At 34.4% G+C, this 69,352-nt stretch overlaps 10 protein-coding genes, 1 non-coding gene and 1 pseudogene across 16 annotated transcripts; 8 read left to right on the top strand and 4 right to left on the bottom strand.

Annotated features, from left to right (window-relative positions):
- Positions 1-1,417: 1,417 nt before the first annotated feature.
- On the top strand, positions 1,418-2,572 carry LOC18606051 (C2H2 and C2HC zinc fingers superfamily protein). The gene is made up of 2 exons (XM_018117226.2): positions 1,418-2,262; positions 2,435-2,572. Exon 1 carries the CDS (start codon positions 1,479-1,481, stop codon positions 2,229-2,231), a length of 753 nt encoding a protein of 250 aa, XP_017972715.2. The 5' UTR covers positions 1,418-1,478; the 3' UTR covers positions 2,232-2,262; positions 2,435-2,572.
- Positions 2,573-10,268: 7,696 nt separating this feature from the next.
- Positions 10,269-14,509, top strand: LOC18606050 (Peptidase M20/M25/M40 family protein). The gene is made up of 10 exons (XM_018118535.2): positions 10,269-10,670; positions 11,554-11,798; positions 11,954-12,062; positions 12,719-12,857; positions 12,933-12,990; positions 13,072-13,089; positions 13,251-13,373; positions 13,545-13,698; positions 13,783-13,816; positions 14,152-14,509. The coding sequence occupies exons 1-10, from the start codon at positions 10,341-10,343 to the stop codon at positions 14,253-14,255; spliced, it is 1,314 nt and encodes a 437-aa protein (XP_017974024.1). The 5' UTR covers positions 10,269-10,340; the 3' UTR covers positions 14,256-14,509.
- Positions 14,510-17,630: 3,121 nt separating this feature from the next.
- On the bottom strand, positions 17,631-21,103 carry LOC18606049 (CAAX protease self-immunity protein). Its single transcript, XM_007039450.3, has 9 exons — positions 20,666-21,103; positions 19,854-20,005; positions 19,477-19,572; positions 19,311-19,373; positions 18,948-19,016; positions 18,747-18,849; positions 18,586-18,657; positions 18,080-18,168; positions 17,631-17,956 (listed from the first exon to the last, which is right to left on the bottom strand). Exons 1-9 carry the CDS (start codon positions 20,964-20,966, stop codon positions 17,804-17,806), a joined length of 1,098 nt encoding a protein of 365 aa, XP_007039512.3. The 5' UTR covers positions 20,967-21,103; the 3' UTR covers positions 17,631-17,803.
- Positions 21,104-28,690: 7,587 nt separating this feature from the next.
- LOC18606048 (protein PARALOG OF AIPP2-like) lies at positions 28,691-35,769 on the top strand. 4 transcript variants are annotated; one of them, XM_088804268.1, is made up of 11 exons: positions 28,691-28,826; positions 29,810-29,887; positions 30,509-31,333; positions 31,437-31,691; positions 32,124-32,209; positions 32,369-32,784; positions 32,891-33,566; positions 33,687-33,917; positions 34,004-34,128; positions 34,228-34,571; positions 34,994-35,769. In XM_088804268.1, exons 2-11 carry the CDS (start codon positions 29,885-29,887, stop codon positions 35,636-35,638), a joined length of 3,606 nt encoding a protein of 1,201 aa, XP_088660394.1. In that variant the 5' UTR covers positions 28,691-28,826; positions 29,810-29,884; the 3' UTR covers positions 35,639-35,769. The 4 variants fall into 4 exon arrangements, with proteins under 4 accessions (XP_088660394.1, XP_017973487.2, XP_088660393.1 ...); XM_018117998.2 differs by having other exon boundaries at positions 28,706-28,856; XM_088804267.1 differs by lacking the exon at positions 28,691-28,826 and adding an exon at positions 28,951-29,099 and having other exon boundaries at positions 35,006-35,769.
- A 2,311-nt stretch (positions 35,770-38,080) lies between these two features.
- LOC148763836 (receptor-like protein 13) lies at positions 38,081-38,685 on the bottom strand (annotated as a pseudogene).
- Positions 38,686-42,378: 3,693 nt separating this feature from the next.
- BOU (Mitochondrial substrate carrier family protein) lies at positions 42,379-46,081 on the top strand. The gene is made up of 4 exons (XM_007039441.3): positions 42,379-42,712; positions 42,809-42,881; positions 44,725-45,116; positions 45,365-46,081. Exons 3-4 carry the CDS (start codon positions 44,725-44,727, stop codon positions 45,864-45,866), a joined length of 894 nt encoding a protein of 297 aa, XP_007039503.3. The 5' UTR covers positions 42,379-42,712; positions 42,809-42,881; the 3' UTR covers positions 45,867-46,081.
- A 388-nt stretch (positions 46,082-46,469) lies between these two features.
- MSP2 (microspore-specific promoter 2) lies at positions 46,470-49,143 on the top strand. The gene is made up of 4 exons (XM_007039439.3): positions 46,470-46,553; positions 46,668-46,808; positions 47,513-47,695; positions 48,525-49,143. Exons 1-4 carry the CDS (start codon positions 46,485-46,487, stop codon positions 48,675-48,677), a joined length of 546 nt encoding a protein of 181 aa, XP_007039501.3. The 5' UTR covers positions 46,470-46,484; the 3' UTR covers positions 48,678-49,143.
- A 1,798-nt stretch (positions 49,144-50,941) lies between these two features.
- Positions 50,942-52,044, top strand: LOC18606044 (abscisic acid receptor PYR1-like). The gene has a single exon (XM_007039438.3). The coding sequence runs from the start codon at positions 51,115-51,117 to the stop codon at positions 51,766-51,768; it is 654 nt and encodes a 217-aa protein (XP_007039500.1). The 5' UTR covers positions 50,942-51,114; the 3' UTR covers positions 51,769-52,044.
- Positions 52,045-59,411: 7,367 nt separating this feature from the next.
- On the bottom strand, positions 59,412-61,822 carry LOC18606043 (uncharacterized). The gene is made up of 2 exons (XM_007039436.3): positions 61,641-61,822; positions 59,412-61,378 (listed from the first exon to the last, which is right to left on the bottom strand). Exon 2 carries the CDS (start codon positions 60,919-60,921, stop codon positions 59,917-59,919), a length of 1,005 nt encoding a protein of 334 aa, XP_007039498.3. The 5' UTR covers positions 60,922-61,378; positions 61,641-61,822; the 3' UTR covers positions 59,412-59,916.
- A 2,955-nt stretch (positions 61,823-64,777) lies between these two features.
- TRNAM-CAU (transfer RNA methionine (anticodon CAU)) lies at positions 64,778-64,864 on the bottom strand. The gene is given in 2 exon segments: positions 64,778-64,813; positions 64,827-64,864. It is a non-coding gene; the product is annotated as a tRNA-Met (tRNA).
- A 102-nt stretch (positions 64,865-64,966) lies between these two features.
- On the top strand, positions 64,967-67,891 carry LOC18606042 (FAM50A-like protein). 3 transcript variants are annotated; one of them, XR_016025293.1, is made up of 3 exons: positions 64,967-65,165; positions 66,739-67,561; positions 67,653-67,891. XR_016025293.1 is itself a non-coding variant. In XM_007039434.3 (2 exons), the coding sequence occupies exon 2, from the start codon at positions 66,924-66,926 to the stop codon at positions 67,431-67,433; it is 510 nt and encodes a 169-aa protein (XP_007039496.1). In that variant the 5' UTR covers positions 64,967-65,165; positions 66,739-66,923; the 3' UTR covers positions 67,434-67,891. The 3 variants fall into 3 exon arrangements, 1 of the variants encoding a protein (XP_007039496.1); XR_016025292.1 differs by having other exon boundaries at positions 67,648-67,891; XM_007039434.3 differs by having other exon boundaries at positions 66,739-67,891.
- Positions 67,892-68,443: 552 nt separating this feature from the next.
- Positions 68,444-69,217, top strand: LOC18606041 (uncharacterized). The gene has a single exon (XM_018118410.2). The coding sequence runs from the start codon at positions 68,738-68,740 to the stop codon at positions 69,092-69,094; it is 357 nt and encodes a 118-aa protein (XP_017973899.2). The 5' UTR covers positions 68,444-68,737; the 3' UTR covers positions 69,095-69,217.
- Positions 69,218-69,352: the final 135 nt, after the last annotated feature.

The raw sequence follows: 69,352 nt of genomic DNA, 5'->3' as shown, positions 1-69,352 counted from the left end.
CGGAAGCACTAAATAACAATATTTTACTTGTCATCGATTTTTCCTTTTTTCGATTTTTTTTCTAATTTAAATAGAATTTTTTTTTTGTTAATATCAAATAAAAATCTTGACACAAAAATTGTCAAACACTTAACCCTTAGATAATTGAAACACCCAAAAATCAACTTCCAACTTAACAACCTACAAAAAAAAATATCAAATTTCAATATCAAACTATCAGCATAAGTAAAACATTTCTGCCTTATCAACCCCAAATTTAATATGAGAATCTACAGAAACATTAGTTTTTTTAAAATATATATATAAACAAAAATAACATCACCAATAAATTTTTTTTAAATTATCAATCTCATTAAAAACATATCATTTATCATACGATTTTTATTGCTCCCTGAACACCCATACTTTCTAGTATGGTTCAACATTGACTGACTTGCTTCCAACCCATGATGAAGAACTAAAGACCTGCAAACCAACTTCAATAACCATTAATTTTGTGAAATTAGAATCTTGTATTCTCATAGGGACAAAGAAAATTTCAAATACCGAGCCATTTAAATCTCTAAACACCCCTTCACAACCCGCCAGACTCGATTCGCCTCTTGCCAAAACCATCAGCATTGTCTTTCGACTCATCCTCGTTTGGAGGAATCCAATCAACCCCTTTTGCTACCATTTGTAGATTGACAGACGTAACAATAATTCCAAGATTCTGACCGTCATCCAAATTCATTTACACAATCATAACTTTCAATCATCTTAATCCAAAACATAAACTTCATTTTTGTTCGTATAAAAACTTCATTGGGATAGGGTTACATAATAGGAAATATTCCTAATATAGTAACATTTTTTTTCTCAGCCAATCAAAGATTTCATTTATAGTGAATATAATTGCAAAATGTAGCAACTGTATTGCTCTTAAAATGATAGATTGTGTTTGATTCTTTATATGGGTAGTTTAGATTTGATTCCTTATATGGGTAGTACAGATTCAAGCATTTAACCTGTATTTGGCAAGATATATGGTACGTGTATTAATGATTTATTAATCAAGAGAAATTTTTTTGTCGTAAAAAAAGAAGAATTTTATATGCCACCATTTTAATTTTAGTTTATATTTGGTTTTTCGATAAGCATTTGTGATTTTCATTGTATTTGAGATGAATTTTAATTTTATATTAAATCGAAGAGCAGAAAATGCATGAGGTGTTTGAAGCAGTAAATAGATGGCGTTGCAGCCGAAGTAGGACATTGTCCGTGTGCACAGAGGATAGCTAGTTTGAGTGGGCAAGTTATTATATTGTCAATGTTGCAAAAGTCCAAATGCTAGCTACAAGATTTGGGTGATATGCCCGGTGTTAGGGTTTTATTTTGTCTCTACCATCCTTCTTTAGCCCATCCCCCTTATTTAACCCATTTTCCCCATTTCATTCCTCATCAACTCTCTATCACCTATCTTAAATGTTTCTAGTACCATGGCTGCTGAGCTTGGCCTTCTCTCATTGAACCAACTTCAAAAGTTAGCTCAATCTCAACAAAACCAGATTCAACTTCAGCCCAATCCTAGCTTAGCGGCTGCCTCGTGGATGTGGAACCCTAAGGCCCAGCCACAGGAAGACGATGATTCGTGGGAGGTTAGGGCCTTTGCCGAGGATACGGGCAACATCATGGGCACAACTTGGCCGCCGAGGTCTTACACTTGCACTTTTTGCAGAAGGGAATTCCGGTCAGCTCAAGCCCTTGGGGGTCACATGAATGTGCACCGCCGTGACAGGGCTAGGCTTCACCAAACGCAGCCCAGCGGTGCAATCAATCCAACCTCATCTTCTTCTACTACTTCCTCATCTACCCTCTTAATCCCGACTCAAGAATTCGGCACAAATGGAGGCTTGTGCCTCCTCTACCAATTACCTAACCCTAACGGGGTTTTCACTTCTCCGCCTATGAATGCATGCTCTAACGATTCACCTTCGACTCTTCTCTCTATTTCACCGTATCCCTCTAACAACTTGATGGAAGCGCCATCTCTAAATTTTCCGGTAACGCCTCAAGGGCTCAACAATTCTTCTTCCCTCTGTTACTCAAGCAAAGCTGAACCTTCAACACAGACGTCGGCGGATAATTGTATCAATAACATTGGCAACAGCAGCAGCAACAACTGCAAGGAAACATCCATTGAAGAGCTTGATCTAGAGCTTCGACTAGGGCATAGACCAACAACATCCTAAAATGGGAAAAGTACAAGAAAAATCAAAGAGAGTGAGTGTGCAATTATCTTTACCTATATATATATATATATATATTTATATATGCCAGTTTGAGGAAGAGTGCCAATGAATTCTTTAGATAGTCTAGTTTTGATTAACTTGGTGTGAGATTTTTTTGTTTTTTCAATGCTTGAAATATGATTTTTCATTTACTATGTGTGAAGGTGCTATCGAGAGCGCAAGAAAAGCTAAGGAAAAAAGAAAATGGAAAAGCACCGTTTCAAATGTAAAAATTCAAAGGAAGAGAAGGATTTATTTTTAAGAAGAATAAATGAAAACAAGATTAGGGTTTGATTGAGTGATAGACTGGTAATGTTTGCAGTGCAGGGTCATTTTCTCTTACAGGTTTTTCTGAGTGAGTCAGTGTCTCTCTGAGCATATATTTCCGTGGGGATTATTTCTATTAAGGCTACAAGATTCAAGCCTCTTGCTCACATAAAACTACATAAATGCCATTTCCTCTCTGCATTTGGTCACTTGGAAAATTACTACTTTTACAGGAAACATTTATAGATAACACTCAAGGGAAGACAGATAAGGTCATTTAAGCAAATTCTATAAAGGGTTCATGTCCCATGATTTATATGCATTAATTGCGCTTTTGGGAAGGGAAAACAACCCTTTTGTTTATAAGCTGATCATACCTCCTCATCATCAGGTGTCTACCTCAAGAATAAATTCATTATTGTTTTCACGTAGCACATCAGAATAAATTCATTATTATTATCATCTGGTACCATTTTCCTTACTTTCTTTCCCTTTTTTTTTTTTTTTTTCTCTTTCTTTTGGGTTCTTCTTCCCCTTATAAGTCATACCCCCTGGCTCACTATCCCTCCTTCTGGTGCTGATCAAGCGGGCCAATACTTTCTTGTTTTTGAGAGTAGGAGGGAAAATCTGTGAAGATGTGATATATATTTTTCTCTTTATGAAGTAGGTTGTCAAGTAGAGAAAGGAAAATATGTGAAAGAAGAAAAAAAAATTATGAAAGGTTTAATGCTTAACAGCGTTTGCCATTGAGGTTGTGAAAAATAAATGTGGGTAAAAGGAAAAACAAATGAAAGTGTATTTTAAACCACAGAAATAAGTCCAGACCAAACTTGCGGTCAAGACAGTGCTTGGCCATGGAAAATTCCATTCACACAAAACTGACTCGGGCAAAGAAAGCCAAAATCAATCAATTTTATCTCATTGGGATTTGTGAATTTCAGATGAATATAAATACTTGAAGACACAAAAAGGTGGTTTCAACTTTTGATATGTTGTTTGCAAATAATTACTCTTGTTTCCTATATACAGATTTGACGATAGTGTTAGTGTGAAGTCAACTTTTACTATGTATACTATGGCAGTTGAAGGTGACTTGTTTAAATATCTTTTTTTTTATTTATAATTATTTTTCGTGTTTCTTAGAAGATAAAATATATATATATATATATATCGAGTCTAAATATAGAATTTAGAATTTCAAATTTATACATTAAGTATATTTTGAACTCTATTTCTCTTGAAATTCTAATAAAATTTCTGTCTCATTAAAAAAAATGGTAATTAATGACACACAAGGATCAAGGAGACGAAAGTGAAATCTAGTTGGGGTGTTCGCAGATTTTAAGAAGTCAAATATTAACGAACAATGCACATCGTTAGAGCCAAGTGTCAACCCATCAAGAAAATTAATGACTAAAAATAAATTAGCTAGCTAGCCAAGTACCTGCTCCACTTATGCACCGTACGCTCTAGGTGGCAGCTATCATTATAATGTCGATTTCACGATCTCAAAGTTGAATCATGAAAATGAAGTTGGCATTAACAAAAGCTCGCATTAATTTTGAATCCCTTTATTGTGCAAATTTATATAAGAAAAAGAAACACACATTGTCCCAACTATAAAACCTCACAACCTCCAAATTTTCGTGCCCAAACTAATTTGTAAGAAAATTGAAGTTTAAGGGGGATGAAGGAAGGCTAGCAAAACGAGAAACAACATAAAAGAAACCACATGCCTGTATAACCAACTAAATCCACCTAACATCACCTTTTAATGTTATATTTTGCACGATGTTGCCACATGAGATATGTGTAGTTGAGAATTCAAAGTTGCTATCAATATAATTGCATTCCAGGAACACAATGCGGATCAGCTTGATAATTTTGCCAATTTTCTACTTTTCATTTAGAATATATTAAAATTCCATTAAGTTATTTTTCTTCTAATTTATAGTTCTTTCCTAATCCATTAAGTTATAACCAATTTTAAGATTATTACCAAATACCTTTATCATCTCACCTAACTAACCAATGATAAAATTGTCAATTTTACAAACAAATTTATATTGATATTCTTACAAGCATGTACCCTTTTTTTTTTTTTTTGGATACACAAGGAACTGTTACATGTCCATTTGATAGAAATAAAAATAAGGGAAAAAACATTTTATCATATAAGTTCAAATTTGACTTAACAGTTATTATTTAAGAGAAATGTTATATGTTTGAACAGCTGAAGTTTCATTCACTACAAGGGAAGGCAGCAAAAAAGGGTGCCTCCCTGCATGTACAAAACCTGCAGATAACCAAAAAAGATGTGCACAAGCAGATAACCCCAATCTCAAGAGGAAATCATCACACACACATATCAGAGGTAAGCTCAACCCCCACCACTAAAAAGAAATTGTATTTTAAAATTCCAATCCCTTAACCTCCTCATTGTGTAAATAGAAAATGCACGAATCATATATACTTTGTGATGGTTCTCCAAAGTTGCATTTCCTATCATCTATCAAATGTTCCCAAAAGGACGTGATTGTCTCTCACGTTGGAGCGTGGCATTAAACAAGTAGCTCTCCAAATACCTAAAGCATTTAAAAATGAAAATTTTTGCCTTGATTTTGATCGGTGCAGCTGCTTGCATTTCCGCCATTTGCTGTTTGATCTAGGGTTTTCATCAAATCACAATGCTGTATATATTCCCAATTTAATTTAGTTGTAAATATCAACCTGCCTCTCATTGACTTAATGTTATTGTCACGCGGTACCGAATAAAATCTACACAATTCAGCTTCGACAAACTTTACTGTGATTCGAATTTCAAAACATATGCTAATATCATTATAGGCATTTGTTTTTTGGGCTACATTTTAACACCACCAACCAGGTCCTCTGCAACAATTGCATTAACTGATATATCTTCAACTTCTTGCAATTTCCGTTCACTCTTTTTTCTTCTTTTTAATTTCCTCAGCCAAAGAAAGGTGTTGTAACATTGATAAGCAAATGCAATTTTCATAGAGAGTGCAGAGAGATATTGTGACATTTGATTAGTTTAAACATCTGAATATTGTAACTATCGTATTGGGTTTCCACATTTTTTTCCTGTGGGTGCGATGGGGGTGAAATGGTGAGAGAAAATGCACTGGATGATTTAGAGGGGTGGGGGGATGGCTGGTTGGAAGGGGAGGCTAAGCCTTGTTCTGGCTTGCAGTACTGACTGGTTAGTGCCTAGTCGTCAATCTGTTTTATCTTTTTTTCCATCTTTTCTTTTTGTTTGTTATGCTAATTTTTACTTTTGGGTGCTTAAACCAGTAATTGTCGGCTTATGTCGTTTCTGTTGGAATACTCTTTCTAGGCCTGCAATGCAGTGCTGCCCTACTTTCCTACAAAGCTGCAGCTTCACCACAGCAGCCAGCTTTCTTTCTAATTGCCAAAGTGAAAACCAGAGTAACAAACATTCCCCTAAAGTCAGATAAACGGAAAAAGTTAAAACCCATTTCTTCGATCCATGTCATTTTCTTGTTTTCTTTGAACTGTGCCCTCTTTGTCACCTCAAAAAAACCTTACTTACATGATCAGAGAGGGGAGAGCTCCTTACAGAAACTTTAAAAACTCAAACTATCCTTTGCATGTGTATTTCCCTGTCAAGCTGTACTGTTCTAAGTAAATGATCACGCATTTTTAACCATCTAAACGGGGAGTAATTAATTCTTGTATCTGTGGTCCACTCCATCCGAGAGAGGTGAATGAACAGTGACCCACAAAAACCCATGGCCTGAAATTGAATTTGGCTAAGCTAGCCATGTGAAGGCTTCATGACTTCATGTGTATCATGTGCTACTGTTAAAGAAAAGCACACACCGTTCTCTTTGTTTTCCCTTGCAGATCCAGGCGATTTTACTGTTAGTTTTGCTATCTTGAAACTTAAAGATAAAGCAGACAGAGACGAGTTAGCCCCCAGATGCTATATATTACTTTGCTCGTGAACATGATATATCACGGCGCCCAACATGGAATATTCCTCTCTGGATCATCTGATATAAACATATGCAATAATTAGGATGAATTAACCTGCAAAAAAAACAAAAGAAAAGTGCACAATTACACATCTCTGCTAGCTTAAAAGGTAGATAAAGAACATATATATATGCTTATTGGTTCTGAATATAAAATGTTTGTGCATGAAAGAGTAACTAAGTTATCTTCGACGAAAAGAGATTATTTATTACATCTAATAAAAGAATCCTTTTTTCTGCTTGTTTTTCAGCAAAGTATATCGAACCAATCACCAAGAAAACCCTATAACCATGTAATTTGTAAAGTCAAGAAATAATTTTTCTAGTAAAATGAAAACCGGTATACTTTCCCAGACATAATAAATGTAGTATGTATGTACGATACTGAAATATATTTGCAGAGTCAGTAGCCGGTGGTGTTGGACCACTTCACTGGCTGCATCGATGTTCGAGGAGTACTTTGATGCAATTACAAGATCCCATGGTTAGCTCCATATTTTGAGTTAAAATGTTTGCTCCCCTCACCCTCTCCAACTTTATTTTTTGTCCCTCCTTGTTTGTTTCCCACTGCAACGTACAAATTTGTAAAAGTACATTTCCATACATCTTTAATTACCCACTTTTCCTTTTGCTTCCTCTTTTAACCTTTTTACCCTAACCACCACTTTTATTTTCTTATTTTTCTTGTTCCATTTCTTTAGCACTTTTGAGTACTAAAGCCATAGATGAAGTTTATATTATTAATTGCAGGTTCATATGGGCATTAATTAGAAATCTCAAGTTATTTATTGCCTTTGCCCCTAACCCTCAAATGTTCTCAGTGGTGGCATCAGAAGATTTTTAATTACTCTCTCCATATATATGGTTAATTAGAATTCTATCTCAAAGTGATAAATCCTACTAAGACTCCTACTTATTTATTAGGAAGCAATTTAGTTTTTCCAAGAAATACTCATCCACAGTGGGGTGGGACACGCATCACTGACGAGAGAGAGTACCTTCTGTGAAGATACTGAATCTATGTTTGTGAGACCTTTGTTTCTTCAACTTCTTACTGCTCGTACATCATCCTTTCAGCCTTTTGCCCCTGTCCTCGACCCCACTCAAATCCGTAGCCAGCTAAGACACCACATTTATAGGCCTGAGATGATTTTAACTACTTGCTTGGTCCCCTCACCCTCCCCAGTCTCCCTTTCCCTTTGGATTTCTTGATAAATATTGATCATCGTCATCAATTCATCACACACAAACACAACCAACAAACATGAACCACCGAAAAGAAATCCATCAACCAATCAACCATGAATTCTGCGTCCCCCTTAATTCATTTGTAGCCCCCCTGCGACAGGGTTTTCTTTCATTTCTTGCAGAAAAGAAATCCCCATTTGACTAAAGCCCTTTTAAATGCAAGAAATGAACACTGATGCTTAGACTTGCAAACAAGTACTCCACCCTTTTTATTTTCTTTTATTTTCTCTTCGACTTTTTCAACACCTGAGAGCAACTCAGCAGGAAAGGCTGAAGAGGAGTAATATCGACCAGGATTCTGATAGTTAAAAAGTTAAGATATATACATGAATGGTGGGGTCGTTTAGTTTAGAGCGAAAAAAAGTAGTAATGAAGATGCAGTGACTGAGAAAAAAAATGCGTGCGTGGGAAGGTGGGTTTTGAGGAATAGTCATGGTCAGTGCATGGGGCTCGGATTCCCAGGTCACCCCTCCAACAAAGTCAGTAATCATTGCCTTTCCCTTATCTTCATCTGCATGGGAAGCCCCCGCCTGTAGCCCTCTCTCCTCTCTCAAACAATCACTGTTACTACAGTGACACTTCTTCTATAAGCACTGCAAACACAACGAAACTTGTGTAGAGCTAGCTAGAGGTCGTGTTTTAGCAACAAAATCCAGGCGCGGATCCGCAGATGTTCGCTCCTTTTCTCAACTTGTTTTGCTGCCATCAATAATTAAGTATTGTAGAGAACTTACTATAAGTAGTTAATGTGGTATTTGCCTAATACTACTAACATACAGTACTATGGTTTCAGGTCATATATTGATAGAATAATGTTTTTTTAAGGCAGAAGGTATAGAAATCCACAATTCGATTTTATTGAAAAAAAAAACCCTAAAACATGCCAGCCAATCATAGTTTAATAGCATAAGTATCATGGCAAATAAAAGGAGATCCTTCCAAAAAAACGTTAAAGGCTTTTACTTTTATCAACCCATTTGGTTAAGCCTATACGTACTTATATATATGGAAAATATAATTGAAAAAGAAATTTTAAATTTGATACTCTTGATATAATTGAAAATAAAATAATATATTATATCCAAATTTAACAGTATAATATGTTTAAAATTACATACACGCTGACACATAAATACGTATATATATTTCAAGATTTAGTTTTGATTCAGACTCTTTCTTAAATTAAAGATAAGTATTATTAAACAAATGCATATTAATAGTGATAACTACAACATATGAAATAACAAACATTGTGCTTTAGGTACTAAGGCTTATATGTCAATGCAATGTGTTATTCATATGAATATTTCTTTATTTTCCCACATTAACTTCCAAGCTTCTCTAGGGTCCCTAAGTCACCCAATCCAACTAATTACTTTATCACTGCTCTTAGTCTTATCTAAACCTCCGGAATAATCTCAGTTTTTATTTTCAGATTTCCTCATTTAAAAATGCACTCTAACTTCTATATAACTTCTTCTCTTCCCCTAAATGAAGTATTCAAACAAATATATGATCAACTTCTTTATAAATAATTCATGGTATAACAAAAAGTAGACACAAATTAGTCAAGACCTCGAATAGCCCCAAACAGAACCCGACCACATCCGACAAAAGGATTCTTTACATTGAATGAAAGCTGATGCTGCTGCCATGTCTATAAGCTTTTTGAATTTGCCAGGGAACCAATTATGGCGTTGTGTGTCATGACCGTGACGCTCTTTTGTAAAGACATATAAGGGACTGGAAATGGCAATCACAGCACAGACTAGAAAGGTTACCATTGCCACAGATTCACAAATGTGCCCTACCTTCCATCAAAATTGGTACCCAAAAGGCTGTCATCAGAATACACACAGATGGTGCTTCTTGGAAACTCCAGCAAGTTAAATTATGAAAGTAGCATGTTTCTAAAGAGACGAAGTAATCCTGATATTGTGTCGTGGTGTTTAATTAGACATAAATAGCTAGGATGGAGAGGAAATTGTACGTAATGAAGAGGTATAATGCACTTCCAAACTTTTTTGGTTATAAAATTTCTTCATTTAAAACTTAGGAAACAAAATTAAAAAACAAACGGGGAATTTTGAGTAGCCATGAACAGCCAAGTTGCCAACATCGTTCTAAAGCAAAATTTTCAATGACTAAGCTTTCCCATGTCCTTTCCTTCTTAACCTCCCTCAACATTGAGTCTTTTTTCTATCGCTAGTATTTGGATTATGATGATCAGTGAATTTGTTTGACATTGTGTGGATTATAAACAAATGGTACTATCCTTTCCATCCCTTCACTGCTAGCTATGGCCCATTTAGTTTGAGTTGGGTAAAGCATCAATTTGGCCCAATAAGTTTTCAATCTTTAGGTTCTAATTTTTGAATTGGACCAAATCCTAGCCCATGGAATACTTAATCCCATGTCGGCCTGCTTTCCATGCACCTTTTTTTCGAATGCAAAATATAAATTATACGCTGTCTCCGAGGTGGAGAATCGGCTTCTGAAACGCAAACTCTCCACTTTCATCCGAGTCTACGGTCAAATGGCAACTTCGAACGTGAAACAAACACTGGGCAATCTGAACAAGGACTCGTTTGTGTCACTTCTAACAAAGGTCATAGGAGAATCCAAGTTTCTTCAAAACAACCCGCCGGAACTGATCCCAGAGGAAGACAGGGTGGTGAAGCATGTACTAGATTGTCTCGTCCCTTACAGCACGACAACTGGAGGAGGACCTTTGGTTGTTAACCATGTTACTTGTTTCCCCGGAAGGGGCAATCTCATTGTGGAATATCCTGGGACTGAGCCTGGCAAGATCTTATCATTTGTTGGGATGCATATGGATGTCGTCACCGCTAATCCTAATGATTGGGTAATGACTCTCTTTTGATCTTTGCTTTTTTTCCCTTTTATTTGGTTTCGGGTTGCTTCTTTATTATTTTTGTTTAAAGTTTGAATTTTTTATGGCTGTTGGAAGGGATGGTTGTTATGGCTTTTGGGATGATATTTCTTAATATCTGGGTTTGTTTGCATTCGATATAGGATAGAGGTGGTAAAGGTTACAATTTTCCTTTTTATGGGGCGGGGTTTAGATTTTGTTTAATATTATAGATTTTGGCAGTGTAAATTTGGTTAATATTAAGTTTTCCATTGGTTAGAATTTGGTTTTTGAGACATCAAATTATGACTGTTTGGAATTAGCTTTTGCTACACTTTGTTTTTCTTGGGATGAATTTAATCTGGTTTGCTTTTTTCTTTGTTGTTTATGGGATTGATTTGAATTGGCTTCCATGCTTGAATTGATTAGTTACACTTCCAGTTTGTGTTCACGGAGAAAAGAATAAGTTTTTGCCGTATAATCACTGTATTTGCGTCACTTTCTACAAATTTGTTTTGCATCTCTCTTCTTATTAGCAGGATTGATGAATCAGTCAAGACTTTGGTATGTTGACTTCTGTGGGCATACTCAGCTTCTAGAAATGGCATTCGCTTATCTTGAAGATTTATTTTTTATTGATGAACTTAATTTGGTTTTCCACTTAGGACTACTGGTTTTAGGATCTTTTAAAATTTGATACGGTTTCTTCAGATTTCCCCCCTCTCATTATGTCAACATTAATTCTTCTGCATGTGCTCTTAAATAATAACAATTCTCGATGCTCTGTCAATTGAGATTAGCCATTTCAAGTTACAGTTTGATATTAGGATTATAGGTACTTTGATATTAGATTTTGAAATATGTTGAATTTTGGCAGGATTTTGATCCTTTCTCATTGAGCATTGATGGTGATAAACTTCGTGGCCGTGGAACTACTGACTGTTTGGGACATGTTGCCCTTGTAACTGAACTCATGAGGAAACTTGGGGAGAGAAAACCAAAACTAAAATCAACCGTTGTTGCAGTTTTTATAGCCAATGAAGAAAACTCAGCAATAACTGGAGTTGGTGTTGATGCACTAGTGAAAGATGGTCTGCTTGATAAGCTGAAGGGAGGCCCTCTGTGAGTACTTACATTTTCAAAGTAGAAATACTGAGTATTAATAGTCTGAAGCATGTTTCTGGAAGCTGGTTATGTCACATTTTATTTTTAAAAAAAATTATTTGTCCTTTATCTGTTAAGATGGCAGAAATAATCTAATTCATATGATTTCACAGTTTCTGGATTGATACAGCGGATAAACAACCTTGCATTGGTACTGGTGGTATGATACCCTGGAAACTTCATGTAACGGGGAAGCTTTTTCACAGTGGTTTAGCACACAAGGTATACCATATAACCGCATTTGTTATGTAGCCTACGTAAGCAATCATTTAGCACAAAACCATAAGCTATGGTGTTTAAACCTAAATCCTAGGTAGAAGGAAAGATAAGGAACGCGCTGAATGTTAAATCTGAAAGTTTTATTTCACCACAAAATCTTTAGTCTTGATTACAATCTATAAAACACCATAAGCTATGGTGTTTAAACGTAAATCCCAGGTAGAATGAAAGATAAGGAACACTCTGAATGTTAAATGTGAAAATTTTATTTCACCACAAAATCTTTAGTCTTGATTACAATCTATTAAACTTTGTCTCCAAGTAAGTAACTTGTGCCCCAGAATTAATTTACTTCTGGAACCTACAATAATATGGCTCATTAACCCATAGGCATATTCATTTTTATACCCAGTAAAGACCCTAAGTATAAAATTGCCTAATTCAAATCAGATCATACCTTACAAAGCAAACAGAATATTCTAATATAATGTATTAAAATGGTTGGTGCTTATCCTTGAGAATCTCTCTATCAAACTTTATTTGCAGTTAGAAGATTTAGCTGACTGATTGGCTGGTTCTTGATGAGAAAAAGGATAGATATATATGTGTTTTTGTTCTCCATTTTTTTAATGAACTTTGAAGTTGTTGATTATCTGCAGGCTATAAATCCATTGGAGCTGGGCATGGAAGCACTTAAAGAAATCCAGCTTCGTTTTTACAAAGACTTTCCCCCCCATCCAAATGAGCAAGTATATGGATTTGCTACACCATCAACCATGAAACCAACTCAATGGAGTTGTATGTTTTAAACCTTAGATCAAGTTATTCTTGAAAATAAAGTCAGTTCATTAATGAAATTTTTCTTTGGTGCAGATCCAGGTGGTGGAATCAATCAAATTCCTGGAGAGTGTACACTATCAGGAGATGTCAGGTTTATATTATTGTCAGAGTTTTTAAAGAGCCTGTTAACATAAAATGTTATCTTACTAAGGCCCTTTTTTTTGGGTTGCAGGTTAACTCCTTTCTACAAGTAAGTAACCCTCCAATTATCCAAAAGATCTGACCAACCATTGTCTGAGTTTTATGTTCATTCTTTCAAGTTATTTATTGTTGAAGGATTACTGTTTCTTTTCCAAATAAAATTGCTAGTCAATATTTTCTGCTTTGAAATATTATCGTCCTGTATTGCAGTGTAAAAGATGTAATGGAGAAGCTACAAGAATATGTAGATGACATAAATGAGAATATAGATGAGCTGGACACACAGGGTCCAGTTTCAAAATATATCCTCCATGATGAAAACCTTAGAGGAAGGTTTGTCCTTGTTCCCCCCTTCTTTGTTATGCAAACTTGCTTAGATGTATGTAGTCAAGCTTTTCATTGACTATATCTGTTCAAGAAGAATCATGTTTTTTGTGCTAGTCTTTCTCATCTATGTTTGTATACTACATCCTTTTGAGTTGTTATGTGGTACTTTGTTTACAGCCTTACATTGACTTTTGATGAGGCAATGTCTGGAGTTGCTTGTGACCTTGATTCCCGTGGCTTTCATGTATTGTGCAAAGCAACTGAAGAGGCAGTTGGTTATGTGAAGCCTTACTCAATTACTGGAACTTTGCCACTCATTCGGGAGCTGCAAGTGAGATATATATCTTTTAGTAGTTCCTGCTCTTCTGATCTGTTATCGATTTAGCTAATTTTTTTTTTCCTCATCTTCTGTCAGGATGAAGGTTTCGATGTTCAAACTGCTGGTTATGGTATGATAGCATTATTGCATTTGTACATTTTGCATTTAAGTCTTTCAAAATCTATTGTAGAAATTGAGCAAGAGCCTTTACAACTGAATGGAATTAGGGCTACCTATATAGAGCATTAGACAATTTTTGGGAAATTATAAGGTTTTACTGCTGCTGTTAAAATCCATAATCACATCAATCCATTTTTTGTTCTTGTCATGTTCTATTTGCTGGATTCAACTGAATGGAATCATTAAAATGTTACTTCATCCTCATTTATAGTTTTTTACGGTTAGAACAATGTAAGCGATCGTAAATATCTGACATGCGTCTGTTTTGCAAACATGTACGTGCAGGTTTAATGGCCACATACCATGCCAAGAATGAGTATTGCCTTCTTTCTGATATGTGCCAAGGCTACGATGTGTTTACCAGCATCATCTCCCAGTTAGAGAACTGATGCAATAAAGTAGATATGTCTTAATGATCCTACTCGATACGCATCGTGATCATTCCCCTATAAATGATTCAACACAATCATATGATATTTGAGCAGTTTATATGAATATTACGACGCAAATGCCCACTGCACGCAGCTTACTTGTTGGCTTGTTTAATGTGGGTTTTACTTATTTAGTTTCTAAAAGCATTCATTCTTCCAAACTTTGGATGGGAATTTGGGGTTTCCTCAAGTCAAGCGCTCCATTTTAGCTATGTCTGATGTTCTTGGGTGAAATTTTAATGTCAGAAATTGGCTCAACGCGATGTTGGTAAGCAGCCGGGCAAATAGGTAGGAATCAATATTGATTAGTATTTGTCAGGATATCCATTCTATGGGTTTGATTGAAAATTTTAAAAATTGAATTAATCAATATTTTATATATAAAAAAAAGGTTTAATCCATCGAAATATATTTTAAATTTAAAAAATTGAAATAATTGAAATCAAAAACCAAATCATCAATTGAATTTGAATTTCAATCGAATTTTGCTCGATCTTAAGTTCTGTTTGCTAGGAATATGATTGTTGAATATTTTATTTTTAAGAAGATAATTTTGCAAGGTTTAGTAATAATAATTTGAAAAAGTGATGATTACTGAGGATGTGATTGTTGAAAAAATTTAATTGTAGTGTTTGTTTTGAAAGCATTTTACTGATAATATAATGTAAATTTACAAAAAGGATGATTTTTAGGTGTTTTCGAAAATAATTTTTTTTAATTTTAACTCTTTTTTAATTAAGAGAAAAGATTTTTGAACAAAATTGTCTTTAGTGAAATCTTTTTATATTCAAGTGTATATGTTGAAAAAAAATTATTATTGATAAAAAAAAGTTATTATATGTCATTTTTATTAAGATTACAAGAAATGTAACAAATAAAATAACTTAAAAGTTAATTATCCAAAATAGAGGATTTTGAATAATAATTTTTGTTTAAATCCATTTCATCCCAGGAGTAAGGTTGATAAATAATTCTTTTTGATTTTAAACTTTATCTCTTTTTTTAACTTTAAGAACTTATGTCCTTGTAAAATACAAAGATAAAAAATAAAAACTTTAAGAGCTTATGTCCTAGTAAAATATAAAGATAAAAAATAAAAAAAATATTGTTATTATATATTATGTTCAAAAACCTCAACAGAATATGTTATATATTAAAACTTCAGTAGCAACCAAGACCAAACCTTCAAGACTGAATGTTACACGTTAAGGTCAAAACTTTAACTATAAGATATTATATGACAAAGTCAAAGCTTTGGTACCAGATATTACACACCAAAGTTTCCTTCTTCCTATTGATATTATAGGTTAAAGCATAAATAACTTTATTACATGCCAAGATATGTTTTATCAAACTGGAATTACTGAAAAACTCAATACTAATAAACCAAGAACCCGTTGTTATTTAAAGTGCCATACTTTTTGATTTGTAAATCGATAATGATGTGGTGAGATGGTGAGAGATAGATAAAAAAAGTATTTTGTAAATGAAAATCAATTAATTTAAGAATATATTGTTACATTCCATATCATATTCTTTAGTTTTTAAATCGACAAGTGATATGACGAGATAACGAGAAATAAAATTAGAAATAGTTGGATGGCCAAAGTGAAAAATGAGAGCATAGTACAAGATCAATTCGGATTGACTCTAATTCGTTTAGAAAATGTAGTTAGAGGAACTATATGCGACGCAATTAGGCATAAATTGATATCGACTCCTCAGGATTTGGTAACTTCAACTCCAATAACAACCACTTATGAATCTTTTTTCGAATTACACCCATTATCTCAAATTTTAGATCAAACAAATCCATTGACACAAATAATTCATGGGAGAAAATTGAGTTATTTGGGCCTTAGAGGATTGGTCGAGCAAACTGTTAATTTTTTAATACGAGATATCCATCTTAGTCACTATGGACGCATTTGCCCAATTGACACGTTTGAAGGGATCAATGTTGGACTTATTGGATCCTTAGCAATTCATACCAGGATTGGTCATTGGGAGTCTCTAGAAAGTCCATTTTATAAAATCTTTGAGAGATAAAAAAAAACACAAATGCTTTATTTATCTATGAATAACAAGAGAAAAAAATTGAGAACATTTAATTTATCTGAAATAATTTTAAAGATATTTTATCATCTCATAGTTAAAATAAGATAAAAACAATTAATTTAATTACTCTTATATATAAAAATATAATGTTGAATAAATTTTTATTTTTTAATATAAAATTTTAACTTGTTTAACTTCATCTATTAAAATAATAAATAATAACATGATAAAAATAACATAATATTTTAATATTAATTATTAAAATATTAAAATATATAAAATTACTAAATATTTATTTTTACCTTGAACTTATAAAAATTAAAAATAATAATACTTAGAATTATCACATGAATAATAAAAAACATTATCTAAAGAAAAATTTGTTGATAGATTTTTTTATAAACGCGGCATCTCTCAACTCTTTATTAAATTTCTCCCATTTTAAATTATTTAAAATGTTTTTCTATCAATTGTCAGTATAAAAACATAAATTTTTCTCAAAAATTTAATTTAGGATTTCATAAAACCCTAGTCTCAATCTCTCCATTTGTCAAATTTAACGGTGAAACTTGATCCAAATGTATTGTTGACTGACTATCCTTCGTACGGACAGTGAGAAGGAGAAGAAGGCAAGAAGGAAGAAAAATAAAACATAAAGTAGAAGTGGAGGGCCGGGAGGTTAAGTTGGGGAAATTTTTTTTTTTTTTTACTTTTCTTTTATTGAGAGAAAATTACTTTTGTAATCACATTGCTAAAGAATCACATTCTCATCTCAAAACACCAATCAAACCTTGCAATAAGATTTCTTCGCAATTTAATTACAAGAAATATCCCTTACTTGTATCGTTCCAAACGCACCCTTAGTGATTGTTGTTTTTGGTGCTGAAGGAGAACCTTTGTTAAGGCGCGCTTGGTGGATAGCTGCGCGAGTCACTATCAAAATATTATTACAGTATTAAGTAAAAGCCGCACAAATGCCTTATGCCTTCTTCCATGGCTGAAACTGCTACACATGGCCAAAGAAGCCACGACGGATCCAGATTAAAATGAATGACAAATCATTTTAAAGAATTTGTTCCTCTTACATTATAAAGTTTAGATTAGGCTTAATACAAGAATCGAATAAAATGAGTACGCAGTAATTAAATTCAGAAACTTGTAAAGTTTAGATTTGCAATGACCAGACAGAAAAGCTCGCAAGCTTATGCCAGCCAACTTGGAGAACCTTTCTTTCATTTTCTTTTTGTTCCCATTGTTTTTAACGCTAGAAAAATCTGGTATCAATAGTGAAATTTCATTTATTGTTTGATACATTGGGCGTGCCGTAACCTTTCAGCACACTGTTAGTATATAAACGTATTTCTACATTATACAACAATCCTAATCCATAATATTTCTAGCTTTCTAGACTCTGTGTAATATACAAAATTCCTCCCATCAACAGCTCCTTATAGTTTGTTTGAGCTCTTTCCTTCCGATTTAAGCTGTTGAATTCTCTGGTGTAGCCTTCGCCGGTGGTCATGTATCTTCCAAAGACCGTGTCCCAAAACAACAGCGGAGTAAATACCATGTGTGATAATGGGTGCAAGAATGTTGTCCGTCTGTCAAAGTTGCATCAGAATATGAAGAACCCAAATTAGTAAGCTGTTCTTATAAATAAATAAATGGTTAGTTGCTTCATTTTGAAATTATTCCTCAACTAGTTTAACAATGTGAAATGTTACCTGGATCCATTCAAATCCAAGGTAAAGGGCCAATATTCCTTCCAAAAGGGGAGAGTAGATCTTCTTCATTTGTCTCCTCTCATACCAGGCTGCAATGCGTTTACACAAAAAAAAAAAAAAAAATAGTGAGATGAATACTTGGAAACAATTAATAGTGCTAAGTATGCATAACTTTTCTCCCACAAGGTTCTTTTGCCTAGGGAAACATCTCTGGATTTTAAGAGTTATCGAAATAAGATCTCATAAATCTATGACGCAAGGGAAATTGGAAACTTCTAGTGCACACGTCTCTATATGCATGTAGAAACTATTGGTTATATTAGTTAGGTTTATTGGTTCTATGGTGATGCGATTATAAGCAGGTCAGGTTTTGGCATTTCAGCTCTCCATCAAACAGTACAGTTCTGCCTCAGGGCCATGAAGACAGATAAGCCTTTAAAGACCTTACAAGACAAAAAAAAAAACCATTGAATGAATGACATTCTGTTTTTGGGCAGAGCGAGCACCTATGAATAGCTTTTTCAGATCTTCACGAGCAGGGCGAGACCGTTGAACTGGTGCAACAACATAAGTAGGATCTGAGGAAAAACAGAAAAGCAACAGGTAAATTAAAACTGAACTTGATGATAAGTAAAAAATTTCTCAAAAAGGACACTAAAGAATCTACCTTTTGGAGAGGCAGCCACATAATAAAGAGAGCCTGTAAGAGCAGCCGTTATTACAGCAGCAAATGCCTGAGCAAATGGGACAAAGGGAGGCAGCACACCAGTCTACAATTGGAGAAACAAAAAAAGTCAGAAAGTTTAGTTGCAAGAAAGATTTGATCACCACATAATAGAAGGTATAATCTGCGGAATGGAATGTATACCAGAGATGCCATTCCTCGAGCATCTGAAACCAACTCAGTGCCTCTCAGGAATATATCAGCTAATGCTCCCTATTTTTTTCAAACAGAAGCAATCGTTATCATTTAATTGTCATGTGGATAGTAAGGCATTGAGTAGAGGTCACAATACAGATATCAATGATATTAAAACTATAACATAGAAATTTACTACGTATACTATAGCAAGCTTCCTGAGAAGATTATAGCAGAATAATTGTACAACTTTTAATACTAGATCTCCTGGATAGAAATACTTTTCAGAATTGCCCTATAGTGATTCAACATTATATATTTGTTAAACATCACAGAATAAGATAAAAAGGAAAATTTTTCAAGATGACAGACCTGAACAGCAGCCCTGTAGAAAAGCTCCTCTCCCACTGAGCTGGCAGCAACCATAAGTATAAACTGCAAAATTCATGCAAGGTGAAGCCAGTTCCTCATTGCTTCATTAAAGATGAAGCATGTGAAAGGGAATATCTACGCAGCAAATACGTGTAAGATGGTTTACCTGCCAAGGTGACATTCCATAAAAGAAGCTCCTTAATTCCTCATCCTCCACATCTCTTATTGCACGAGCATGAGGAGATACTTTCACTACTTCATCCTGTAACCTCGAAAATTCATCACAATATAAGCACCAAATTCCAAAGACACTTTTGAACATGCAAGTAAACTAAAAATCCATGTTAAATTTGGATTTTATAACACCTAGAAAACTTCACTTGAATATATAGTTTTCCTCGAAATTCCAAGGGCTTAAAACAAGCACATGGCAAACAGTTTTATCCATAAAACTCCTAATATCAGCTGTCATTTACCCCTCAAGATTCTTCAAGCAATGATACAAATCCAATTATAAAACTGATAAGCAAATAACGAGCATACATCTAATATGAAAAGAAGGGCCATGATTGGAGGAACTGCATAGCCAAGTCCTTCAAGAACGGCATCTAATGAAGGATGAAAACCTCCCATGCTGTCGATTCCAGTAATTGAACATATAAACCTCCCAGCTAGCGCCATTGCCCCATATATCCCTAAACACACATATCCAAAAAAAAAGAATCAGAACTATTTATTGCTATATACATGCAGCTTTTATCCCCTTTAAGAACTAATTACTCTGTTTTACCAAGAAAACCAAAAGCACCAAAATAACCTCATAATTCACAAAATTGAATAATTGATAATGCTTTCAATCACAAATAAACGAACTTATTTATTCTAGTAAGATGAAGAAAATTGATGTATTATGTTGAAAAAAATATTCAAATAGCAGGCATTTATGACATCACCCTTCTTCTCCTCGAAGCAAAAGTCAAAAGTACTATATAAACAGAAAACTATGGAAGACGAAAATTGACTGAATTTCAATTGAAAAGCAAAATCATTTCATTCGTTTCAAAAAGGGAATAAGTAAAAAAAAAAAGAACTTTACTTCCTTGGACCATTTCCTTAAAAGAATTTCCCCTTTTCCTGTTTCTTTCGCTTTTAGAAACTACAGCTAAATGAAAAGAAAAGAAAAGTCTTTCCTCAAAATTACTGCTTCCTGAAATTCCCAAGAAAACGAAATACCAAAAAGTTAAGGCTTTTACCTATCTTTTCCACAAAATTCATCAATTTGGAGCAAACAAAGTTTTTCAATAAAACCCAAAAAGAATTTTATAAAAGAAAATAAAGGAATTTCGAAATGTTACCGATTCCATAGCTGAGTCTAACAACAGCACCAATCTTATCCCAAACGGGAAAATCCGCAGCTTCACCAAAGCTTCGATCCAGCGTGGTCACTTCCATAGCACTTCCAGCAAACCTCTCTCTATCCTTAATCGCAGCTTCACCACTCCGTTCCACGGACGCCTTTGCGCACCGTATTGACATTCTCCTCTTCCTCACCCCAAACTCACAAAGCAACTTAACATTCCAAGAAGAAGAAGAAAAGCAAGACGAACCCAAGTACGACGTGGTCTTCGATGTTAATGATAGTATCGGAACCTCCATGTAGACCTTTTTCTTTCCGCTTCTTTCTTCTTCTTCTTCTTCTTCTTCCTCTTCTTTGTCGTCGTCGTCGTCGTCGAATAATTATTGGCCGTTTGCTTTCCTGCTTAGAATAAAATCATTTTACGAGAGTGAGGAGTTTTTGTCATGAACTTTTAGGGGCGTTTCATCATGATCAGACGGCAGGGAAAGGGGAAGGTGGGGCCCGCGTCGTAGATTGATATTTGTGTAATCGAATGGGGTTTTCTTTTATCCGTGGGATTTTGGTGGGAAAATCTAAGAGAACCATTGAATTGATGACACGTAGAGATAATGCTAGCCGCACTGTTGAGCTCCGAATTTTTTTTTTTTTGATAATTAACGTTACTGGACAGTTGAATATTCAAATTGGGAATCATTTCCACGTCATTTGAATTTGTGACGATGGATATATGAAAAATAATGAAGCGAAAAAAAATATATATATATATATATATGAAATAATAGTTTATTTTATTTAATGAATTAAAAAATTTACTTACACATTTATGTTTTTTTCACATGATATTTTGTAAATTTTTCAATTAATATTATGTAAATAAGTCTTACATTCATAAAAAATTACATTGTTTGAAATAACGAGTTGCTAATATTGCAACAAAGATCATTTGTTTGCAAGATTAAAAAATATGAATCTATACTCATGAAATAATAATTTATACAAAACTTATTGTTAAGATTGATATGAATATCGTCTGTTTGTAAGATTAAGAAACAGGGATCTATACTCATGAAATAATAATTTATTTTTATTTAATGAATTCAACAATTAGTCTAACAAATTCAACTTTAATAGTCAAGGTTTTTGGCATTTACAATTTGATAAACTCTACTTACATATTTTTTCACTTTTAATTTTTTCAAATGACATTTGATGATTTTTTTTTTTAATTAACATCGTGTGAACAATTTTTCTTTTCATAAAAAATTACATTGTTAAAAGTATGAATTTATAAAAACTATTGTTAAAATTGATATAAAAATGGCCTGTTTATAACATTAAGAAATATGAATCTACACTCCTCTAATAGTTTATTCTTATTTAAGGAATTAAAGAATTAACTATTAATTAGCTAATTAGATATAAAAAGATTAATAAATGAAGATAATTTGTTCAAAATGGTACTACATGTCCTTCCGCTATCTTAATATTACGAGGTTGTACTTTTCTAGGCGTCGAGCTACCAACTTAAAGTTCATTAAATACAAGAACAAAAAATTCCCCTCAAATAAATGCAATAAATACATTAAGTTAGGTTCATCAGGTCCCTCTTTTGTCTTACTTAAGTCATCTAATTTAACCATGCAACTATGTGTACAGGGCGGACCTAGAGTTTTTTTAAAAGGGATAAGACAAAATAAGATATTAAATAATTAAAAAGAATTTGATATATAATTTAATTTTCATTCATTTAAAAAATTAAATAAAATTCATAAAATATTGGACATATAAAAAATACACATTAACAGTTGTCATATATATATATATATGACTGAATAAAACTATTAAATGAATCTCCCTCACTCTCTACGCATAAAAATGGAAGAACAAATAATTTTTTAAATTCACATAAATTGTCTCTTTACTGATGTGTTTTACACAAAATGGATAGTTTTATGATAAAGCTCTCCTCTTATTTTCTATTTACTTTTTAAATTTTTAATTAACATATTGGGTTGAACTATTAAAATATAATATATTATGATAGGTTATTATATTAGATTGTTAAAATATAATATATTATAGTATGCTTAAATTTATATTAAAACTTAGTGGGTTTGGATTTAATGACTCTAATTTTATCAAACAGTTTGAGGAATCAAAATAATTATTAAATCAATTTTTTTTAATTATTAAAAATTATATATATAACAAATAAAATTATATTAAAAGAAATACAATCATTTTATTTTGTCAATTTGTATATATATCTTTGTCACTTAAAGTTTTCAACATACATTTCAAAACACATTGGTTATTCTGAATAAAAAATGATAGATTGATAGAATTTTAAACAATAGTGTAACACTACAACTTATATTTGAAAATTACTTAATAATTTATTAAATTTTAAATATTAAAATCATGAAAAATAAAATTTACATAACAACAAAAAGAATAACTTGATAAGTAAAAGATAGAACCCACATAGAACATAATAAAAAAAGAAAAAGAATATGACTGATGATTCGTAAAAATTTGTGAAAAAAAATTTATAAAGATTTATAACATATTAATAATTGAATAGAAATGAAAAAATAAACAAATATAAATATAAATATTAATTGAAAGCAAAAAATAAAAAAAAACTTTAAAATTGAGTCAAACAAAGGGAATCATTTTGTTAATTTTTATTTATATTAATTATTAAATAAAAAATTATTTTGCGAGAACCATTAAAAAATTTATAAAAAATTTAAAAATTTTATATAATATAAAAAAATTTAAAAATTTTGGGGGAGACTCCACCTCTGTATATATATACAATTAGAGATGACAATTGCATTAAGAACAGTATATAGATATAGATGTATATGTATATGTCATGTCAAACGTTTTAAAAGAAGTAGGTCAAAAATATATAAGGTATTTTAATCTTACATTGTGCAAGTAAGAAGATCTCGAGAGGTTTATAAGTGTAAGTGTTATATATCCCATTAAGTTATTTTTTTTGAGAAAATAATAATGATTTTGTGACAAAGTAATAACAAAATATATCAAATATAGACTCGATCCATAATCCATGGCAAGTACCTCCAAAATGAGGCAAATAAAGTTATTGACTATGATGACGACGCCATTAGATTTGAATAAAGAAAAATATCACGTCAAGTACTTCAAAAAAATTAATAAAATATTTTAATTTCATACCGAACAAATAAGGAACCTTACGCTGTACACCTCATTAAATTAATTTTACAAATAATGTTTTCTAAAGTACAATGTATTAATTGACGTTTTCAATTGCAATCACAGCAAACATAATTAGTATTGATCTAAAAAAAAACAAATACGTGGTTGGGCCAAAAGAGAAAAGGCAGCTGGCCCAAGGACACGTCCAGATCGGGCCTAATTGAGAAACAACAAGGCAAACTAACCTTAATGATAGTTCAGTCAAAAACAGTAAGACTTGTGGTTCCTTTAAAAAAGATGAAGAACAGGAATCTATGGCTGACAGACCTATGGAACTGTGAATCCAACCATGAAATAAACATATCACATTCTTAAATTTTGTTGCATTGCAAGAGTAACTTTCAGATCTGTTCCAACGTGGCTGGGGACTTTGGAGACGCAAGTCTTTCTGTTTTGATGCCCCAAATTAGGCCCAAGCCAGCAACCAAATTGAAGGTTCATATTTGATGGTTTTGACATTGGCTTCAGGCTTACAAGACAAATCTTGGGAGCTTTTGATTAACCAATGGCCATAAGCTGTCTGTATCACGTTAGCATCACATAAAAGAAAATGTGTATCTCCTGTCATTTGTAATTTTCTTCTCCTAAGTCAAGCAAGCCTATGCACCTGTCTATAGACTTTATTCTTCCTCCTCTCTTTTTTCCATTTGCCACCAACTTGCATGCTTTTTTTTTTTTTTTTGAAAGTAACTTGCATGCTTTTTGCTACATGGAAAGTGGAATCCATTCAACTTCATTACGATTTTATTTCTTTTTTTAATTAATTCAATTCTGGTAACATGTACCTTGACCCTCCTCTTTCAGCAAACTTACATTTGCATTGAGAAGGTGAAAGGCTACACATCTAAAACACGACTCCAAATTAACAAAAAAAACCTAAAAACATTACTCACATGGCACGTTAATATTCAACAAGATTAAAGAGTGGAGGGCTGATTATCCTTGTACTAAAATGAAGCGTATCGCGTCAGTCCTGTTTTTATTTCTAATCAAGTGGCATGGCACTCCACTTTGAGTACATATTTCACTTTTCGCCCATGCGCCTTAAATAAAAGATGGCCAATTCCAATTAAACCCCATTATTCCCAAAAAATATGTATAAACAATGACTTGTAATTAATTGGTATGTGTTAAACAATTGCTAATATAAATCAAATATATATATATATATATATTTTTTATTTGTGGACCACCTAATCATGTGGGAATAAGATCTCGTACTACTTGTTTTATTAATGGCATTAAGAATAATAACAGCAAAAAACATGCATGACGAGGGAGAGAATAGTTTGAAAATGAATGATAAACAAAGATCATATATGTTAGTTTGTGATAATTAATTTAATTAATCGTCCAAGATTCCTTTCAAACCTAATTAAAAGGATTTAATTAGAGCACTTAGCCCTAAATGGCATGTCAGTGTATTATATTCTAAAACATGCAACGCGGTAACGCTGGCTAAAAACCAAGAAAAGGGGAAAAAAAACTTAATAATAATACTCCTACTATTTATTAGTAACCATTGGAATTAAATCAAAGCTCAAAAGACGAAAGCTTTTCTACCAATGTTTTGTATTTTTTTTTCATTATTTATTTCTCATGTTAGCTAAAAAAGACTAGGGAAAAAAAAAAGAGTTGACTTCACCGATATTAAACTCATTAATTTGTTAACAAAATCCATATATACCAACACGAGATTGATTCCAATATACCTGAATAAAATAACCTTTGATCATGAGTCTTGGTCTTGGTTAATAATAGAGTAATCAAACCGAAATCTCGTGCTTACATATGATAAGTAGGCCCATCACCCCTTGAAAATATTCATTTTACTTTCGTTAAATTCTCCCCTTTTTCTTGTCGTCTCATGGTTTTTTTTCCTTTTTACTTACGAATGCTATCGCATGGAATGATGCAATTTGTAGACTTTCCAGGATATCAACTTTCTCAACATTTGTATTTTTTATTATTATAAAAATTGACAAAAAAAAAAGGAGGATTGGGAAAATATATAAGCTTATTAATTTACTTTTTTATTTGTAATGAAACTTTATTGGCTAGAAACAAAGGGAACTAAAATCCTACTAATTGGCAGCTCATAGATCCTTGTTAAACACTCTCCAACAGTAATGAATTCATAATTTCACATGAAATATAATTAAAGAATGATTATAAAAATAATCATATTGTACATAAATTTTATACATATAATAATAAAAAAATTAAAATTTGAAGAACAACGATCACTATTATCCGACACCATCTTGATTCCACTAATAATCTTTAACTTTTTATTTAACTTAGGTGTATATTTATAATTCTCCAATTGCTTTCTTCACAAGAATTCATAAACTACTTCATTACTAAGTCAAAAACTAAATATATAAATGATTGTCCATTATCAAAAGAGTTAGAAATACAAATAATTATAAAAATCGCGTACGCAGGTGTACACATGTGATATGTATGGTTGTGCTTGAATTTAAGTTTTGTCATTCCTTAACATTTGGCATTCAATTTGATGACCATTCATTTTACTCCATAAATGATTAATATATTAAATTAATATTTATAAAAAACAGTTATGATTATCTGTGCTTGCGTGCTTCTTATAGTTAATTAAGAGTTGTGAACGATATTAAGTATAAAGCTCTTATGAACATGAGCTGTAAAGCTATAGTACTGAGTTTTACTTAACAAGTAAGTAAAACAAATCTCTTAAGTTAAAGAAGTGAGAGAACACAGTAAATTGCTTAACTATAAGCTTCTTGATTTTATTACCTTTCCATGTGATATTTATGGGATACCAACTCCTTGGTTTAATATCAAATTAAATTTGCCAACTAATTCAATTGTCACGATCCTATTTCCTGCAATATGTTTTCATGCATTCCTCTTGCATCGCCAAAATTTCTATTATGCCATTGGAAATTAAATATGTATCTAAATGCTTTATAAACACAAAGTCTGAATTTATGACTACCAAAAGCACACATTTAAGACTAACATCTTTGGCCGGTTGGCTCTCACTCTCAATCCCTATCTCCAATATTTATACCATATGAATTTAAATTTAATATTCTATTAATTAATAAAAGAGATACTAGTAATATTTTTGTTTTCGTACATGTGATTTTGTGATACAAATAAGAGATACCACTTTTTTATTTTATTTCATAAATCTCACGTTATCTATTTAATTTAATATTTTATAATTCTCATATGTATTTTGGCTTTTCTTTTCATGGGTTAGTTTCCTAGATATGGTTTTTTTTTTCATTTTATATCTTAATTACAAACTAATTAACCGGTTTAAGAATATCCAAAAAAAAAAAAGTTGTACGTTGGTAACAAGCAATAAAAGAAAACATGATAGGAAAGTGGAATTTCACTGAACGATCGACCAAAGCTCTATCTTCTTGAAACTTGGACCGTCGTTGTAAAGATGATCAGAATCTTTACCTCAAAATTCCCCCATTTAGACAGTAAATTATCATCTCCTTGAGAAGCCTGCCTTTTGCAGAACAAGTGCTTATCTAAATATTCCCTCACTCGCCGCCATAAAATTGCTCAAAAATGATCTACATACATGAATTTTTCTAATTTAAAACAAATTTAAAAATAGAATAGATTCGAATTTTAATTATTTGAATAGAAGAACATATGCATGTATATGAATATTATAAATGTAAAGAATATAATTTAGATAAAGTAATTATGACAATACATCGTTCTTGCATGTTTTTTTATTTTAAAATTCAACTTTAAGATAAATGTGAGTTCAAATCTAATTTTTTGAATTAAAAAAATTGATTATCAAACTACATGCATGGTATATATTCCATCACTGTGTGATAAAATTGTTGAAAATAATCTTCATAGATGAACTTTTTTAGTTCAAAACTAATTTTAAAGAAATAAGAAATCTGAATTCAAATATTTGATCGTAGAATACATGTATGTACTATCTAATTAAAAAATATCTTAATGTTATAAATGCAATAGATATGATTTAGAAAAGGTAATTATGATAGTATATATTCTTTGTGTGTGTTTTAGATTTTTAAGTAAAACTCAATTGTAAGGTGAATATGGATTTAAAATATAATTTTTTAATTCATAAATACATACATGTATTATCAAATCACATAAAATTTTATTATAAATGCATATCTAATTTATTTAATTATTCATAAAATTATTAAATTAAGTAAGGACACATAATTTGACATTTGTCATTAGAAGGAATGATGAACCAAGTGCACGACTTTAAAAAAGAATTAAAAAAAGGAAGATAGATTATGACATTCCTTATATACAAATCCCACCGCCATTGGAGTCTCCAACGCAAAACTTTCTACGATTAAACAGGTCAAGTGGGTGATGGTGTATCACCTACAGATTCTAGCTCTCCCCCACGGCAGACGCGTGTCACTTTCCCATTGCCTGGAACTAAAATAATATCCTAGTACGACACGCATATGGCGCACGTTAGCATCCGCTTCGGCCCCACGCGTGACGTCCCCGACTTCCCGTTAACCCGGCTGCAATCCAATGCGGGCACTGTGACCCTTTTTCGCCACTCGTGTGTCACCACGTGGCAACAATCTTAAAGTTTGACGCTACGTTGCAATGCCCGGAAATGCTTAGCATCTAGAAAATTCTGATCAGTTGAAAAGCGACGGCGTAGATAACATGAGAGCAGGTACGGCCTAGTAATACACCGACATTACTACGAAATAAAATTTTATATATTGTGAAAAAAAAAATCTAGCTTCTCCTCGTTTAAAAGGTAAGCCAATAAAGAAAATTAAAATTGCATATTAATATATGTTTTTCCCTTTCAAAGAGACTGAAGAAGCGAGCAAAGAAAACGTTGGAAAAAAAGGGAGGATAGCTATAAACGGAAGGCAAGGATAGGAAAAGAAGTCTTTTCTGGAGTTAATTCCTTAAAATTTGATTATCTGGGGTCTTATGAATTCTGCTTCTTTGTCTTCCAATTGTCATGTACTTGTCTTTTTTTTTTTTTAATCTTTTTTGGATGAGTTAAGGTTGTCTTGTCTGGGCTGAGTGTTGTACTTGTGTTTTGGTTTTTCTTAATTTTTGTTTGTGATATGAGAAAAGTGAAGTTTAAGAATGTGAAGGAACTCTATGGGGGTGAAAGTGAGGTTTTCAAGCCAAAGGCATGGAATTTCTTGATTACTCGGTCTTTGTTTCTGGGTTCAATTTTCTTGGTTCTAGAATTGGTGGTTATGGCTACTTATTAAAAAGTTAAGGCTTATTTTAGGCTGAGATTCTTGGTTTTGGTTTGTTTGTTTAGATAAATGAGTTTTTTGGGTTTGCCTTTCTTTGATTTGTTTGTAAATGCTAACTTGACATTTTCCTCTTGCTGAAGAAAGGTGTTTTTTTTCTCTTCCTTGTTTGTCTTTTTAATTCCCTTTTATTTGTTATTGCTTCTTGTGGAGTGTCAAGATTGGTGGTAAAGCTCAAGCGACCATATTTGTTCTTCAAGTATGAATTGTTCGGTTAATTTGAAGATATGGATGTTATGAGTATAAGTGTTACCGGTTTAGTTTTTGTTTTAGCATTGGTAATGGAATAATAAAAGATTGACTATTTTAATCTTGTCAATTGAAGATGATCTGGGAATTTTTTTCTTTGTTTTTGTTTCTTTTTTGTTCTTATCTCACGTATTCTCATTAATCAATTAAATGTCTGTCAACTTTGGTCTGTATTTGTTGTGTTTGGATTATGCACAAGTTTCTTCAAAATGCGAACTTCTGAGTATAAAGGGAGAGCTTTTGGTGTAATGTGTTAGCTTTGTGGCTTTAGCATTGTAATTTTCCTAAATTTCTGAAAGTTCTTATTATATTCTTCTTTGATATCTGTACAGGTCACATCAGTGTTGAAAGAAGGTTTCTGTTCAGAAGGGCTTGCGCATGAAACTGACTGCCCAGCTCCATTGAATATGGTGAGAAATTTTGTTGTGGCGTAGTGAGTGTTTTCTGTTAATTTCTTTTTGGTTTTGTGTCAAATTATGATTCAATTAGCACAATTCCCATGGAAATTAATTGCATTGCTGATCTTTTAAGCTTGTTTCAGAGTTTTTGTGATAAATTTGTTGTGTTTATAAATTTTAGCTCTGTCAGGTATTTGGAAAAGAGCCAACCGGTTATTTCATTGCATTGAGACAGGTTTTGTTTGTGTTTATTTATTTTGATGCTTTTTGTTTCTTTTAATGAATAGTGGTTTTTGGTTAGCTTGGTGTGAGTTGAATGCTTCTTGATGGAGTAAAAGAAGTAGAATCAAGCATATAGCAAAGAGAAGATACATATTTTTCGTGATTTTTGTCATTTAGATGGTGGCTAAGAAGGAACAGAGACATGGTAAATGGATGCTGGATTGACATGTGTGAATGCGGTGTAGATTTTAATTTTTTTCCTTCTTGAGTTTCAATATGTGATGCATGAGCACTTTGATAAAATTAATGAAGCATCTATTTCCCACATTCTGAATGGAGTTGCAGTTGGTTTTACCATGATACTTATTCTAGTTTTTTCTTTTTTGGTTGTGATTCTCTATTGCCTTTCAGGGGTCATCTAATGCTGAAAAAGGATTTAGTGGTGGCCATTCCTCAAGCAGTAAATTAGGTTTAAAAGAAGAATCTGGGACATGCAACACGTGTGCTCCCTCATGCTCACCATGTCTGCATTCTGAACAAGTGACGTCAATGGCAACTAAGACCAATGGTTTTTCAGGTGAAGCCTGCAAAAAAAAGGATAGTAATTGTTGCTCTTTTAATGATGCTGATTTGTCATCTCCTCGGGTAAATAGTGCTTGCAATGATAGACATCATACAAGCAGTGAGACAAGCCAGCCTCTCAGTGCATGTTTGAGTCGCGAATCCTTCTCTGAAAATGCAGAGAGTGAAGAAACATTGAGGGATTGTAACACCTCCGAAGGCATTAAGATGATTAGAAAACCAAACTTGTGCCAAAATTCTGCTGATAATTGTGGTTCATTGAAATCATCAATCTTTCATGATAAGGTTGTCTCGAATCAGCTTGAGAAGCAGAAGGAATTGGAGTGTCATGGAGATAACATCGCTTTTATTTGTGGATCAGACTATGTGAAGACAAGGGGTGGTGGCCATAATAGTGATGCAGACAAGAAAAATTTGTCTTATAGATCAGCTTCAGTTGATAGTTTCTCTGAGACTGAAAAGGCAGTTAATGCTCAGCCTGCTTCTTCTTGTTTAGTTGGTAGTCCTTGTGACGAGGTAGACAATAATCATCCAAGGAGGTCAAATAGATCTACCAATGTGTCTTCTCAGGAGATTTTGTGTTGTTCAAACAAATCAGACTTATCAGAAATTTCATCCTTGCGAGATTCCTGTGCTGGAGCTAGCTCGGCAAAGGTGTTCTACATTGTTGAAATTCTTTCTCTTTTATGTGGTGAATAAATTTTTTTCCTTGAAGTTGCTTAGTATTTGAAACTAAATTTCAATCTGTCATTTTTAGGGAGAACGTTCTGAGTGCTCAGAGGAACAAGTCCAATCATCTTTCGTGAGAGCAGATGCCCTACGGATTGGCAGTCAGATTGGTGATGAACATAACTCTGCTGAATCTATTCAACCTGAAACTGGAATAAATGGAGGAGAGCAAACAGCTGAAGTAAAGTCCACTACAGTGGTCAAGGACGTTAATATGGAGGAAAGTACTATTGTCTCAAGGCCTTATGCTTGTAGTGATGGATCTGACAGCTTGGAGTTGGAAGTACGTATAGTGTTATTCCTGTTATATTCTTATGTTAGGCATGTTCACACTATGCCTTGGCATTACTAAATCTAGACTAATTAAGCTCTAGGTGGGTAGGAACAGATGCTGTAGAAAGCTTTGAATATTGCCATTTAGTTTATTTTGGCTTGAGAAATCAAGGTATAAAATCAATTATGAATGTTGCCTCTCTGAGGCCTAATTCTCATTTGAAGAATAGTTACTTGAGGAAAATTTTCGTATGTTTCTTATGCATGAACTATAATGATGGTATACCTTTAAAACATTTTGCTTCTCATATCTAGGCATCCGATTGATATCTTCATGACCTTGACACTGTTGCACAGGGACTTATTGTCCCGTCTTGCTCTATTTGTCTCTGCTCAACAGAGTAGGCCCTTTGTATATTAATTGTTGTCTCTGGATAAGCAGGTAAAAGTTTGTGATATATGTGGTGACATAGGACGAGAGGAGTTGCTTGCTATTTGTAGCAAGTGCAATGATGGGGCAGAACACATGTATGTCTTGTGTCTCTCTCTCTCTCTCTCTCATGCATGCATGTGTGGCTTTTTTTCTTCTTATTTTTATGCTATAAAGTTTATGGTTCTTGTGTTTTAATAGCATCTTCCTTTTCTTGTGGGATTCTGAAATGTTGACATTCCATTTCCATAAATCAGTTATTGCATGCGGGTAAAGATGGACAATGTCCCCAAAAGTGATTGGATGTGTGAGGAATGCATGCTCGGTAAAGAAACTGAGAAGCAAAAGCAAGACAAAATAGAGGAAGGAGTTGGGATATTTAAAAAATCAAATACTTTGGAACCAGAAACCAAGGTTGAGGAAAGCGAAGCATATAAAGTTAGTTCAAGCCGTTTGTTCTCTTTTAAGAGACCTGCTGGCGGTTTACAAGTAGTGAGAAAGAGGCCTTTTGAAACAGTTTTGAAATCACCTAGCACTTCAAGTTCCAGCAGCAAAACTTCAATGCATCAATCTGGAGGCAACTCTTCTAGCACTACTCTGAAAACTGTGTGCATTCCTACTGAATCAAGTATTAAATCACCTAAATTGTCATCACAATCTCAGGTGTTGAGGGGTATAGTTCTTGTTCACCTTAAGGCAGAAGCTGTGCTTTATTAATTAGAATATCAGCATATAATTCTTATTCAATAACTGAACAAGCTTTTATTCTGGCATTGCAGGATCTCTTTTGAAGTCAAAATCATTTTCTGCTATGAGCTCAAAAGAGGATGTCCAGCTGCTCAAGGAAGGTGGTAGCCGCATGCAAGGATTTGCTAAAGACACTGCTGCAAGTGACAGCAAACGGGGAGTTCTAATGATGTCTAAATCAATGTCATTGAAGAATATGAGGTCATATGGTGTGAATAATAGTAATGCTGATAGCAGATTATGTCCTAATTTTTCTCATGGTGAGGATTTGAAGAGATCAAGGCATGCAAAAGGACAGCATTCAACCAATACAGAAAAGAAATTGAGATTAGCCAACAGTGATTCGTTTTTATTAGTGGCTGATAAAAGAATTGCATCTCCTAGCAACAATAGTTTGCGACAGTCTTCCAGTTCCTCTTGTCATGATCTAATTGCTGTGAAGGCTCATGAAATATCGGATAATTCATTGAAAATTTCTGGTCACTCTGCACAAGGAGGTTCTGCAAGTGAAGAGAAAAAGAGAGTTGTCAATGTGAGGCGGCATGCTGCGTACTCTGTAGAAGTAGTGCCTGCCACCTGTACAAATCAGTCAAATGCCAATGTCCTTCCTGATGAACAGCCTTGCCTCAGAGATTTGTCTATGTTTGCGTCTTCATTACATATGCCTTCTTGGATTTCTGCTGTTCCACAGCTAGATTATATATGGCAGTATGGTTTTTAATTCCTTTCTTATTACCTGTTTTGAACTTTGTTAACGACTCTTAGTCTTACTGCTTCACTGCTTGACTTTTCAGTGTCTTATACAATGCCTTGTGACATGTTTTGCAGAGGCAAGTTTGAAATTCAAAGGAGTGGAGGACTTCCATTTACTTGTGATGGAATTCAAGCACACTTGTCAACGTGTGGCTCACATAAAGTAGTTGAAGTAGTGCAGAAACTGCCTCAAAAACTATTGTTGGAGGAAGTACCTCGATTGAGCATGTGGCCAACTCAATTCATGAAAAGTCATGCGACTGAAGATAATATTGCTCTCTACTTTTTTGCAAAAGACCTCAACAGGTTTGTTAAAATATTTCTTTGTGTAGAAGAGCTATTTTTCTTTCAGATAACTTAAGTTTTTTACATTCTACATTCTTCTTGTGCAGTTATGAGAGAAGCTATGAGAACTTGTTGGATAGGATGATTAAGAATGAAGTCAGCCTCAAAGGGAACTTTGGCGGGGTTGATCTTTTAATATTCACTTCTAACCTACTTCCAGAAAAATCTCGGCGTAAGAATTTAAGCTTTACGTTTAACATGCATCCACAAAAGCAAAATGAAATTTACATTTACATTTTTGGCTAAATCTTAAAAAGTTTCAAAATTGCAGGTTGGAATAACTTGCTGTTTTTATGGGGTGTATTTGGAGGAAAGGGGGTTCATTGCTTAGGAAAGATTCCAGGCATGTCTGCTTCTGAGAATCTGCTCCCTCCTGGAAAGTCAAGTGAAAGTATATCCGCATCCTTGGTATCTTATAATACTCAACAAACATTAAACTCCATCACTTTGCTCGACTCACAAGCAGTTACTTCTGGAAGAATGGTTGAAGTTTGTGAAACCAAAGCTTCTTGGGAACAGAAACCTCCAGATTTACAAACAAGTTGCAGTCAACCAATGGGCAGAGTTGATGGTGAAATGGAAAATGAGCAGTTTTCCAGAGCTGACTCATCTCAGGTAAATTTTTTGCTTCTACTTGTTTGTTGATATCAGGCAATTATAAAGGGCAAAAGTTAGAGAGGAAGAGAGATGAGAGAGTGTGGTTTGTCTCCTTAAATTTGTTCCCCTGGTCTGGTTACTTAAGTCTTCTTTGATCAGAAGTCGAAATCAGCATTTTTTGTTTATTTTTTTTCCCTGAGGCATTAAGCAGCATCTCATCAAGAAAGTTGGGAGGAATTATCTTTGCGGAATATACTAAATAGTTTCAATTTTCAAGCTATGAGTAGTTGGTGATGTTGTATATTGATGTCTATGTATAATGTTGTCATTGATTAAAACATTATTTTGGTTGTTGACTTGCTTTTGCTCTTTTAGTTTCTTCGATACCTATTATATTTTTCTTATTTATGTTTTTGTTCTTATTTTTCTTTGATATCTAGTGTTTCCTGCAGAGGCAAGAAAGAGACTCGAAGAGAAGACCCGAAATTGATCTCAACAATTCTCTTCAAGAAAGCGAAGAATATGCTGAAGATTGTACAGAGGCTGATGGAAGAAATGACTGCAAGAGGTTGAAGAGTTGTTTTAGTGGAATGGACATAGGTAATAATAATATTAAAGATATAAATGAGAGATGTTCCATTGCTATAAATGGAAAAGTTCCTAGCATTCCTGCTGAGTTTAAGTGCGATGGAGCTTATGATATGTCGATATTTTCTCCAGAATTAGATTCATTAGGTGATAAGAATCGGTGGAAGTCCTTGCAGCAGCAAGTTGTTTCAAATGACAGTGGGAATCGACTAGATTCCAGTGTTTCAAGTCTTGAGCTTAAGCTTGGGGTTGAAAGGAGTCCTTCAGATCAGGGAATTATGCCCCCGTTTTTCATGCTGATGGGCAGTAAAGGTTTACATGAAGGGAACTCTGATAGAGAAACAAGTGGTGATACTAATCCTTCACTTGCGCTTTCCCTTGCATTGCCTTATCCTAAGAAGGGCGGAGTATTGAAACTTGATTCAGAAATGCAGGTACCCAAGTGCCCGGAGGTGAACACTACCCTGTCTCTTTTTGGTGTATCTTCAGACTCTTAGGTAGAGAATAATGGCATGTAAATAGAGTTCAGGACAGTGATATCATGGTGTATACTCGCCTTACAGATAATGACCTATAGGATGATAGTTTTCCAAACTTTAATATGAAATCATACACAGAAGCTTTCTCACCTGTTTATGAATGGTGGATTTACCTTTCTTTATTCATAGATTCGCAGTTACCCTGTGAATTAGTTAGAAGAATTGTAAAATTAGGAACAAGAATAATGACTGCTTATTAGATTTTGATCTGACCAAAGATGATATATAGGACTTTTGAAAGTTGGAAATTTATAATATGGTAATAAACAAAGAAAAATATTTCAGTAAGAAGACTTTCATAATTGCATCAAATCTTGCCATAAAGTTTGATAAGAAAATTGTCAGGCTAAATGCTTTAAGTTAGGATCCAAGTTTTACAAAATATTTCTCTTTCTACAGCTACTTTCAGTGCCATGAACTCCCTTATGGATAAACAAGCTTAGCTGAGGAAAAGAACCAGGTTTGATTGTGTCATCAATTCCAAGGGCAGTGTTGGGTTCCTCTACAACATTGAAATGACAATTACATATGAATTAATTCGAGCTGCAGCTCAAATATTTTTATCAGAAACTCTAATATTACTGCTTTAACATAAGTAGAAATGCAAGACCACCCTCGGAGGAGCTACTCAGCTCTTCAAATTAATATACAGAGATCATTGTTTCCTAAAGTATATAGAATCAAACCAAATTCCAGCCAAGCAGATGGGATAAAGAGAGAACTAAACTTCAATACTACCTGAATTTTGTGATTCTTCAGGGCGGATGATCGAAAGCAGGTTGCTTGTGCATATCCACACCAATGACAGAATCAATGTCTGTCTGCTGCAAATATAATAAGTTTGAAAATCTTTTGTTTACGTATCTAACATCTCAATAATTATGCAGCAGAAATGGAGTTTGCTTAATTGTTAGAATTCCTTCTTGCTTAATTCCACAACTTCTTCACATAATTTATTTGTTTGATGGGATTTGCTTTTGTATTTGATATATAAACTTGACTCTTGATATTGAAAGAATTTGTAACCCTTACAAAAAAAAAAAAACATTTTGGGATTGTAAATGTTTAATTTTAGTTTATTATTATTTTTTGAATTATTATATTATAGAAAAAACTATACTAGGGGCATTTCAAGCATGGAGGCATCTATGGGTGTTCTAAGCGTGGAGGCGTCAAAGGGTATTCTTAGTATAGAAGTGCCTAGAGGCGCTCCAAGCGCATAAGCACTTGGACCGTTCCAAGTGCAGAGGCGCCCAAGGTCTTTCCAAGCATGAAAATACTCAAGAATAAGTATGAAACAATTATTTATACGGAGAAGTGAAAATAATTTAGAACGAGTGATAGCATTCATGAGTTATCTTCATATTTGAAATGTTTTAGAGAGCTTAACTTGGTGACTCAGATAGGGAGGTAATTAAAAAGATTTTTCTAAATCTTTTTTTAAAATATACGTGCTTTACCATTTCCTTCCATATAGCTAGCGCATTATTAAGGGTCACCACTACACTATCCAAAACTTACTTCTACTATCCAACTACATAGTCATTCTTTTAATATCCTATAAGCTGTTTTTTGAGGTGTTTTTCCATGATAAGCACGTCTCCCATATTGAGCTTCATATCCCATAAGTTGTTCTTCAACGTGCTTTTTCAAGACAAGCACATTCTCCCATGATTGAGCTTTATATCTAATAAGCCATTTTTTAACGTTCTCTTCCATAACAAACACGTTCTTCTATGATTAAATTTGTTTTTCTAACTGTTCTTAAGAAAGTGCTGCTGTTGATAATAAATATGAAAGTTTGAAAAGTTGGAGGGTAATAAAAAAAAAATCATAAATTCAGCAGAGACTATCCTTAAAATTTTCTAAAAGTTCTTCAAACTATTCTTTTTACTCAGCTCTTCTCATCCTTCATTGCTTTCTCCACTGTTTGCCACCAAAACACTTACGCTTCAAGGACTATTCTGATTTTTCTTTTTATCACCTCGAATGTATTCCGCTTCACTTATTACAACATGTCCTTTTTCCCTATCAGAAGAATCCTCTACAGAGATTGAAAACATTATTTTCAATAATCAAGTTTTTTTTTTTTTGCATGAGCTGACTTTCATTAGCTTAAAAAGTTGAAACTTAGTCAAACTAATACTAATTTATTTTTCTTGAAAACACAAGGTTTCTCCAAAACAGAATAGATAACAAAAAAAACAAAAACAGAGTATTCCAACAAAGATAGGGAGGTTTGCTGAAAATGTAGAATCGGCAATCTGAGTGATGAAATCGACAACTCGTCCTGCAACCATTTTAACAAAAGATAGAAATCAAAATCATTGAAAGGATCAACCTCATCCGTATTGTCACCCCATTCATGCGAAAGGAAAATCTAAGGAGCTCCCATGGCAGCTAAGCAATTCTTTTGAAGATGTATACCTTAATAAACTTGCCCACGGTGGAAAAGCGACAGGTAGTGATGCAATTCTCCATGAAAGAAAACCACGCTTTTCACCAATATGGATTTAGGTAAAGGACAACAAAAATTCCCAATAATATGGCTATATATGAAACCAGAAAGCTCACACAAGAAAATTATGTGTCCAGTAAACTGCCTTCTCCTTCATCAACTAATGTAATGGAGGTCCACAAAGAAGAGGTTTTCCCTCATAACTGCTTTCATTAAAGATCCCAAATTGAGCTTTTCTCTTTGAAATGCTACCTGAAAGGTTGTTGTGTGTCACGTTGAAAATTAGTAGAAAGTTTAACTCAACCAATTGCATGGGAATTCTATCATTTAAGTTGTTGTAAGAAAGGTCCAAACTCTCATTTCTCAATCTGCTTAAGATTTGAAAAGGACGAAAGTATAACTCCGATCAAATTATCTTTCAAAAAAAAAAAAAAAAACCTCCGATCAAATTATTGTGTGAAAAGTTTAATGAATGGATGTCACTCAAGTTTTCCAATTCGAGTGAAATTTTGCCTGTTAACTTGCAAGATAAATCAATCATGGACATGTTCTCAAGAATGTCACCCCATAATCGTAGGACGCACTCTTTGTGATAAGTTTTGTCCATTCTTCCTTTGTATCAAAGTGATAAAAAGCCATTGCATAAGACCTGCTATAACTTGATCTAAGAGTTAAATTACCCAATCAAGAAGATATAGGACTAGAAAGCATGTTTTGAGAAAGATCCATGATGCTCAAGGAATACAATTTGCGTAATTGAATTGGGATTTTATCATTTAGATGATTAGCTTTCAAAACAAGGACATTCAAAGTCAAAAGAATGTCATTCCATCCATTCTGATAAATTGTTTTGAAAAAGATCCAAAAATTAAAGAACATCCAAGTTGCACAATTCCATTCGAATGGAGCTCTCAAAAGATTATTGGACAAAGCTAATCTTTTCAATTTGACAAATTCCATAGTCATCTGGTAAGCTTACTAGACAGATTATTATTACTTAGATCAATATCAATTAAAGAATAAGAAAAATCAACACTCGAGATATCAGTATTAGGTATCTCTCCAGTAAATTTATTCCCATCCAAATATAATTGTGACAAACAGTTTGAGTTGAACAATGTAAGAAACTATAATATATATATATCCTCCCAAAATCAATAAATTTTTTTTTATGTTCTTGCTGTAGTTCTTTTCCTTTTCTCATTCAGAAACACATGCAGTTTGCACTTTGGAAAATGAAGAAATTATGTAGCAAATGGGATGAAAAGGGATCAAGAGCGGTTTTTGGTTTTTTGTTTTGGCTTCGCTTGTATCATCTTGCCGAGTTGGGATAATTATGAAAGTCTGATGTTAGGCTTTGGTGTTTTCTTGTATAGAGATGGCTTCCTTTCTTTTGCAGCATTTCTCCCACAGTTTGTGTTATTGTGTGTTATCTGGGATTGGTCTTTTGAGTTTTTTATGCATATATTTGGGCAGGGCTTTTGATGTTGGGAGGATTAATTAGAATTGGTGGGGTATTCTCGACTTTATTGCGAGAGAATAACGACCAATACACTAGAGAAATTGGTCTCGTTTGTTTTGTTTTGTACTCTTGTGATCGGGAATAATTCCATTCCCGAATTGTTAATGAAGGCAGGAGTATGATTTTCAACTCAACAAAAGCTTAATCCTGAACTAATGGAGTCAGACACATTGGCTATCGTTCATCAAGATCAAACACTACGCATTCCGGTGCTCCTATCATACAACTTAATGAATGAAAGACTTCCAAGCTTTTAGATCATCAGCAAGCAACTTTCCATGTCAATAACAGTAGGGATCTTTTCCAATATGCTTCTCTGTCTTGCCTGATTGTGGCGGATTTCTTCCCTCTTAGACTCATTACTCCATTTTATCCTGCAGGAAGTGCAAGTCCTCTTCATCATGCCAGCTCATTGGCAACCCTCCACATTCCATGCATAAATCGCAGGTGCCTTCACATCCACTGCAACGTGACAGCACATCTTCCATCAGGGTCGGAATTGCGGGACTTTGCAATTTCTTCCTTCGAATTACAGGGAACTTGGGCCTAAGTTTGAAATATGGTTCCCCATTGAAGGTATGGGTTTGGGGAATTCTTTTTCCAATTTCTAATTGATCAATCTCGCGGTTTGTCCTCCAAGAGATGATGCCAGAAGCAACCACAACAAGCAATACGAACAAGAGAAAGATGCAATACATCAGTGTTACAACCCGTGGCAGAATTAGATCCAGAATAAGTCTGGGATATCCAAAAACCGAATAAAAGATGAGTGCATGAAGAAACATTCTCCTATTCGTCTAAACGATGAAGGAAAAACAGGAATGATTAATCAATTTAAGATCTGATTAATAGTCCTTTTCCCATATAATACTATGTCTGCATTCTACGGTTTAGACGGCTTTGGGAATTTTGTTTCAAACCCAGCAGTATCATTCAGGCACCAAAAATTTCAGTTTTTTCAAACAGAATCTCCAGTGCCTTTTAGTGTCTTAGGCTTCAAGTCATTGAGAAATATAGTTTCATGAATCAATGAAGCAAAATCAAATCTTTAAACTGTGATTGCAGTTGCATTAAATTATATTAGTATGATTATCATTAAGTTAAATCTCTACTTTGTCATCCAATATTCCAAAATTAGGCATAACCAACATGTTTCTATCCGTATAAAGATGAGTTTAAACGGAGAGCTATACATGGAACATCGCTGATCTTAATCTGAGTGTGGGTATGAAACAAAATTTGTTTATGTGACAGTTAGACTTGTTAATTTGGGCGTAACAAGTTTTCAGTTCTAGGCAATAAAAATTTGTTGCTTACCAAATTGTAATTATAATGAGCTGGAAAAAGGAAGTTAACAAAAAATTAAATTAAACATTGTTGTTCTCATGATCCAATAACATCGATTTCCAATTCTTGTTAGGCCAGTGATGGCGTATGCTCCTTTAGAACTAGGAAGACATGACCTTGGATTTGATCGTCGGGGTCCCAGAATAGAGCTACCCATAAATTTTCAGAGCAAAACAGAAGCAATTTCTATAATCCACAGTTTCCTGGTCCCCCAAAAGTGAAGCAGTTTGCATGTATTTACTCTCACAATCTCTTGTATCCATTATTCCATAATAGCCTCTCACAACTTGCTCCAATAGCATCATCATCTGGAGTCTGGAACTGGTTCCGATCATTCACCGAGTGAATATTTCTCAAGTAACAGCTACAGTAATGAACATTATCTGGAAAATGACCACTCCCCATTGGAGGGCTGTTGCCATTCTGAAAGTTGGCAAGAAAGTTATCAGTAGGAGTAGGATAGTTTACGTAACTTGTGAAAATGTACCTAATTTAAAATAAATTTAAAAAATTCTTCGCTCTAAAATGAGTAGATAATTATCAAGATAATTATCAAGAATTGGGATTACTCTTTGGTGTCTATTTTAAAAATTTTAAATAATTAATTACTCATCATATCACAAAATCACTCTTGAAATCGATTTAAGTGAAATTGAACTCAATTATTCATAGTAATTCCACACTATTGTTCATTTTATTTTTAAGTTATCGATTGCGAGAGTCTGAATTATACAATCCTTCAATTTTCAAGCCTAATTAAAAGTGTTTTATTTAATCAGGCGTCTCAATTTTCCAAAATTAAAAAATTACTCAGGCTAGTACCCTATTGTCTAATTATTTTAATTTTATTGTGCTCATTTTTCAATCAAATAAAGCAAGAGGACGACAATATATTTGGTCTAATTCCATCAACTCTAAATCAGAATACGGAATTGACTAAATTAGACAATTCAAACTCAAACTTCTAGTTTTCAGAAAATGAAATCAAAATACTGAAATATAAGAAAATTCATCCCAAAATGAAAATAGTTAAAGCAAAAAAAAAATCAAGAAAATTGTTTTTCATGATGGGTTGAAGCTGGCCCACTTGATGGGTCGAAAAGCCAATTCCAAAATACTAAGTAGGCACTACGATGTACTGGGTTGACAATGCCAGCGATGGGCTTATAACTTGAAAGGCGATAGCATCAGAGCCATCACCCTTTCATCTGGGAGAGAATGAAGGCCTCACTTCCTCTTTTATTAACAGTTTTTTTCTGTGCTGCCACTGCAAGGCAACTGAATCCGAATCACCAAACACTCAAATTGTGGTGGGAGTTAAAAACAAAGGCAGACTGCAATCTTTTCTTGGCCTCTGCTTGTAAACCAACAATTCTGTCCACATCTCAAAACCAATAAGAAACAATCTCATCGCAACCACAATCTCTCTGTCTCTGTTCCTTTGTGTGAAATCCACTCTCCACAAGAGTGGTTGGTCGTCCCTTTGTTTTTCAAGTGAGTCTCTAACCCAACCACTCTCTTGTGGCTCTCAATCCTATCCTAAAGATTCATTTCACGTTTTCTCTTTTATTCCCTATAGATTCTCTCATCAGTCTCACACCCCACAAATACAAAACCTATTAAAAAAAAAGCTTCACCAAACCCACCCCTCAAGAAAAAAAAAACTTTTGGGGGCTTTTTGTAGGAAATGTCGTGTCAGTTTTTGGTAATATTTTGCTTTCAATCTCTTTTTTGATTCTTTGATGAGCTTTACAGAAACATTTTTGGATCTGATAAATGGGGTTTCTATTTTTTTAATCAGATTTGATCACTTGGGTTGGGACTCCTAACTGTCTCTCGAATTCGATTCTTTCTCATTGTGCTGCGTTTTTAAGGTAAGATTCATAGTTCTTGTCGAATATATGGAATGTAAATGTAACAGTCCATTTGGTTTTCTGGACCCGTGTTTAGTATTTCATATGCATTTTGCCTGCACTCTTTCAAGTTCTGCTTTTGAGTTGGATTTTCTCTGAATTTCATCTATTTGTCGTGCTCTTTTTTCTTTTTTCAGTTACCATTTTTGGGGAACTGTCCCTTGTTTGGTATCTTTGATTGAAATGCTTGTTTTTATCTTTTAATATAAAACACCAGTTCTAAATGGTGTAAAAAATTAAGCTTTGGACTTGTAGCAGAAGCCTGTGAGATCCAAAGTTACTCTTTTTATGGATTCTTTGATATGCGTTGTTTCAAAAGGATATCTTGTTTGAGGATGTATTATTTGATTCTATGTTATTTTTTATAAAGACCGATATCGGTGGCTTACAACTTACTCTGATGATTTTTTTTACGCTTAAATGTGGCTTGTGCTTAATTTTCTTGCCTAAGTCTCCTTTCATATTGTTAATTGGTTTCGAAATGTGAAAAGAAAACTTTTCTTCCTCTTAAATTATCATTTTGCAGTTGAGAGCTTGAGATATTTCAATGCTTTGATTATGTTTATAATACAAGCAAAAGTTTGGAATTGGATGTTGGTCTTAATAACTCGCTGGTTGAGAGTTCATACTTCTTGAGTTTTTTAAACCCTGCTTACTTGACTTGAGCTTCTCTAAATCTTTTATTATTCGATAATATCCGCATCCAAAATTGCCTTCTATATTGAACCAGATTCCTTCCCACATTGTTAAATTCAATCATTGCTTGTGGTTACTGAATCTCACTGCCTTTGGTTTCTTCAAGTAGTTGCCATGTGTAAAGTTGCTATACTATCAGCTAATGTCAAATTTTTGGCTCAAGCCAAAGTAAATTATGCGTCTAGTTTAAAGGACACGCTCGCTTTTAAGATGGAGAATGAGTTTGAGTATGTGTGCTAGTGTGCTTAGCTTAAGCTGTTCATCTGCTGCTAATTATTCATTTGTCATTATCTTCATTTCACTTAAAAGTCATGCACTACCAATGTTTTTATCTGCCTCCTGCGGATCCTTGCAGTAGATTAAAGCTGATTTTCTTACCAGAAAAATGTATTCTGTTGTGTGCTTTTGCTTTATATCTGCCAAGGAAGAACCACAACATATCTTGTTGTAATTTAAGTGATGGTTCACAGTTACGATAAAAAGGGTTGCGAGTAAGAGGTTATTTATAGGTGCATTCTCCCCTATATAGACATGAGATGCGGTATAAGAGATATGTTACTGGATCTCTCTTTTATTAATGAGAATGATGTTCTCCTGGAGCCAATCCAGTTGTACTTGTTCTCAAGGACAAAAAAGTGTGGAGAGTAGTGGAAGCATTGGTTGGTGAGTTATTATTCTATCCATATATGTCAAACATGGTGTTTTTATTTCAAAAGCCTGCATATGGTCCTTTGGATAAGCCATATTAGTTACAGATGATGTTCCATTTACAAGTCTGCACTTCCCTTAACAATTATTCCTTCACCCATCCTGTTAAATTATTGTAATACTAGGAGAGATAATAGAAGGCAACACGCCTTGTTTGGTGATATTATAACTGAAGCATTCAACTTAAAATATAAATTAATAACAAAAACATTTTCATTGAAAATTATTGCTCTTGATTTCTTGTATTGCAAACTCGAAGCTCAAGTGAAGATGGTCTATCTTAAGGTTCTTTTTCATTGAGTTTTAAATTCAATTATTAGGAAAAAAACACCTTTTCATTTAATATATTTGATGCCACTTCAGTAAATTAGTTATTTTACTACATGTTTAATTTTTGCAGATGGGAGACATAGCTAAGGACCTGACGTCTGGAACTGTTGGAGGAGCTGCACAGTTGATAGTTGGGCACCCTTTTGATACCATCAAGGTTAAGCTTCAAAGCCAACCTGCTCCACTCCCTGGGCAACCACCGAAGTATGCTGGTGCTATGGATGCTGTCAAGCAAACTTTAGCTGCTGAAGGCCCAAGGGGTTTGTATAAAGGTATGGGGGCTCCACTGGCCACTGTGGCAGCCTTCAATGCCGTCCTTTTTACTGCGAGAGGGCAAATGGAGGCATTGTTGAGATCAGAACCTGGTGCCCCCCTCACAGTTAGCCAGCAGGTTGTTTGTGGGGCTGGGGCTGGAGTTGCTGTTTCATTCTTAGCTTGCCCCACTGAGTTGATCAAATGCAGGTCAGTAGCATGGTTTTTCCTATTCTATGTTTCTCTCAATTTTTGGCTATAGTATCTTATGGTCTTTTTTTTTTCCATTTTCAAGTAAATGCTTGATTTAGTTTACCAAATCTGTACAACCTGGGTGTAAGGAGTGCTGATCAGTTTTTTTCAAATAATTTTCCACTTTGTCATTTGGATGGGATAATTATTAACTCATAAGGTCCTCAAACCACCTATTTATTTCCTGGGTTTTATGGTGAAAGCAGATTGCAAGCCCAAAGTGCACTGGCAGATTCTAGCTCAGCCGGTGTGGCAGTGAAGTATGGAGGGCCAATGGATGTAGCCAGGCATGTTCTGAGGTCAGAAGGTGGCATAAGGGGTCTCTTCAAGGGCTTGGTTCCGACCTTGGCACGTGAGGTTCCTGGAAATGCAGCTATGTTTGGTGTCTATGAAGCACTGAAGCAGTACATGGCAGGAGGGCCAGACACTTCTAAATTAGGAAGAGGCTCTTTGATCGTGGCTGGAGGCTTGGCTGGAGCTTCATTTTGGTTCTCTGTCTACCCAACTGATGTTGTCAAGAGTGTGATCCAGGTAGATGATTACAAAAATCCTAAGTACACTGGCTCCATAAATGCCATAAGGAGGATCTTAGCTTCAGAGGGGGCGAAAGGCCTGTACAAAGGGTTTGGTCCTGCCATGGCCCGGAGTGTCCCTGCAAATGCAGCATGCTTCTTGGCATACGAAGTGACAAGGGCTAGTTTGGGCTGATCAACTGTTGCACTCCGATTCCTCACCAAGCATGGTTAAAAGTTTGCCATTGTTATCATATTGCTTTTATCGAAGCCGATTATCTCTGTCAATGAACTATGCTGTTTAAACGACGTTTTGGCAATATGGTAACAGGGTTTCCATTCTTCAAGATTGCTGTAACTTCCATTGACTGGAAGAAACATTCTTTCATAAATCAACCATATTTATAGTTACTCCTCGCTAAAGCTTTTTTCTTCTTCTGTGTGGAATATTTGCGTCAAAACATGGAAAACCAATCTCTCTGATAAATAAAGCTCACAAGCAATCCGGGCCCTGCTTAAATTTGTGGGTTTTCGTTTCCAAGCGAAAAAATTGGACCGAGTTCTATTTTGGGTCAGAAGAAACAACAGATATGGGCCGTGGAGCATTGAACTGTGGCTCTGTCTGTGTAGCCTCCATTTCTAGCTTGTACAGGTCGTCAGCCACGTAACTGTAACGAACTAGCTCATGGCTGACTGAAAAGGAGGGAATATGTAACCGTTCCAGAGTTAATAGCTCTGCACAGATAAACTACATTAAAACACTTGTTCAATTATCTCAACCCAAAACCCAAATCTCATTCCAAAATAAAAGAAAATGGAAAATGGAAGAAGATCTTACTCCTCGATGCCTCTTGCCTCCAGGTTGGATCATTTGGATTTCATTGTGAGTTTCTCCCCTCGATCATAACATAACAAAAATTACTTGCATTGGCTTCCACTGTTGTGCTTGTTTTTGTTTTTTTTTTTTTGTTTTCGATATGAATTCTCTTCCATACAGATGAAGTATTTAGAAGGAAAACGAAGTTTGCAGAAAGGAATGGAAAAAGAATGCATGCCATTAGATTTGGCAATGAGGGAGGCTTACTTCAAAGGGTCGTTGTTGGATAGGGTGACATCTCTTGAACATAGACTTTTCCAGGTAAAAGTAATGTTCTTTTTTTTTTTAATTTCATTAAAAAAGAAACAAAACCAGTGTGTTGGGAAAAGAAAATAAAGGAAATACAGTTATTGAGATTATATGCATTTTAAATCAACTATGATGGTCGTGTTTCAAGCCTTCAAAGATGGTTTAGTGCTCGTGCATGTCACAAATTAAGCTTGGGGAATCATTCTGAAATTGCGGCTTGATCTCATGTGGAATGGGGATTTTGACAAGGGTAGTGGGATGAATAGAAAATTTGGAATGATTTGATTCGCCTTTTAATGCAAGGATATATTTTGATTACAAAACATCAACTTGATCTAAAGCTTGACCCCACTCCTACTAACACTTTTAGCTCTTGTTGGCTCCTGATAGCAACTTAAGGTCAAGTTCATTTATAAGAAAGATTCAGGTCAATCTGGGTCCTTACTAAACCTGCCTTTAAAAGTACCCTTCCTAGTTAAAATGGTCAGTCATTATATTTTTGCTTAAACAGCGTGGCTGCACCTCATTCTCAGATCGATGCAAATTGCATCATACTGAAATTTTGTCTTCCCATCATCATGCAGCAAATTAGGTACCAGAAGACAATGTTATGATTATTTTTCCCTTCATTGACTAGCATAGAATAATTTTAACACCATAAAGTTATATTTTTCCCTTCATTGATAATCTTGCTCATCTTGTTCTCCTTGTTTTAGCTATGCTTAGAGTTGGAATCCAGTAGCACATCTAGCACTTCAACATCAACATCTGGTTATGCATCTTCCAGCCTAGGATCCAGAGGGCAACCAATAACTCGCTCATTACCTACTTTCATCAACTCAAATAAAGCTCACAAACAGGCACCTCATCAAGTCCTGTTCACCAGGTCTGAAATTCAGGTAATTAGTGTCTCTGAATATTCTCCTCGCACCGACAAGGACAAAAATAAAACTATGGTTTAAATAATCATTGTTAAGCAACCTCATGAGGAATCTTGACACCCCATTATTTTAGTTTATTCATATTATATTCACTTTTGGCCAAAAAATTAAGTGTTCAGATGTTATCTTGATGAATTGATCGTGCAGGTCCATAAGGCGATATTATTATTAGCCACTGTTGGTTGATCAAAATTTTTTACCCTTTGAGAGTTTAAGCAAAGAAGGCTCTATTTCAAAATATTTTTTTTCACTTTAAAGTTATCGGCAATGATTTTCTCTCATCGCCCTTCCCTCATTGATATGTAAGAAATTTCACAAAGTACATTTGATTATGTGCATTATCTTTGACTAATTTGTATGGTGATAATTAATGAAGCCAATGATGATTTGATTTACCTTTAATTTGAGTCTACATCTGCTTCTGTCTTCATAATCTTTTGTTTGGCCAAAGTAAGCTATATGTTCCTACTCTATCATATGATCCAGATCAGGTATTTCCACATGGAGCTAGGCATATATCTAAACAGATCATCTGATTTGGGATCGATCTTTTTGTTTAGGTCAAGTGTGGACAGTCTGGACCTAATAATTGGTCCAAACAATTATACGTTTATATACCCTCAACCATTAATCAATTCCACTTGTATTTGGCTTCTTTATCTCAAATTCTTGTATTGAAATTCTCTTTCTGAATAGAGTTTTGATGGGAAGTACTGCACTGTTGGCTTTTGTATGTCACAAAAATATGAATATGATTCAATTGGCATTTTTTTTTTTTTTTGTACAGGAAGAATCTGAGGCAATGCTACAAAAGAAGAAAGATTCAAACCCCCTTAAGCAGCAAGTTGGGAACAAAAGGGGCAGCAAGAAAGAAAAAGTAAGCAAAAGTGGGAAGAAGGTATCTCCCAAGTGGTCGCATTGGAAAATATTAGGTTGCTAATTACCCTGCCTTTTTCTCCAAACACACGTTTCTTTTCCATTGACACATTTGGACAATGCCAACTTCAATTCTCTAATTAATTAGTCCTATTGGTTGCTATAATCTCAATTAAGCCAGGGTTGCAATGGATTTATCTATTAAGATCTTGTAGGTGTATTTCTCTTTCCCTCCCGCTAATAAACAAAGAAAAATCGATGTCTTCAAGTGGGTTTTCATTGAAGTCCAAGGCTTCTGTCATGGAAAACTGGACCTTCCATGCTTTACAAGTCAAATAGAAACATAAATTGCAAGCAGACAGCTACTTCACTTCAAGATTCAACGAACCCAAATTTCAGATAAACAATTTGAAATCATTGATGCAAAGCAACTGGCTTGATCAGTTAATTGGAAGCCTCAAAGCATGAGGGAGTTGATTCATTCTTAGAGCTTGACCTCTTATGACAATACTAGAAAAAGACTAATAGACCAAGCCTAAATTATTCTTTGCTTAGCTACTTTTTTGGGTAAATTAAAGATATCAGCAGACAATTAGACAGAATTTAGACACAAATGGGAAATCCAACATGTCTCATCAATGGGGCTAAGGCTAGAACCTTTTGCACCAATCTCTCGCATTCTCCTCTCAACTTTTCCTACGCAGCCGTTGGAAAGATATGGCAAAAAATGACAACCCTTTTAAAAAAAACAAAAATAAATGAGTAACTTATTGAGAGGGAACAAGAAGTCATGGAAACAAAAGCTGGTTGGATGCTTGATGTCCACATGAAAAAATTATAATTAATTAATGTTTTGCATTGTTTTAATCGAGAGGGGATCAATTTGACTGTTTCAAATATAAATGGGGTCAACAAAGGAAATTTGGATGAGACGATAAATTTTATTTAAAAAGAATACACATTGAGGGTTGAATTGTCTATGGATGTATACAAATTACAAAAGACTTGGTTTGCTTAGCTGGATTAGCCATGGAATGATGTGGACGCCCTATTTTCTTTTCCAAAGCAGGCCACCACTCTCTTCCTTCCTCTCTCATGGTAATTAATTAATCAAATAATGGTTTTGATTAATGTGAAAGTGGGAATTTGAGATAAATTTCTGGGCACTTATGTTTTTTCCTCTTTGAGAAGGAAATTAATGGCCCAACAGCAATTTTGTTCATGTCATTTGAGGTGACTTTGACAGTAGGATGTAAAGAAGCAGCTCAACGTGAAAACCAAAACAATAAGAATAATCATAATAACCTTTAATTATATTTATAATTAAAATTAAAACTAAAATTAAAATTGGAAACACTGTACAACAGTCTATATCTATCATGTTGTTTCTGGCGCTGGCGGCTGCCTTTCCCACATTACCTTCCTTCACCTTGGGTATAGGGGCAGTGCGGTTGTCCTCATCCCATCGTTTTCAACGAACTACGAAACTACAATGAAACAAAGCTTATCATTCGCATCTTTTTCTTTCTTTTCTATAAACAATTAAACATACTTATATGTATAGGAATATATATATATATATATATATATATGATTAAATATTTGTTTGTTTATTTGTATTAAAATTATTTATTGAATATTCAATTATATTTTTAATAATTTTTTTACAATTATAATGGTTATTACTGTGCTATAAATATAACATCCAAAACATAACATAGTACTTGGCACACGAACTGGACACTAATATTTACATAAAGTAACTACTATATTTCGCGAAGGTAATAGGAATCGAGCAAGTATAATACCAAGCTCAAACATTTTTTTTAATTTGTCTTATGTGCGGAGTACAAACAAAAGTTTGTTTGCATTTTCTATTTAAATTTTGAGGTCAATAAGGATTTGATTATACGTAGAATTTCAATTCATTATAATGGAATTGAGTTCAAATAACCCAGTTATATTTTTTAAATCCAAATGTAAATCTCAAAAATTAAAATAAATAATTTTTAGTCTCGAATTTTATAATTAATCAAGTCAAGCTTGAGTTCTTCTTAACTCGAAAGGGTTGACTTTTTGAACAACTATAATTTATTTATTTAGTGTATAATTGGATTAAATTATACGTATTTGAAATTAAATTTCATTATTAATAATAATATTTACTTTTGTTTGAATAAGGATTTAATCTTATTTTTTAATAATAATAAGAAAAATAAAAGAAACAACATGGATTTTCTGAGCTCTAGTTTTGCAATGTGTTGAAAGGCAGGTTGATCTGTCAAGCAACCAACATCAAATCCTCTGAGCCCAAACCCACCTGTCTCCTTCACCTGCTTGCCATCCCGATCAGGCCCTTTTCTTTTTTAAATGTTAAAAACAATTAAATATTCATTTCTTACTTCCTATTTTGCCCTCCACCATTCCCCATAATCCCTTTCCCTTATAAGCCCGCAGTAAACCCCTTCCCCTTTTCTTGCTCTTCCCTCTTCCCTCCTCCGATGGCAGACCCAAAACCCGAACCTTCCTCTTCAATGCCCAACCCTCGACCCGACTCCGAACCTACCACCCACCACCTCACCATCCCCACCGGGTTAACCCACGACGAGTTCTGCGACCTAATCCCTTCCATCACTCAGTTCCACACCTACTCGGTGGGTCCGGGCAAATGTTCTTCCTTATTAGCCCAACCTATCAAGGCCCCGCACGACGTAGTTTGGTCCGTCGTCCGCCGTTTCGATAAACCCCAGACGTACAAACACTTCATCAAGAGCTGCGCGGTGAAAGAAGGTTTCCGAATGGTCGTGGGTTGCACGCGTGACGTTAACGTGATCTCCGGGTTACCGGCTGCCACCAGCACCGAGAGACTCGATATTTTAGATGATGACCAACAGGTCACGGGTTTCAGTATCATTGGAGGGGAGCATCGGTTAAGGAATTACAGGTCGGTGACTACGGTGCATGGTTTCCAGCGTGACGGGAGGATCTGGACCACCGTTTTGGAATCGTACGTTGTTGATGTTCCGGAAGGGAATACGGAGGAAGACACGCGGCTGTTTGCTGATACTGTTGTCAAGTTGAACTTGCAGAAGCTGGCCACCGTAACCGAAGGCTTAGCGCGTGATGGCGACGGTCATAAATCACAGGTGATGTGAAAAGGGCGGAAAAAAAATACAGAGAAGAAAAAAATTGTACCTTTCTTCTTGTGTCTCTCGCTGTTCTTTTTGTGTTTTTGGTGGGTTATGTTTTTTCTTTAATTTTTTCTAATTTTAATGCTTTTGGGTTAACCCCTCTGTGAAATTACCGGAATATCCTCTCTGTCAATCGATTGACTGGGATGTGGGTGTGGACTGTGGATACATATATGGTAAGGGCGTTTGAGTCAATGCATTTGTACAGAAATGTTTTTCACTTGAACAATATTGATGCAATTCTGGTTTTAATTTTTTTAATTAGCATTAAATGTAGTGTAAAGTGGTGATCAAGGAAGTAATAGTTGGCTAAGAATCTCTACTTTGAGAGCCAATTTTTTTTTTTTTACTTCTTTAATTGTTTTAAATACCATGAATTAAGACAAAAGCAGCTGTCTTATATGCGTCAGCTCCCTCCCTCCTTCCAATATTGTTTTTGTCGAATATGTGCTTTTGACTTTCCCTTCAATATCTCAAGAATCTAATTTTGTGATCATATCTTTCAATACGATTCATAACATCAATATGGTTTCTCCTATATATATATATTAACCGAATATAGGGATAATTTCGTATTCGTATTCGTATTTCTTTCTTTGTTCTACACCATAAACGATACCGGAAATGATTTCCCGTTTATAATTCTTCGAAGATGTTAGAAAAATGCATTGAACCTGTAATTGTCTAAAAATTTCATCTAGGCTGTTTTGTTTTCTGCACTCATTCCTTGATGATAAGTAAGAAAATGGGATGAGATGAGCCCTCCACGATTTCATGTCTCGCTATCTATGAACAAGGCACAAAGCAATCAGACACTCTATATGGAATGAAAGAATATTGGCTATTAAGGGAGGGGCCTGAGGCTAGTTCCGTTGGCCATGGTCCCCGTCCAGGAAGAGAGCAATGAACCACCAGTTGCGTCAGGTGGGACTGCATTTTTTCCACATCAAGAATATACAGAGAAAGGGAAAGAAAGAAAAAAAAAAAAAGGTGAGAGTAGTACAACAGTTAAATTAGGTAAAGTATGGTGGAATTTATCGGGAACCTAAAAGAAATATATAAAAAGGGCCGTTTCTGGTAAGTTCGGGCAGCCCCATTTTCTATTTTAAGCTAAGTATAAAAAAAAAAAAAAAGGCGTTTTTCCACTTAGTTTGTTTTGCCAAAAGGTCTCGACTCCCCCTAAGTGTTTCTTTATACCCGCATTGACCCTAACGTTATTGTCCACAAATGATATAGACCGTCCGATGGCAATCCTGCACAGTCCATTATTAGCAACAGCTACTATCAATGCCACGACTTTGATGTCTCATTGTCATTGGTGGGGTTTTTCCCGGCATCATAGTCTTAGTTTACGCCGGCTGTTACATTATTGGGATTCTAACTCGGGATCATCATAGTGTTTACTATATTTTTGGGCCATGACCATATTCAAGGAAAACTGTCATGGTCGCCATGTTGTTGGCTGAGTTTTCAGATTCAGAGATTGGATGGGATTTATCGGTAAGAAAATATGTTGGGTACAATGGTGGAATTATATCCGTGAATAATATATATGCAACAATGAGATTCGGCGAAGTGTGGATTTGTCGATGGAAAGACAGACGCTGATCGAGATGGTTCAAGATCAGAGCGGGCATGGAATGGAATGGAATGGAATAGAAAGGAGAGGTAGCTAGGTTGACTCTGACCATTAATGGAGTCTGAGTTTTAACTGGCATAGGTCTGAAATGAGTTTTATCTTTCGTAATGGCGGCACCTAAAATTCACCTAATTATGTTTGAGAACATGGCAATGTATGCCTTATGTTTCTCTTATTTTACTATTTTGTTTTTCCTTTTATAGGGTCTAGCCATTCTTCTTTTAAACGTTTTCTGTTTTCTGTCGCTTGGTGGATCATGGGTGAATGCAGGGTGAGAAGTAAAGGTTTGTTTAATGCCATATCATTTTCTTTAGTTCAGATATACTTTGAACAGGCTGAGGTCAAGGATATCTGGTTTACTCGCCGATGATTTGCTGCTTCAATTACTTTCTTTCTGTTATGGAGAATTCCTTCCTCTTCCTCCTCTTCTTCTTTCTTCTTTATTTATGTTTTTTGCAGGGAGGATGTAATTTTGTGTTTGCAGAGGTAAATCTTTGTTATCACTAAGCTATGTTTTGCCCATTTTATAGTTGTTTTAATTACTTGAGAGGCTAAAAATGAATGAAGCCTAAATAATATTATAGCTGTATATTGTGATTTGAAAGTGTATACATTTTCTGTTGAAATTTAAAACCCTAGGGTTTAGGTGCATTTTCATGACATGTTGACTATTTGAGCAGTGTAAAGGTCTTCTTACGGTAGCTATGGTTTCATTATCATACAGTTGCCGTCCAGATATGTTAAATAAGCAGTAACATGCAGGGCAATCAATGCAGCTTAGTTTTTTGAGAGACACTAGATTAGTGAAGACTTCATTTATATCTTCGCCATATGAACACAGAAAAAGGAAAATTCAACTATCAAGGTAAATTGGCAGTGTTTGATGATAAATCAAAAGGTGGATTGAGCATTATATGAGGTTCACACTTACAAAAATTGCGTCTTCTTAAGTTTGGTTTTTTTTCTTTCTTTCTTTCTTTATGGATTCTATTATGTTTTTTTGAAAGGTAAATAGTGATCTCATTACTCATAGTTAATTTGTATACAAAAACTATCCTTTTGTGGTAGTGAAGCAGACAGCACATGCATAACATGAAGCTCCCTGTCATGGCTTGTTCTTTATGGATTTTATTATTGGATTTCTTTTCATCTAGTAATCTATAAGGTCTCGTCTATTGACAGTGCTTGAAATGTACACACTGATAAATAAACATTACACCGAATATAAGTTTATTTACTTAATATATGACAATCTTAAAGAGTGTACACTCGTTAGCAAAACTTAATAGTGCAGCTCAATTGGGTGCAAGCTTATATATAAAAACAAAATTCTAAACTTTAAACATTGTTGCAAAATTGCCTTGGGCATGAAAGAAAAATACAATCAAAGATGCTCAATTGGAATTATTCAAACTATGAGCTGTCCATAAATTAAACATTCAAATTAAAAAGGGTTCTTTTCCATTGACTTCTACATATTTGGGGATATGTTGGTGGAAAAAATGTAAAGAATTTTTTTTTGTTGAGTAAAAGAGTATTTAAATTTTACTTTTTAAATAAATGATTGTACACCAATTAATAAATTAAATGTTTGAATATGTAGAGAATTGGATAGCGCAAAAATCAAATCCCAGCTCCAATATTATTGTCCGGTTACGTATAAATAAAAGGAGACAGGTAATTAAGCAAGCATTTATTACATATTACGAAATACAACAATTGTTTTTCGTTCCTTGTGATATACCCACTGGCTGCCCTCCTTCTCATGATGTTTTGGAGCTTAAATTTTGTTTTGTTTCCAAAGCAATTCATTTTCTAGGTATTGATCAGCGTCTCATACAACAAGTTTACTTAGTATTATGGGTGTAATTTTTGGCATTTTGTTTATTTTCATACCCATGCTGCTGTTTGGAAATTATCCTACTCGATCAGCAGTAAGACTTGTTTGTTCAAAATAATAATAATTAACGAGCACAAGACCAAATCTTGCCTGCAAAAATATGGTCTTAGTTCCAATCATCTCTATTCCAAATACAAAAGAGAGATAATTAAGGAATGCTAAGGCTCTTTTGTATTTCTATTTAACTGACACATCTAGCTATTTTAATATCTTTTTAAGAACCAACAAAACCAAAGTCCATTTGTATTAGCTTCATATGGAAAATGTGAAGGAAAAAATATGCAACTATTAGATATAGAGATCGATATAATGTATCAATCTACCTATCTATCTATGTAGTATAATTAATTTGGAACATTCGAACAGATTAAAAAATTAAGAGGTAATATGAATATTTGCCAACATTTTTAACACTAGTAATACTTTGAACAATATTGTTCACCGATTCATTTGAATTTTTTTTTTTGGCCAATTATGCAAAACTTGTTATATGAGACAAATTCCTCTTCTGATATTTTGAGACTTTACGTATGTAAATAATTGATTAATTTTTTTTTGTTTGAAATAGTGAAATAGTTTATATAACACACAGCAAATTTGGTTAAAATGGACAGCTAGCTTGTTTTATCGGTCCAAAAAAATGAAAATCAATCCTATGATCCAAATCTTGGAGCGCATGCCTATGATAAAATATGGAATCACAGACAAGCCTTAAAAACTATAGATAGAATCTTATTTGCATGCACTGTCTTTATCCTTAGCCGGATTGGATAAGATCAAAAAGTGGGGGCGAGGGCAGGCAGCTCCCTTTGAACAGTGATTTCCCAAATGGAAAATGCCTTTGGACGCCAGCAACTGTTGAAATCATGGAATATCCAATTTATTGAGAGGATGTGATTGATCTATCCAACATTAATATTTCTTGATGGTCATCTAAGAAAACGAAATAAAACTTTAAATAATGATCATATTTTTGGCGGAGACTTTATTTTTCTGATAATCTAAATCACGTGAAGGAGCACCATCCCCACTTCCTCCCCACCCCCCAATTTGACAAAGAAAGTCTCATGGAAAGCGACTTGCCTCTTTTTGGTAGGCGAAAGGGCAATTTAAGTGCAAGTGGCCAACTTGTGACTAATAAGGAAAGGAAGATTTCGTGCTGTCCAAAGAGAAAGTGGAAAAAGAGAGGCACAGAAGCTACAAAGAGCAGCTTTAGAGAGGGATGGGGAGGGAAAGAAGAGGAGAAAAAAAATTGGTTTGGTGGTTTGTCAAAAGAATCTTTGCCTCGATTTTCTTTGGTTAATAATTGGTTTCTTTTTTGGTGAGAAAGGTGATGGCCACATCTCCAAGTAAGAGGCCTTCCAAGTCCAATGAAGAAAACCAGGGCGTGTGCACATTGTCGTTGAAGTTTCATGTTAGAGGCCGTCAAGATTCTAACCCTATACCCCCACCACCGATGGATTTTGATTTGATGGGTGCCACCCTCCTTTCAGCCCTCATTTTATCCTTCTTTTTATTTTGTCAAATTCACTTGAAATAATTGACTCAATAATCATCAATCATTCCTTGCTTCTTAAAGGGTATAATGGTTAAAGCATATTTCTATATTTTATATTACTCGTTTTTTCTATGTTAAATAACGGAAAAATGGGGAAAAATCATATAATTTGATTTCCATAATTCCTATGTAGATAGGATGACACTACCAAAAGGGGAATTAAATCCTTAATTATTAGGAGGACAACCTGGTTGGATTTTTCGTTTCTTTTTAGTTTATTGGGGGGCAAGTGGACGACTCAATATTATGCTTTTGTAAGGGAACCCAGTCTATATATATGTACATACTTCCATCTGCAGCTTAATTAAATTTTGAAGATTTAAGGATCAATTTGCAGTATGTGTTTTGTTTCAAATAACCAATAATTAGTAAAGAGATAAAGTAATCATGGCATATACGACAGCAAATGGTAAAAGTTGTTTGCAATACTATTTTATAAAAGCAAATTATCAACTTTTTTTGTTGTTTTACATATTAGCATTTTAATTACCACGAAATTAGGGTCAAGAAACATTTTGCATTTCCACTTAGGATCCACTTGACATTGCAATGCCAATCCAAAATGCATTAGGCCTTTCGGCTAAGAATGGCCCTGACCCAAGTTTGGGATTTTCGGCCAGATTTATGGATGTCCACCTAAAGCCCAATTTCGATTATGGACGAATACCATTCTGTTTCGTTGGGGAAGTGAGAAATAGAAAAGGAAAAGAGAATTATCACCTTTATTTTTTCCCTCTACAAAAATATAACAACTCTGTACTCTTACCTTTCGTTTTTTAAATTTAATTGACTTGTAAAATTCATTCAACTATAGTTGTCTCTCTAAATACCAAATAACTTTCAAATATGTGTAGGAAAATAAGGTTTCCTCTACCCATTGTGCCATCAATTTTAATTGGAATTGTCACCCTTAATCTCTTTCCAACTACACGCAATTCCATTGTTCTATATGGATTTAGGTAAGGCTTTTCATGATTTCAATGTGGATTTTATAAAGCATGTCTGCATCAACGTTAAGGAAAATAAACACGCCAATGCTATCAGTGAGGTCCACCTCCATGGTCCTTTGCTTCCCTTCTTCACAGGAAAACAGGCCACCAAACCTGATGGAGAACCCCTGCTTCATTAGTGGAAGCCCATCCCCTTTCCCCCAAGGCAAGTTTAGGGAAACATCTGACTTGCAAATTGCTCTTTCAAAACTGGCCCTGCCAATCTGAAACCAACTCCTCTCTGACTTTACTTAACTGAACTAAGCAGACAAAAGACTTTTGCTTTTAATGAAAATCCAAACACTTTGCTTTTCAGTTTTCACTCAAGGGATGTAAAAGGTTTTCCCTTCTACCTATTCTCTTACCATTAACCATAGAAATATCAATGTTTTATTTAAAAGTAATTGATAATAAATAATAAATAATTGTGTTATATTTTAATTTTTAAAATATTTCTACTTTAATTAATATAAAAAAAATTATCATCATTTTAATATAATAATTTCCAACCTGATAAGGGAATTTCCACATATTTCTAACAATCCAAACATTCAAGCCAATTTCGAGCAAAACGATATTTGTCGTGGAACCCTATAAAGCAAACCACTCTTCCATTCTATTTTGGTTGACCATTGACGTTAAAAAGTCTCTCGACCAAAAGATTCTGTCTTTTGCTTTGGACATAACTTCTTCCATGGTGTGAACGTTTACCTCTTGACTCGTATTCTCAACTCAGAGATGCCAAAATAGCAAGGGGAGGGGACATCAACCATTTATGCAAAGGGTAACTAATCTATAAATTCAAATCGATATTAGAAAGGGAAGCTTTAATTACAACTGCAGCCTCCATTTACCCTGACCAGATGCTCAAGGAAAATACAGAATTACCTCAGAATAAGAACTTGAATGCATCAAATAGATGTTAAGAAATGCATCTTTAAGAGAGTTCATGAAGAGATTAAATATGCTCAGATAAAACTTGAAATTTATGCTGGCTTCAAATCAAAGGAACTGCTTCATACTCATTTGACACAGGTTACAATTTCAAAATTAGGCAGTTCAAAGGTACAGCTTGATCAAAATGCCTTAGTGAATGCAGTTTATTGTCGCTTAGAAGTAAAATTTGCTCCAGAGCTGGGGATTTTGGCAGTTAGTAGCAACTTCTTTTCTTTCTAGAATTTAGTTTATCTGTCTCCCAAGAAAATGAAAATGAATTTTACAAGCATTCGAGTGGCAAACTATAGCATTGAATATAAGCAAAAGAATCAAACGAGGAGAACCCATAGCAGATTAGAGAGTACTCAAAGGCATCATTGAGCTATAGTGAACTAATATGAAGAACAAAATTACTCCTCTATTTGACTCTCTTGCAGGTAATCAATCAAAGGCAAGTTTTTATTAGAAAATGATTTACGATAAGTAACTCAACACCAATAGGAGTAAAAAATTAAACATTTTGAGCAAAATTTGATATAGTCTAACACCATCACCCTTCATTTTCAATAACATGGAAAAAAATAATAATGAAGAATTGCTTGAACATTTTATTTCCACATGCCACCCAATTGAACAAGAATTTAACCGAAACTAATTAGGATTTAATCCACAACAGTACAACTACACAAGAATTTTTCAACTAGATTTGCCTACCTATAAATTTTTTAAGCCTGTGGTCCTACCTCCTTACAGGTTACAGCTCTTTCATGTTACAGCTTCTGTCCAGATGTCCAACTGAGTTATCTGATCTCCACTATTTCCTAGGTAAAACTTGTCCAAGAATACAAAAAGCATTGCAGCTGTTACAAGCCTCTGCGCAAACAACTTGGGGAAATGGGTATCAACATGGTAAAAGACCAAGAAAGAAAACAAAAGAAGAAAATAAAACTTTAATAAGACCCTTACACCACCAGTGTACATTATATTTTCACGATTGAACCTCCATCGGAAGGAGATTAACCTTCATGAAGAAGCTCCCAGTTCCTCAACAAGCATTGAACTGATAAGAACAATAATGCAATATCTTGGACTATTGATCCCTCCATCTTGGACTTGGGAAGGGAAAAAACCCAGAAGGTGATAATGGAAAACCTGGGGAAGGTGGAGGTTGAGGTCCTGGACCTAAAATCCCTAACTGACCCATTGGTGAAAAAGCAAAATTGGGAGTCATTGGAGGAAATTGAACCCCAGGAGAAAGCAAAGGGTAAGGTGAGCGGGGGGACAACAAATTCATGTAGCCAGTAGGTGACGGCAAAAGGAATTGAGAAGTTGGAGAGGGTAAAAGAGGAGGCCCATTCATCCGCGGGGATGGAAGATTGGGCATTGATGGAACAGGACCTTTCATTCGTGGAGAAGGGATATTAGGCATCGGTGGTACAGGACCATTTACTCCTCTTGGGGAAGGGAGAACTGGCATTGGTGGATTAGGAAGTAAACCAGAAGATGGTGGCAAAGCCTGAGGTTGACCTGGAACTGGGGGGTATAGTTGAGGTTGAACTTGGTTTCCAACTGGACTTGGATCTATAAGAGAAGTCTGAAGGTACCGCATATAAGCTGAGATAGGAGATTCAGCTGTATTTCCCCAAATAGCATCTCCAGGCATCATAGGATGCAACATTGCAGGTGATGGTGGTCCATAGTGACCAGGTCTAACTAAGCTATTGTTATAAGGAGCAGGAGGGGGAACTAGAGCTGGTACGTGAGCAGGGGCTGGAACCGGGACTGGGACTGGAGGTGGAATATGGGGTCGATTGATTGGTGTCAATGGTGGAGGCCTAATTCGCTGCAACCTCATACTTTGGGGTTTGGGTGGATTCTGTGGTGGTCTGGGCAAAGGATCTTGTGAAGGTGAACCAGTGAGCTGCTGAACAATGTTCCTGAAATCATTCTTGCTTATATTATAAACCTGAGGCTGAGGCTGCTGCCTAGCTGCATTATTAGCAAAATTAGGTTGATGCAACGGGCTCTTCTTTATGTTCTTCCCGATCTTGTTCACACCCAGATGATCATTATGCCGGTTCTTTGAATTATCCATTTTGAAAAACTAAACTGCAAACTGCACCAGAAGAAACTAATCCCAATATTTCCAAACAGCCACAAAGTCAAACCATTCAAAAGCTTCAACAGAATACCCCAGAACCTCAAAAATCCAAGCTCAAGCACCAGCTAGCAATCTTTCACAACAGCAACCTCAAACTTGCATAAGCTGCAAAAACCTGACCAGGAAGCACTTTTGATTTTCCCTAGATATCCACAAGGGTGCAGTCATTCAAAACCTTCAAACTTTGGGACTCCATGTTCAAACAACAAAAATTCTTCACAGTAATATAAGCGCAGAACAACTCAATCTCCACCAAAAATCACAAAAACAAACCTAAACTTGATATTCAACAAGAAAAAGAGCACCCTTTTCTTCCAATCCAAAAACCCTAAAATCTAAATTCTTCAAATTAGTGTCTCAGAATTGCCCTCAAAAACCCAACGTCAGCTTCCTGCATCATAAAGGCATAAAGCCCAAAATCAACCCACCAAAAGTTTCCACTCAATAAGCAAATCCCAGAAACCAGACCACAGAAACATCAAACAGTTATAAAATAATTAGCCCCAAAAATCAAACCCCACATCATAAAATTCCATCAATATCACAAGAACAAGATCAGCAGACACACAAAATAATGCAGGTAAAAAAAAGAAAAAATGATACTAATAAAAATTAATCAAATTACAAAAAAAAAACACTAATGAAAAAATTACCGGGTCCGTATTCTTAAAGTCCCGTGAAGACCTTCTTCCTCTTTCTAGAATGAGGGAAAGAAAAATGGAATCAAACGGATATCGAAGGAAAAGAAAGGAAAGTAAACCCTAGCGCTAGCTGGGGAGGTGCTGGAGACTAACGTGCGCGGTGGGCCATTGTGGAAATGAATTCAATGATCTTCATTTTTGACAATTTTTTCCCCTTCCCAATTTTTAAAAATTTAATTTTTAGGGATTTTTCTTTTTTGTTTCGTGGGGCCTAGAGGTGGGTCCAGAAATAAGTGACCACGAAATGACGTGTTAAATAAATGGAACAATAGATATGGGGACTGGGGTAGAGTCAAAGTAAACGGAATTAGCGCCGATGTTTCGACTCTCTTTAACCTTTTACTAGTTTTTAGTCCGAACGCAGTTGTGTGGGTCCACTCATCCACTTCACATAGATATCTGCCAACTCATCACTTTGACTCTTCTTGTACCTTTCTAGCCCTTCTATTTATTCATTTCACATGTGCACGACGAACAAAAAACATATTTTTATAATAAATGCTGTAATAGTTAGATTTCATAATTTTCTGATACGATTAGTTAATACGATAAAAAATTAAACCGATTTGTGTTTAAAATTATTAATTATGTTGACAAGTTCAAGACATGGTACACAATTAAATTCATTTAACCAATTTTAACACCCATTTATCTTATTTAATTATTGAATTACTAAATTTATAACTTGTATAATTTAATTTGTATAATCTATTGAATACAAATTTAAAAAAATTAATCTTGTTTAAAGAAATTATCAATCGTCTTATGTTGCATAATTTTTTATTATTGTTTAATATTAGTGTTAATCATGATTACTTTATTAAAATGTATAATTAATTTTATCATAACCATTATTATGTATATAACTATTAATATTTTTACATTTGTAGGACATAATTAAAACAATTGAAAACTACTAATATTTAATCATACAAAATTTATAAATAATATAATCACACTTCACGGCGCACCAATTTAAGATGAGATGAGGGTAAGATCATGAATTTTAAAATTTAAAAAATATTTGTCACCTTTTATAAGAGATCTCTATTCATCATTTGTCACATGGCTAATTAATACAAGGTAATGAAGAAAGTTGTATATATTGGAAAATTCTTGTTACCAGGTCATGCAAAATTGTATAGCTATTGCTTCAATTAAATCAAAATTTAAATCAATTTATTTTCTCTTTTTTTTGGAGTATTGTTCTCATATATTTTGTTTTAATAGAAACATTGAAAAAGGAAGACGGATAGGGCAAAAGTTAGGCAAAGGGGGGAAAGTCGCATACGGTTTTTCCAGCCTTAATGAGCAGCCAACGTGGCAATAGGAGGCTAAATATTTTCTTTTTTGCAATTAATTAATGTTGATGATCACTTGGAATATAAACAAGAATCATGCAAGTTGGTTGCTTAAGGCATCTTGGTCTCCAGCATTAACGAAAAAGGCTCACGATTATGTAAATTTTAATATTGGTACTTGCACTAACCACATGCAACTAATTAATATATAAAGCCCTCCAATTTAATATATATGTTATGTTCATAGTGGAAAATGTACTTGTTTTCCTTTTATTTTGGGATTCTAATTAGTTTTACGCATCAAGTTTTATTTATTTTTTACAGGTAAAAGTTTATTATTATATATAAAAGATATGTAATAATAACCAAAACTTGACTTGACCGATATTGCTTATCTTTTATAAGAATAAATTTCAATTTCCCTAGCCTTAATGTGCAGTACTACTAATATGAAGCAAGATTCAAGTGCCTTGTATGCCTAATTTATTATTTTAATATTTTGTTTATTTTTATAATTTATCTTTTATTTTCTTCACTTTTTACATTTTATCTATTTATTATCAACAAACTAAATAACAAAAATATCAATACCATAAAGTTTTAATTACTATAATATATCACGTGTCGATAGTTTCACGTGAGATGCATGAAAATGTTAACTAATTAATCTGAAAACCCTTCCATATATATACCTATAAGTTATATCAAAGTAAGTAAAAGTATGGTTTGTCATTGATTTATAGGGGTGTAACAATATTCATTTTTTGTAATATTAAATTATAAAAGGAAATGGATTAAAACTGTCAAAATATAGACTTAATCAGTTAGAAATTTTGTAAAGGGACTCACATCTATCATTGTCCCGGTCTTATACTTTTTTGACGGGCCATTGCAAGCTCAAAAATTTTTGTTTGAACACCGTCGCAAATTCAACTAAATCGTCAAACATGAAGAAGCTAAGAGCTTGCCCCAATTTCAACGCACAAAACACACCACAACATGTAGAGTTTTTTTTTTTTTTTAATAATTGAAGGAAGAGGAAGTTTAATTTTATTATTTAAACAGATAAATCATATACAAATCAATAAATTAAATACTTGAATGCATGACAACTCGTAAAGTTTTGAGTATGAATTTTCAAATCTCCATCACCCCTGGTGATGGTAAATGGTAAGTTTCTTCCTTTCATTTTTGTAATTTTCTTTTTATTTCAACACAATATAATAATCGAAAAATCGAGCTCTAAGCTTATATGATTTTAGGAGATAATTTTTTAACCCCCATTTATCATTTTTTTAAACTTGCAAACATTTAAACCCAAATTTAAAAAATATAAAAAATTTTAAAACATTCTTTACTTTTAATCATAAAATTTACGAGTAGAGGTCAAGTCGTATAATTGAGAAATGAGCATTTAGTAAGTTTTATTATTTTATATTATCTGTTAATAATATTTATACGTAAAGTATATATTAAATATATTATTGATATAGTATATATCAAATATATATTTAAAAAGTTTATATTTAATAATTGGCTTATTGATTTTTTCAATTCAAATTTTAAACATAAAAAATTGATCAAAATAATCGAATAAATCAAACCAAGTAATTGATTCAAACCAAAATCAAATGCTCATCTCTAGGGAGAATAGTTCAAGGCTTTTCATGGGTAATTGATTCAAACCAAAATCAAAGACTTATCGCTAGGGAGAATAGTTCAAGGCTTTTCATGGGCTTGCTTTGCTTTGTCAACTTCAAAAATAATATTCTTAAAAGAAAAAAACAATGGGGTGAGAGAGGCTCGAACTCTCGACCTCAGGATAACTCAACATAGCTATGAGACCTACGCGCTAGCCAACTGCGCCACCACCCCATGTGGACGGTGTTGTTACAAAGATTATATTAATCATAGAGAGAGTCGCAGAGCAAGGACGATTGCACGTGGCATAAAGTCATTTGGTTGATTTGGTTATCAGTAGTTTTGACTGTGATTCTTGTTAACATCGGCGTCCTAAAATTGCTCTAAAAAGCACCTTTCCTTGTTTTTCTTCTTCCTCTTGCTTCCCTAATCCGACAACCTCCCGCTTTCTTAGCTCCTCTCCCTCTCTTTCTCCCTCTCACCTTGTCCCAACACTCTCAAATCAATTCACAAAAGAAAAATCCGCATTCTAAAGGTACATATCTAAAGCTTTCTATGTTTCATCTCTTCTTTTTTTTTCTGGCAATCTTTCAATTTCTGCATGTTCTAACAATAATGCTTGTTTTCTTTTGTTATCTTGAACATTTTGGGCTTAAAAGGGTCTTGCTTTTAAGTACCTTTAAATTCGGGGACACCTTTAAACAACATCGAAGATGTTTGTTAATGTGAAATTTGTAATGGGTTAGGCTTTTATGCTTATTTTGATTACAGGGGTTGATGTTTTGTTTTATGCCTATAGGTAGGTTTGATGTGATTTTATTTGTAAAATTTTCTTGTTCAAACAATGTTGATTCATCAATTAATGCTTCTAACAAGGTGTGATGTTACTCATCATTAATGTGTTATATGATATGATATAGTATTTTATTAACAAGTATAATTGAAACAAGACTCATGCTTGGAAGTTGTGGAAGTCAGATGGGGCTGAAAGGATCTAATTAATGTAGTATGAATTTCATGCACTGTAGGGGATTGATGTTCAAACATTAGATTGTGTGATGAGCTTCCATGCTGCTCGCTCATCTTATAAATCAAATTGAGTTTTATATCATTCAGAAAGTTGCCAGACAAATTTCGGATAGATTCTTTGTTTCATTGATATCAATGTGTAAACCGCTTATTACGATAGTAGGAGTATGGTTATAATCCCTTTGATTTGATAACTTCTTGCTACACATTGTGTTTTATTACTCCTAAGGGAGGTTTCCATCTTCCTAATACAGAGAAAGATAGTCTAGGGATTGTTACCTCTGGCGATCATGCATAAAGTGATACGAATCATGTTAACGGTTACAATATCCTAAAAGGTAGGTTTTTTATGTTTTACATGAAGAAAGAGACAAATCAGGTTCTAAATGTTGGTAGCTGAAATAAATTGTTTTTTTAAGAAGGAATTTAAGCATTCTTATTGTAGACATATGAAGAAATAAAAGCATTGGGTAAAAGCTATGCAAATTTTTATGAAAATAAAATCGACAGGGAAACAGTTGTAGTTTATTATCATTTAAGTAATAAGCCCTGGAAATGGTGTTAAAGTTCCATATCAATGCTGGGAGGATTAGAAATAGTGCTCAGTTTCTAACTTTATGGAAAATAGTTGGTAGATGTTTAAATGGTTACAGTTGCCTGTTCACTTTCTATAAATACAAATTTGCGGATGGGGTGGCCCATTTGGCCAGACTGATATTATGGATAAAGCAGATAAATAAATATGTTCCAGAGGCATTGTTCTCATGGATAAAGGTCTCCTTTATAAGTATTGCGATGCAGGAGTTTCTATACGTGGAACATAAAGGTCTCTTTTCTATACATGGTACAGAAGTCTTGGGTTGAAGGTGATCAGGAGAAGGCAAGGTCTAATACACCTCACTTTCTGGGCTCACCGTTTCTGGCCTTGTACAAGATAGAAGTGAAACTTTCTAGATTATTGAGCAATCTTCTAGTATCTTTTTCCCTTTGTGTCATGTATGAAGTCATAACATATACAATATCCAAACAATCTCATTTAGCATAATTCTCTGGAATAATGTGCTTTGTTTTGTGTACAGATTCCAGTATGATGGCTGGGAACTTGACTGACATAATGAAAATTGGTACCTGCTTGATGTTGGAAGCAGAAAATGCTCAATGGTAAGAAGTGCGACAAGCTTTCCATCATACAGAAGCTGTATACAGATTATTTAGGTTCCTTCATCAACTAGTTTTACTCCTACAGATTTAACAATAGTTTGAAATGGAAGACGGGCTAAATATGAATCCTAGTGGAACACAAGCTAGTTTAGTAACTAACACAAACACTAAAAGTTATAATGACATTATGACACGCCGTCTAAAGAACAGAGAACGGCAGCGTAGATATAGGGCTCGAAAGCGACTTGAAGCAGATATGCAGAAGTCTCATGTCCTAAACCAACCAACTATACCACCAGTAGGGTTGCAATTAAATGGGATCCGCAACAATGGAACGGCACGTGTTCATTGTAAACGGGATTGGAAGAAAGATGCTAGAAGGGCTCACATATGCAAGGGTCAAGAAGACGCACTTCATACTTCTGTTCAGTCTACTCTGATCCTAACAGCTGAAAGCCAAACACCATGCTTGCCCTCTGGGATTAGGGCAGAAGGGTCGCTTGAAAGAGAATGCCATTCTGAAAATTCCCATAACGTGGCGAATTGTGAAACTAGGAAACTTAAGCTTGGTCGAAGAGACTGGAAAGCAGATGCAAGAAATAAGAAGAGTTGAGTTGGTTGTAACCAAGCTGCTCTGTGAAATGAATGTTTACCAGGTACAAAATTGAATGCTGGATAGCACATGTCTGTGTGATCGTTGGAAGATCCTGAGTTGTAATGACTAAAAGAACTTATGGCGTGGTAAGTCAGTTTGTTGCCATATTTAGGAAGAGCTTTTATTGTTAGGTTTTGTGAACTTCTTACAACTTTTTCAATTTCGGATGCAGAACAGAGTATATATCCAGCATGAAGAACCATTCTGTTAACAAACTTGAATTTTATGAATAGGATGCATTATGTACCTGGAAGACTGTTGCAGACTAAGATCGGACTAGAATTAGAATGGTCAAGAAAGATTGTAATATGTGACATTAACATTACATCATTGCTGTCGCGTACATCCTGTATGATTTGATCACATTGAATTTAGACTTTTGCTTGTTTGAATGATATTAAACCTGGATTTGCCTAGAGAGGGTGCTTGCCTGCACCGTGGACATACTACTGAATAATAAGTAATGTTAATGGACTCCTTGTTGGAAATTAATTCTGTTCGTACACCTTTCTCAGCCTTTCATTCAAGTAAAAAAAGGGCATCAATGACACTGGCATGTTCTCCAGCTCACATGAAAGACAAACAAAGGAGTCAAAGTGTGAGAATGGAATTCATTTATTTTAGAATGAATTTTGATGGAGTAAACATTTTTGAATGAAAATGTCATACATTCGAGTAAAGCTTTTGTTGGATTTCAAAAGAATAACGCTGCCAAATTAAGGTCATAGTAGATCACTTGTCCCAATTAGTACCAAACACAACAAAGAGAGAATCTCCCGTCAGCTGCATTTCTTTGTGGTTGGGTTTATTGGGAGGATGAGAAGATAAGATTGGGTTTATTGAGTGGGCCGAGGCTGTAAGATCACAACGGTCTAACCCCATGTACATTTGCATATTTTTGATTGCTTAGTAATTACTGATAAGACAAATGGGTTTGTCTGTCATCATTTGGCTGTACTTAGACACTCAAATTTAGAATTGGTTTACCTGTCTTTGCGGAAACATTTTATCCCAATCTCAGAAAGCAAAAAACGATGATTCTAAAATTAATACCAAAAGCTGTTTAACTAATTAACCACTTGGAAAAACTCATCTGTAAATTCCAATCTGTTATCACTTTTTCTACCACCTCTCTAAGCCATTAAAACCTCAATGGACAACATCTCTTTCCAATCCCTCCATTCCTTGTTCATCTCCTTGTCTTCCTGATCAAAGAAGTTGGTTTTTGTGTGGGGTGGGGAACAAACAAGGAACAACAAGCCATGAGTCTCAACTGCTTGACTTGCCAGGTCCTGCAAAGAACGGATTCAAACAAAGATAGGGATTATGGTAAAGAAAAGGACAGCAGGAAGTTTTGTTGTATAAGGGTTGATAGAAGCTGGTCAGGGAATTTAAGCCCTGCGGCTTATGAGCAAATCAGAAACGAGCCAATGCCGGTTCCAACAAGGAAGGGTCACCGCCGGCTAAATACAATTGATACAACTTTCGGAGCTGTGGCGTTTGAAGCTGACGGTGAACCTAGATTGGTGAGGAGCTGCGGGATGAGGAGGGATTGGAGCTTTGAGGATTTGAGAGGAACGAGGGATGAGAAGATGAGAAAAGAGATGAGAGTACGTTGATTATGAAGAAGAAGAAAGGAGACTACGTCAAGGCTACCAACTTCTTTTTGTTCCTATGTACGTGCATTTTGCTTTGAATTGTTTCAAGTTTGTTAAAGGAGATGGATTTGTGTTTTTTGCAAACTTAATTCTTTCATCACTGCTTAATTTTCCATGAAATTGCGTAGAAAGCTAGACCAAGGACACCTGATTAAATAGTTTTGGACTTCTTCTGCTTAAATTACTAATAATTAAACAATCGTAAAAATCTAAATCCTT

The sequence above is a fragment of the Theobroma cacao genome, chromosome 3, assembly GCF_053813885.1.
Source record: "Theobroma cacao isolate CCN51 chromosome 3, ASM5381388v1, whole genome shotgun sequence".
In the NCBI taxonomy this organism is placed as follows: Eukaryota; Viridiplantae; Streptophyta; class Magnoliopsida; order Malvales; family Malvaceae; genus Theobroma; species Theobroma cacao.
This window is presented reverse-complemented; position numbering and strand designations above follow the sequence as displayed.

What these genes read in the sequence shown, in the direction of transcription:
- LOC18606043 (XM_007039436.3), bottom strand. Translation starts at nt 60,921, where the DNA reads ATGGATAATTCAAAGAACCGGCATAATGATCATCTGGGTGTGAACAAG.
- MSP2 (XM_007039439.3), top strand. Translation starts at nt 46,485, where the DNA reads ATGGAAAATGGAAGAAGATCTTACTCCTCGATGCCTCTTGCCTCCAGG. An exon ending in TGGATCATTTGGATTTCATT is followed by an intron (nt 46,554 to 46,667) that starts GTGAGTTTCTCC and finishes TCTTCCATACAG; the next exon opens with ATGAAGTATTTAGAAGGAAA. An exon ending in TTGAACATAGACTTTTCCAG is followed by an intron (nt 46,809 to 47,512) that starts GTAAAAGTAATG and finishes TCCTTGTTTTAG; the next exon opens with CTATGCTTAGAGTTGGAATC.
- LOC18606050 (XM_018118535.2), top strand. Translation starts at nt 10,341, where the DNA reads ATGGCAACTTCGAACGTGAAACAAACACTGGGCAATCTGAACAAGGAC. An exon ending in CACTCATTCGGGAGCTGCAA is followed by an intron (nt 13,699 to 13,782) that starts GTGAGATATATA and finishes ATCTTCTGTCAG; the next exon opens with GATGAAGGTTTCGATGTTCA. An exon ending in TGTTCAAACTGCTGGTTATG is followed by an intron (nt 13,817 to 14,151) that starts GTATGATAGCAT and finishes ATGTACGTGCAG; the next exon opens with GTTTAATGGCCACATACCAT.
- LOC18606041 (XM_018118410.2), top strand. Translation starts at nt 68,738, where the DNA reads ATGAGTCTCAACTGCTTGACTTGCCAGGTCCTGCAAAGAACGGATTCA.
- LOC18606042 (XM_007039434.3), top strand. Translation starts at nt 66,924, where the DNA reads ATGGAAGACGGGCTAAATATGAATCCTAGTGGAACACAAGCTAGTTTA.
- BOU (XM_007039441.3), top strand. Translation starts at nt 44,725, where the DNA reads ATGGGAGACATAGCTAAGGACCTGACGTCTGGAACTGTTGGAGGAGCT. An exon ending in ACTGAGTTGATCAAATGCAG is followed by an intron (nt 45,117 to 45,364) that starts GTCAGTAGCATG and finishes TGGTGAAAGCAG; the next exon opens with ATTGCAAGCCCAAAGTGCAC.
- LOC18606049 (XM_007039450.3), bottom strand. Translation starts at nt 20,966, where the DNA reads ATGGAGGTTCCGATACTATCATTAACATCGAAGACCACGTCGTACTTG. An exon ending in TCTACAGGGCTGCTGTTCAG is followed by an intron (nt 19,017 to 19,310) that starts GTCTGTCATCTT and finishes TGAAAAAAATAG; the next exon opens with GGAGCATTAGCTGATATATT. An exon ending in TGTGGCTGCCTCTCCAAAAG is followed by an intron (nt 18,658 to 18,746) that starts GTAGATTCTTTA and finishes GTTTTTCCTCAG; the next exon opens with ATCCTACTTATGTTGTTGCA.
- LOC18606051 (XM_018117226.2), top strand. Translation starts at nt 1,479, where the DNA reads ATGGCTGCTGAGCTTGGCCTTCTCTCATTGAACCAACTTCAAAAGTTA.
- LOC18606048 (XM_088804266.1), top strand. Translation starts at nt 29,031, where the DNA reads ATGAGAAAAGTGAAGTTTAAGAATGTGAAGGAACTCTATGGGGGTGAA. An exon ending in GTGAGGTTTTCAAGCCAAAG is followed by an intron (nt 29,100 to 29,809) that starts GCATGGAATTTC and finishes ATATCTGTACAG; the next exon opens with GTCACATCAGTGTTGAAAGA. An exon ending in AATGATGGGGCAGAACACAT is followed by an intron (nt 32,210 to 32,368) that starts GTATGTCTTGTG and finishes TCCATAAATCAG; the next exon opens with TTATTGCATGCGGGTAAAGA.
- LOC18606044 (XM_007039438.3), top strand. Translation starts at nt 51,115, where the DNA reads ATGGCAGACCCAAAACCCGAACCTTCCTCTTCAATGCCCAACCCTCGA.